General features: G+C 32.4%; 1 protein-coding gene across 4 annotated transcripts; it reads left to right on the top strand.

Moving 5' to 3' along the window:
- The first annotated feature begins 19,281 nt into the window (after window positions 1-19,281).
- LOC143075848 (fibroblast growth factor receptor 2-like) lies at window positions 19,282-66,846 on the top strand. 4 transcript variants are annotated; one of them, XM_076251428.1, is made up of 12 exons: window positions 19,282-19,421; window positions 23,751-23,876; window positions 24,893-24,970; window positions 37,990-39,301; window positions 41,665-41,701; window positions 43,538-43,603; window positions 52,463-52,598; window positions 54,772-54,968; window positions 55,441-55,604; window positions 59,086-59,198; window positions 64,840-64,950; window positions 66,223-66,846. In XM_076251428.1, exons 6-12 carry the CDS (start codon window positions 43,553-43,555, stop codon window positions 66,366-66,368), a joined length of 918 nt encoding a protein of 305 aa, XP_076107543.1. In that variant the 5' UTR covers window positions 19,282-19,421; window positions 23,751-23,876; window positions 24,893-24,970; window positions 37,990-39,301; window positions 41,665-41,701; window positions 43,538-43,552; the 3' UTR covers window positions 66,369-66,846. The 4 variants fall into 4 exon arrangements, with proteins under 4 accessions (XP_076107543.1, XP_076107541.1, XP_076107542.1 ...); XM_076251426.1 differs by having other exon boundaries at window positions 41,665-41,757; XM_076251427.1 differs by lacking the exon at window positions 19,282-19,421 and adding an exon at window positions 19,481-20,473 and having other exon boundaries at window positions 41,665-41,757.
- Window positions 66,847-72,089: the final 5,243 nt, after the last annotated feature.

Raw genomic sequence — 72,089 nt, 5'->3', positions numbered from 1 at the left:
TGTATATTTATGATTAGGGACTAAAGTCTCGCAAAGTCCATTCCATTATTCAAAATATCCATTTCATAATTCAAGATTGGCCATTTCCTAATTTGCACGCGTATTTTTGACATTAGGTCCTCCGTAACTCCTCTAATGGTCATTACGGCACATATCATTAATACTCATTTTATTCCTCTATCAATAAGCTTTAATTTGTTGTATTAATTATTCCTTGATAAGGGGCTAACGGCTTGCAACATTCCATTCCGTTATTCAAAATAAGCTATTTCTTAATGTTCAAGCGTATTCCGATGTTTAGTTCCTTCGTTACTCCTCTAATATGCGTTGCTGAAAACATCGACTATATACCTTTTGTTCATCTCTTAATAAGCTTTCGAATGAAGTATAATGTATATCTATAAGTAGGGACTAAACGGTCGCACCAGTCCATTCCATTATTCAAAATATCCATTTCCTTATTCAAGATTAGCTATTTCTTAATTTTCACGCGTATTTTGGACATTAGGTCCTCTGTAACCCCTCTAATGGTCATAACGACACATATCATTAATGCCTGATATTCATATGATGAAAACATAATCTTTTTATCAGTTTGATTTAGGTGCGGAGCTGGCATGTCAGTGAACTGCTAGTAGTCTGCTGTTATTTATGTATTATTGTCATTTTATTTATTTTCTTTTGTTTCATCTTCTGACATCGGACTCGGACTTCTCTTGAACTGAATTTTAATGTGCGCATTTTTATGCGTTTACTTTTCTACATTGGCTAGAGGTATAGGGGGAGGGTTGAGATCTCATAAACATGTTTAACCCCGCTGCAATTTTGCGCCTGTCTCAAGTCAGGAGCCTCTTGCCTTTGTTAGTCTTGTATGATTTTTTATTTTAGTTTCTTGTGTATAATTCGGAGTTTAGTATGACGCCCATTATCACTGTACCAGTATACATATGTTTTAAGGGGCCAGCTGAAGGACGCCTACGGGTACGGGAGTTTCTCGCTCCAATGAAGACCCATTGGTGGATTTCGGCTGTTGTCTGCTCTATGGTCGGGTTGTTGTCGCTTTGACACATTCCCCATTTCCTTTCTTAATTTTATCAATTGATTCCTCTATCAATAAGCTTTAATTTCGTGTATTAATTTTGCCTTGATTAAGGGCTAATGACTTGCAGCAGTCCTTTCAATTATTCAAAATAAACTATTTTTTTTATGTTCAAGCGTATTTCGATGTTTAGGTCCTTCGTTACTCTTCTAATATGCGTTGCGGAACTTATCAACTATATATATTTTGTTTCTCTCTTAATAAGCTTTCGATTGTGATTGAAGGTATTTCTATAATAAAGGGCTAAAGTCTCGCAACAGTCCATTCCATTATTCAAAATATCCATTTCATTATTCAAAATTGGCTATTTCTACATTTTCACGCGTATTTTGGCATTTAGGTACTCCGTAACCACTCTAATGGTCAGTACGGCACATATCGTTATATATATACAAGTCTATATATATATTCTTTTATATGTTATCTCATCCGAAATTTTGAATTTTATGCATTTTTAATGCATTTTTTATTTTTATGTATACTATTTTTTTAACTTTTCTGTAACCTTTGTACTTGCATGGTTTTATGAGAATAAACTATCTATCTATCTATCTTTAAACTAAATTAATTCCTCTATCAATAAGCTTTAATTCCGTGTATTAATTTTGCCAAGATTAGGGGCTAACGGCTTTCAGCAGTCCATACCGTTATTCAAAATAAGCTATTTCTTAATGTTCAAGCGTATTCCGATGTTTAGTTCCTTCGTTACTCCTCTAATATGCGTTGCTGAAAATATCGACTATATACCTTTTGTTCATCTCTTAATAAGCTTTCGAATGAAGTATAATGTATATCTATAAAAAGGGACTAAATGGTCGCACCAGTCCATTCCATTATTCAAAATATCCATTTCATTATTCAAGATTGGCTATTTTTTAATTTTCACGAGTATTTTGGACATTAGGTCCTCCGTAACCCCTCTAATGGTCATTACGACACATATCATTAATGCCTGATATTTATATGATGAAAACATAATCTTTTAATCAGTTTGATTGAGGTCCGGAGCTGGCATGTCAGTTAACTGCTAGTAGTCTGCTGTTATTTATGTATCATAATTGTCATTTTATCTATTTTCTTTTGTTTCATGTTCTGACATTGGACTCGGACTTCTCTTGAACTGAATTTTGATGTGCGTATTGTTATGCGTTAACTTTTTTACATTGGCTAGAGGTATAGGGGGAGGGTTGAGATCTCACAAACATGTTTAATTCCGCATCAATTTTGCGCCTGTCTCAAGTCAGGAGCCTCTGGCCTTTATTAGTCTTGTATATGCTTTTTAATTTTAGTTTCTTGTGTATAATTCGGAGTTTAGTTTGACGTCCATTATCACTGTACTAGTATACATATTTTTAAGGGGCCAGCTGAAGGACGCCTACGGGTACGGGAGTTTCTCGCTACATTGAAGATTCATTGGTGGACTTCGGCTGTTGTCTGCTCTATGGTCGGGTTGTTGTCGCTTTGACACATTCCCCATTTCCTTTCTAAATTTTATGAATTTATTCCTCTATCAATAAGCTTTAACGTCGTGTATTAATTTTGCCTTGATTAGGGACTAAAGGCTTGCAGCAGTCCATTCCTTTATTCAAAATAACTATTTCTTAATGTTCAAGCGTATTTCGATGTTAAGTTCCTATGTCATCCCTTAATATGCGTTGCGGATCAAATTGACTTGATAACTTTAGTTCCTCTCTTAATAAGCTTTCGAATGAGGTATAAGGTATATTAATAATTAGAGACTAAAGGGTCACAGCAGTCCATTTTATTATTCAAAATATCCATTTCATTATTCAAAATTGGCTATTTCTTAATTTTCACGGATTTGAAGGGTTTTTCAGGCCCGTGCCCCCACTCTTATCGAGATATATATATATATATATATAGTGAAGCGCCGTAAACACACACAGAGTTGAGTTTTTCAAATGCAAATAATGAAGTTTAAAGATCTTATATATGTGGTATTTTACTTTATTTCTTTAAAGACTGCCAGGTATATTACTGTAAATTCTTAAATTATTGCGAGGTTTTTAATTATTGCGAAAATTGCGACAGAGTTGTAAACGCAATAATAATATTCGTAAAAGTTAAAAATCGCATTTAAGTCTAAAATGACAAAATCGCAATAATAAATGCACGCAATGATTTCTGAATCTACAGTAAGTAGTTATATAAAATCCATAGTCCAAGTTTAAACCATTTTCACTCATCACACCATTTGTTAATAAACAAATAGTTAAAACCCAAAAGTTTTGTGTTGTTAGATTGCTGTCTCGTCGATGTATACTCACACCACCTATTATTCAGATCTCTAAGAGATATAAATATGCTAAAAGGTCATGTGTGTGAGAAGTCACCTTAAAACAAATGTCTAAATAAGAAATGCATGCATCTATTTGTTTTAATTATATTATAATTGTGCAGATCAGAAGATCTTTCTATATAATGATATTTCCCAGTTCAAAGTCTTTTATTAAAACCATATATTTAACACCAAAACGAAATTGTTCTCCAAATTAATACTCAGATACATGTACAAACACTTTGGTTTGTTTTGAGACTAAGAAGGAGCGGGAAATGTAACTGTAAGCTATACATTATAAATCAGCATGTGTTAACCCAACTAACATGTTTATTTAGATAGTGTCCAAAATTGTTAAATGATGATAGGGCGAATGAAGCGGGAAATATAACTGTAAGCTATTATACATAACATGCTGATTACGCATTTCTCACGGATATTTGATACAGGGAAGGTCGTTGTTTTATCATCTCTACCACAAGTACACATTCCATCCTCTAGTTTCCGCTGCAATTTATAATTAATCTGACAGTGCTCGACATCATTCTAAAGTATTTTGCTTCACCGATAAAGGATTAGATATAAAAAAGAATCAAAAAATTATTAATATGATACTTTAAATTGCAACAGTCTTTTTTTAACTATTTTTAAACATCGACCATCTTTTCATTTATAAAAGGAACCATGTATATTGAAAAAAGGGAATATGTTAGTTTGTTCCAGGGCGTTTTATCCTTCGATTTGGAAAACAAATGTTTGTTCCGAGCAAACATAACTATACCCCCTTGAAAAAATGAATGTTGGGGCTAAACAAATATTTGGTTTTCATTTAGAAAAAAAAAATAATTATGAAATTCATTTCATGATTCAAAATAAGCTATTTTATAATTTTTACCCGTATTTCGATTTTTAGGTACTTCATTACTCCTCTAATATGCGTTGCGGAACATATTTATTGATCATCTTTTAATAGGCTTTCGAATGAGGTAAAAGGTATATTTGTATTTGGGGGCTGAAGTGTTGCAGCAATCTAATCCATTATTCAAAATATCCATTCCATTGTTCAAAATTGGCTATTTCTTAATTTTCACGCGTATTTTGGCATTTTGGTCCTATGTAACCGTCTTGAACGTAATTGTGGGTTTTCTATCAATAGCTTTCACATGGTGTATTTAAAGTTTTTCTTATTTAGGGACTGAGTTACTGCCTCTAAATAAAGTTTTATTACTGACGAGTCACAGCAATTCATTCTTTTCTTAAAAAGAACTATGTCTTAATTTTTATATAAAAAAGAAGATGTGGTATGATTTCTAATGAGACAACGGTCCATAAGAGTTTTAAATGACACATAATATGCATTATGTATTTTTCGACATGTTAGATCCTCCGTTTCTCCTCTAATATGCGTTGCGGAACATACTAACTACATACATTTTGTTCTTCTATTGATAGGCTTTCGAATGAGGTATCATGTAAATATATAAGTATGGGTTGAAGGGTCGCAGCAATCCCTTGCATCATTCAAAATTGGCTATTTCTTAATCTTCACGGTTATTTTGGCATTTATGTCCTCCGTAATCTCGATCTCTCTGATGGACATTGCGGCACATATTATTTATAACCTAAACCATTTTGTTTCTCGATCAATGAACTTTCAAATGGTTATAACGTTTTCCTTAATTAGGGGCCGACAGTCTCAGCAGTCCATTTCATTATTTAAAATAAGCTACATTTGTACTTCTTAATGTTCACATGTATTTCGATTTTTAGGTACTTCGTTACTCATCCGCGTTGCGGAACATATTAGCAATATACATATTATATACCTTTTGTTCCTCTATGATTAAGCTTTCGAATGAGCTTGAAGTTATTTCTGTAATTATAGGGCTGAAGGGTCACAGTAGTTCATGTCATTATTTCAAAATATTCATTCAATTATTCAAAATTGGCAATTTCTTTCTTTTCACGCATTTAAGTCCTCCGTTACCTCTTTTATGGTCATTGAGGGACGTATTATTGATACATTTTGTTTCTCTATCAATGAGCTTTCACGTGGTGTATAAAGTTGTCCTTCATAAGGGGCTGACAGGTCGCATCAGTCCATTCCATTATTCAAAGTAAGCTTTTCCATAATGTCCACCCCCATTTCGATTTTTAAGTCCTTCGTTACTCCTCAGATTTGCATTGCAGAACATTTTGACTATATATCTTTTGTTCCTCTATTAATAGGCTTTCGAATGAGATAGAAGGTTCATATGTAATTAGGGGCTGAAGGTTCACAGCAGGCCATTGCATTATTCAAAATATCCATTCCAATTTTCAAAATTGTCTATTTCTTAATTTTCACGCGTATTTTGGTATTTAGGTCCTCCGTAACCCTTCTAATTGTCATTGGGGCACATATTATCAATAAAAATTTTGTTCCTCTATTCATAACCTTGCAAATGGTGTATAAAGTTTTCCTTAATTATAGGGCTTATGGGTTGCAGAAGTTCATTTCATGATTCAAAATAAGCTATTTTATAATGTTCACCCGTATTTCGATTTTTTGGTACTTCATTTCTCCTCCAATATGCGTTGTGGAACATATTAACTATATACCTTTTGTTCCTCTTTTAATAGGCTTTCGAATGAGGTAAAATGTTTATTTGTAATTAGGATCTGAATTATCGAAGCAATCAATTCCATTATCTAAAATTGGCTATTTTTATTTTATTTTCACGCGTATTTTGGCATTTTGGTCTCCTGTAACCCTATTAAACGTCATTGTGGTTTCTCTATCAATAAGCTTTCACTTTGTCTATAAAGTTTTCGCTAATAAGGGCCTGAGTTACTGCCTCTAAATAACGATATTGTTACTGACGAGTCGCAGCAGTCCATTATATTATTAAAAAAGCTATATTTCATAATGTTTATGCATATTTTGACATTAAGATCCTTCGTTACTCCTATAATATGCGTTGCGGAACATATTAACTACATACATTTTGTTCTGCTATTAATAGGCTTTCTAATGAGGTATTATGTATATCTGTAATTAGGGGTTGAAGGGTCACAGCAATCCATTCCATCATTCAAAATTGGCTATTTTTAAATCTTCACTGTTATCTTGGCATTTATGTCCCCAACCTCTTTAATGGTCGTTGCTGCACATATTATTTATAACCTAAACCATTTTTGTTTCTCTATCAATGAACTTTCAAATGATTACAACGTTTTCCTTAATTATGGGCTGATGGGGCGCATTCATCCATTTCATTATTTAAAATAAGCTACAATTGTATTTCTTAATGCTCACATGTATTTCGATTTTTTGTCTTTCGTTACTCCCCGCATTACATTTTAGCTATATACTTTTAGTTCCTCTATAAATAAGCTTTCGAATGAGGTTAAAGGTATTTCTGAAATTAGGGGATGAAGGGTCACAACAGATCATGTCATTATTCAAAATATCCATGCTATCATTCAAAATTCTTTCTTTTCACGCGTATTTTTGTCATTTAGATCCTCCGTAATCCTTCTAATGGTCATTGCGACAGCAATGAACTCTCAAATGGTACATAAAGTTTTCCTGAATTAAGGGATGAAATGTCGCAGCAGTTCATTTCATCATTTAAAATAAGCTATATCTTAATGTTCACGCGTATTTCGATATGTAGGTATTGTTACTCCTCTAATATGCGTTGTGGAACACATTAACTATGTACCTTTTGTTCCTCAATAAATAAACTTTCGAATAAGGTATAAAGTATATCTGTAATTAGTGACTGAAGGGTCGTTGTAGTCCATTCCATTACTTAAAATATCCATTCCATTACTTGAAATATCCATTCCATTACTTAAAATATCCATTCCATTATAATCAAAATTGGGCATTTCTTCCTTGTCTTGCGTGTTTTTGGTATTTAGGTAACCAATGTAGTAATCATTGTGGCTCAATCGACATGTTTTATAATCAGGGGATAAATAACAGCAAATACATAAATAAAAATAACCTTAATCATATGGGCACAGGACGTTTGCGCTTTTTCACCTGTAAAACGATACGACATTTGCGCTTCAAATACTATGGACATTTGCGCTTTAAATTTTGATTCACCAGTATTAAATTGACCGGACATTTGCGCTTTTGCACCTATTGTCGTCTATCTGTAATTTTAAAGAGAAGTAATTATTGCGTAAATAAATTTAACTTATATTTGGCATTAGTACGACACATGGTCCAGAATCATTCCCTGTACATTATAATGAACAGTTCTACTCGACTCATCCTGATATTTTTATCTTTTTAAAGAGCATCATTGAACAACAGTATGTGAATCACATTAGATTCGTTATATTGATGAACAGGCATCCCTGTCAAGAATTGGGAAAGAGAATATTGAATATATATTTGAAATGTGTGCGAAATGCCAGTCTGAACAGATAAACAGAGCTAAATTTGTCCAATCCTTGGTCTTCATATATCAAGCGAAAACTGACCTGTGATGACTGTACGTGTTTTTAGGTCTTTAGAATGTTTACCTTTAGCTCAGTGTATATAGACTTTTAAACACATATCAATGTGCTATGAAATGAATGTGCTATGAAATGTGCTATTAAATGATTTTTTTAAACCTTTAACCATAAAGAAAAAATATTATTCTGCCAGTATTAAAGAGGAAGATATGATAGTCATAAAAATCAAATATTGCAAAAGGGCAAATGTCCTATGTTAACAGCGCAAATGTCCTTTTTTAAAAAGCGCAAATGTTCTATGATTTGAAGCGCAAGTGTCCAAAAAAATAAGCGCAAATGTCCTATGAAAAAGCGCAAACGTCCCGCGCCGAATCATATATATGTCTTGGTTTTCAGGAAACAGAAATACAAACTATATATCATTATTCAATATACATCACTTAACATTGAATTTTGACTACTGAAAAATTAATAATGGACATACATCAGTGCAATGCTTTCTGTTCTTAAATTGTCTGATCTAGCCAAGAATTCCTTGCTAAAAATTCTGTGGACCTCCTACGGCACCTATTAGTAGTTAACGATTTGTTTTTACTAAACAAATTAATTTAATGTATGATCTGCATGTACGTATCGCTTAGAAAACGGCCATATACCATACGGCGCGGGACGTTTGCGCTTTTTCATAGGACATTTGCGCTTTTAATTTTGGACACTTGCGCTTCAAATCATAGGAAATTTGCGCTTTTTAAAAATGTACATTTGTGCCTTTTACATAGGACATTTGCGCTTTTGCAATATTTGTTTTTATGACTTCCTTCCTCTTTTATACTGGCTTGGGACCGACAAGTCATATTTTTTAAAATGTTTAAAAGTTTATATACAGCTAAAAGTTAACATTTTAAAACACATAAAACACGAACAGTCATCACAGTTCATGTTTCGCTTAATATCTGAAGCCTAAAGAGTCAAAATAAGTAGCTCTTGTTATCTATTCTGACTGGTATTTTGTCCACATTTCAAATACAAAAATCAAGTTTTTCTTTCTCAGTTCTTGACTGGAATGCCTGATCATCAATATAATGAATCTAAATGTAATTCACTGAGTGTTGTTCAATGATACTCTTCAACAAGATAAACATAGCAGGATGAGTTAAGTAAATCGTGATTCAATTGTCACATAATTTTTGCAGATAGTCTGCAAATTTGGAACATCCAAGTTCACTTATACAAAGGTAAAAAGCGCAAATGTCCAATCAATTTAATACAGGTGAATCAAAACATAAAGCGCAAATGTCCATAGTATTTGAAGCGCAAATGTCCTATCGTTTTACAGGTAAAAAAGCGCAAACGTCCTGTGCCCATACCATAAGGTCAATATTAATCATCGATGTAATTTGCTCTATTGGATGTTTGAAATTTCAACGGAGGCAATTTCTTGGCATGACAAGCCAGCCTCTTAGCGATAAAAGAATATTTTTGAAAGAACTTAGCATTTTGCTACCTTTTTATTCTTCAGTTCGTTTTTAAAACCTCTTTGTTTCTCCAATTTGAAAAATTCAAATAAAACGAAAACTGAATTTTCTTTCATTAGTGAATTCGAAAAATACTGCTTCATTACTTATTTCAGAGTTTGAACACTTGGTGCTTAGTTTCACTTCATTCGTAGTTGACAAGGATGGACAGATTCCATGTCGAAGGTCAGTGTCTCTCTCCAGGCGTCCCAGTTTTTCTCTACATGCCATGAAATAGCGAATAATGATAAAAGTGGCGTTAAAGTCCAACAATGAACACACCAATCATTATGTATCCTTCACGTTTCACAAACAGATCATAGTTTTGTTAAACATAAATATTATTATTTGAAATTGAATTTGACAATAGAAATTTCCCAGAATCGTTTAATAGTGAATCCGGATTACACTGTAATATGTGCCGCTGGATATGAAAAAGCTCAAACTCTAAAAATTTTGAACAACTAGTGGAATAGATAATTTTAAAGCAAAACTATCTTAATATTGTGTCAGCTACCTTAAGGGAAAACAATAAGTTATGAGAAGATATATAACATTTACAAGGATAAGGTTACATTCCTTACTTAAAGTCGACACCTAATAATGTAGAATATCTATTTCCAATAGAAAAGAGTAATTCTGAGAATAAAGAGAGCAGTCGCTATTCAAAAGGAGCATGTTTGGAGGGTTGAGATCTCTAAAAACATGTTTAACCCCGTCGCAATTTGCCCCTGTCCCAAGTCAGGGACCTCTGGCCTCTGTTAGTCTTTTATGATTTTTAGTATTAGTTTCTTGTGTATAATTAGGATTTTAGTATGACGTCCATTATCACTGAACTAGTATACATCTTGTTAAGGGACCGGCTAAATGACACCTCCGTGTGTGGAAGTTTCTCGCTACATTGAAGACCCATTGGTGGCCTTCGACTGTTGTCCGCTCTATGGTCGGGTTGTTGTCGCTTTGACACATTCTCCATTTCCATTCTCAATTTTATGTCTTTGACAAGCAATGCTTTAAACCACTGACAGTCTCTTTAACGATCCCATGCACAAAAATGACAAAACTAAATAACAAAGTATATTGTCCCAGCTAGCCTGAATAGTGTAGGTCTCAGCTCGAGAGTTCCCACTAAAGGCATTTCGTTTTTTTTAGATAAAAAGATTTGAGATACCCAGTCTACAAAATTAAACAAAAGTTCAAAATCTGACTCTCGTCTGTACTAATTGTTTCATTGGCAATTTTACTACATTTTCTCATTATTATGTTGCTTCATAAATGTCTTTAAAGATGAAACTTCTGTTGGTGGTTACGGTTCGGAGATGGGCTGTTCTGTCCTTGTCAGATTTCTCATACATGTTTTTCTATATTAATACTCTAGTTAGAAGAAAATAGCTTGCAGTTATCCGCTATCTCAAGAAGTTTAGACATTTGCTTTAAATAACATGCGATGAAATAAACACTTGAAATGAGTGAAATTCTAAAGATGGCGTAGACATATTGATTTATTAATTGATTAGGATAAGATATCTGGGTTTTCAGTTGATTGCATCCGTTTCGTTCTCTCACAAGTACAAATGAAGATCTCGATCATTGATTATACTGTTCTGTTAATTTCTGTGTCATTTTGTCTCTTGTGGAGAGTTGTCTCATCGGTAATCGTACCACATCTTCGTTTTACAAGTACAGAAAATTTTGGAAAGCTCATTTTTAATTATTTAATTTTTTTTAATCGAATATTCCAATCGTTACACCATTTTCCAAGGTCATGAATGCTTGGCGCCTTTAACATGATTTAACCCTGTCACATTATGTATATATATATAAATATATATGCCTGTTCCGACTTAGGAGCCTGTAAACCAGAGGTTGTCATTTGTTGCTGTATATCATATTTGTTTTCCGTTCATTGTTTTAGTACATATTTCATTTTTTTCATTTGTCATTTTGAAGCCTTTTATAGTTGACTATACAATATGGGTTTTACTCATTCTTGAAGCCCGTGCGCACGTGGCGACCTAATGTATATCTGTAGAGAGTTGTCTCATTGGCAATCATACCATGTATTCATTTTTATATTGATACCAGTTTATAGGCATTCAATTGCACCAGAAAAAACTTAATATGGGGAACCTTTAACCTATTTTCAATACAATTAAGAAAGGGAGCTTCCCGTTTTGATAAGATCTGTATTAGATATTTTTTTAATTATTTGTTATTGACTTTGAACTAACTGTTAGTAACTGCGAGTAACGTTATGTGTCTGTTGTTGTTGTGGGGTTGAATAAATCCCTGGCACGTCCAGGATGTGTTCTGTTAGTTGTTTTGTGCTTTCGATCAATCTGATGAGTTAAGCCCTTTTCAATGATTTTTTTTATAGTTTGTTCTTATGTTCTATGTACTAGTTCACCATGCACTGTCCCAGGTTATCAGGGAGTTCTTGGGGCAGCAAACTAGTTTAAATCCGCGTCATTCTAAATGTGCATGTAGCAAGTTAGTAGCCTGTATAAATCTGTATGCTTGCATTTATTGCTATATATCATAATATTTTTCCGCTGTTGTTGTACATAAGTCAGGCCGTTAGTTGTTTTATATTTGTCATTTGAGGCCTTTCATAGCTTGCTATATGTGGTTTGGGTTTTGCTCATTTTTGAAGACCGTACGTTAACTAATAGTTGTATAATTCTTGTGCATTTGTTCTCTGACCATGTGGAGATTTGTCTCATTGGCAATCATACCAAATCTTCCTATATTTATATATATAAATATACTAGTTAAGCATTTTTTGTAAGGGAAACCCCGAAAGATTACACGATTAAATAACTGGTGAAAAACTTCATTGATTGTAGAGTAAAATTATCTCAGTGAATTAAGAATGTCGATGTTAATCCAATTGCGTACCATATATCATTAATATAAGGGACCTATAATCATGATAATCATAAATTAAATCGTGCCAGTACCATAGAAGAAAAGTTCCAGTCGGTGAACAGTCCATTACTGTAAACCAACTTATTTTCGCCAGCGATTTATTTTCGCGACTTTCGCGAGTAGAAAAATAACGCGAATATAAATCGTCGCGAATATGTCAATCTTTGATCTTTCCTTAATAAACTTCATCAAGTAAATCAGATAATCGCGAAATTTAATAGCCGCGAAGTGGTCAAGAAAGGGTAAAACGCGAAATAAAGTATCCGCGAAAATAAGTTGGTTTACAGTATGCGGACTGTGGCGACTGGGCAGGCGCGGATCCAGAGGGGGGTTCCGGGGGTTGGAACCCCCCTTTTTTTTGGACGATCAATGCATTTGAATGGGGACATTTAATTGGAACCCCCCCCCCTTTTGTCCTGGGTTAGGACCCCCCCCCCTTTGTCCTGGGTTAGGAACCCCCCTTTTTAAAATGGTTGGATCCGCCCCTGCTGGGCCATGTACTATGCGGCAAAGAAATGAGATGTTCTAATATTATTACACCTGCATACCAAATATTAAGACTGAGCAGCTTTATATGGGTCCATCTTTGATTGACAGACATTCCATCACAAACTTCAACATAGAAAGTATATATAATATATAAGCAAAAGTTTCAAAGTCGACCATGCATTCATATAATATTCATAATATAGCTCATGCCAGTGGAGTGCATGCATATAGTGTTTATGCCTGTTTTATTTTACTTTTATTTTTTGTGTGACTATATGATTTGTGCAATCTTATTATTAACTTGTGCTATGTTTTAAGTGTACTATATGCTTTTAACTTATATATGTCATTTATGGTATCTTACTATGCATTATATGTTTAAAATTGTGTTGTTTTTCATGACTTTTGTATGTGTGTATTGTATTGTGTATGTGTGTATTGTATTTTGTTATTAAGTCGATTTGAAAAGCTCACTAGAGCTTGTGTTATGTAGTTTATTGAATATCGACTCTAAATAAAACTTTGAATCTTGAATCTTGAATCACGGATATGAGTTTTGCTAATGCTAATACAACTGAGTGTTTTTGTTAATTAGTATCGTCCTGAATATCATGAAATATTGTCCATTGGACGTGAAGCAAACAACTTATATCCATACATTGTTTTTGATGTTTGGTCTATTATATCATAACGCAGGAAAACGAAACCATCCAAATTCATGTTTTCGGTATAAATCTTAACGTCATTCTTGTGTTGGTTACAGTTTGACATTATTACATTGAAAAAAACAAAACAACAAAAATTAATTAAGTTAATTAATTAATTAAGTCTCATTGTAGGTTATTAGAAAAAAATGAGTATGGTTAGATTATTAAATGCATGTAAACCTAATATTATATGTAAAACTGAAGTTTCTTTTCAATTTCCTTCATTCTTTTTAATGCATTAAATGTATGTGTATAGATAATCTGTCAAAGTTGTCCCATTTCTAGAACATGTACTATATTTTTCTATCTTTGAGTGGTTATTAGAAAATCCCAAAACCTTAGAACTTGTTGTTTTAGCATGTTATTGTCTGCATGCCATAACAGATTAATAGCTTTATTTTGCCTTTTTATAACTGAGAAAAAAATCTCCACGGCTTAGATCATGCAGGACTGTATCCTACTGATGTAAAGTTTAAAAAAAATACAAATCATAATACTAAATTACATCTTTTCGCGCCTATTGATAAAACTGTTGCATATAAATGTTTCACTCAATTGATGTATTTACTTTGGCGTTGCTAATGATATAAGTGCGAGAACTATTAGACGGTGCATCATTGAACTGAATTGACCTGCGTAGGCGTAGGTGCAATAAAGTTGTCATTTCACTTATCAAGCTTTTAACCACATAACGGTAACCAACTCATCATGCATGCTGATTTTGAGCACGCGTCTAATCGTTTCAGTCCCTTTATGCCCGCGTCACACTGTCCCGATTTTTATATACGATGGACACCCGAATGCGAAAATTGTAAGTTCGTACGAAGTTGGTCCCGATCTCGTTAAAATACCAAAAAGTGACCGAAGCAAGTACGATGAATAACGAAGTCTATACGATGGTGCCGAACTTATATACGATAGCAATAGATGGACATACGAAGGTTAACCGAAGACGGGTATTTAAGCTTCGTATCTCAGCCGAAGCCTACACGATGGATCACGAAGGCTACACGATGGATTACGAAGGCTACACGATGGATTACGATGATGGCGCGATGGCCATACGATGTCTAAAAGATACGAACAGAATTTCGACAACATATCGTTTCTGTACAAGTCTGCCATGCATGGCGGGAAATCGATCTTTTTGTCTAATTCTTATAAAACTTAGTTTATTATCCCCTCGCCTACTACATGTAAGTTGCGTGTAGATACAATTGTTATGGACACTCTAGAACCAAAATACACAAAACTTGGTATGGTGTTACTCGTTAAGAATATCTTAAGCGCTATTGACTTTAAAGTTCAAAGGTCAAGGTCACAGTGGCAGTTGTATTACAAGGCAATATCGCCCTTGTGGACACTCTAAAATTAATATGCTTCAAAAGATTTTAACCACATTTGGTATATTGTTCCTCCTTGTAATGATCTGACATTTTTTACGTTCAAGACCAAAGGTCAAGGTCATGCAGATGGACTTGTTTTTTCTCCTTGAAATAGCATAATACACAGGAAATTGGTTGCTCATTTTTAACCTGCTGGTTCTAAAGACAATATTAAAGGTATTTCCAGTTACTGAATGTTTTGGTTGATTTCTAAAAAATTAGTTTATGTATCAAATATGCATATTCAATTTACAATTTTCTGCATGTGTCATATACAAATATAGTGTCCATATTTGTCCCCAATATGTTATATACGAGGGGATGCCACGCTCGGAATTGCCTTGTTTGAACTGTAAAATGTGTGCACTAGTCTGAATAATCACCCATAATTATGCCCATGTTTACTGCTCTATCTTAAAGGTAAGGTAATGGGTTCGTTGATCCCTTTTAAGAAGAAAAAAAGAGCTCTTTCCAGGAGAATATCATAATAATATAGACAAAAGGAAGGATGTGGGGAAAGCAACAAATGCGGCAAACTATGACATATAGAAAACAAAATGGTTATGGAGTAAACATTTGTGTGACAACAACTCAGACGATACATAAAAAATCAGAAAAAATTGGTTTCCCTATATACGTGTACCTGCAGTGTTGGTGTACGAGGCGCGTTTATGATTTTCATTATGTCACTTGATATGAAAAATTGACAAAAAATAATATTTTACTTGTAAAAGTAAATCCTGAGCCTGTAATAGCTGCTCTTCTTGTTCCATTTGAATTAATAGAAACAACGCTGTCGCCTTTCTTGTTCTCATAGAATCATATGATATGAGCTCCATATTTTGTGAACGTCTTTCTTAACTGTCGTATTAGACTGACCAGTGCATATCGCGCATGGCACTTTAAATGTATTTTAGCGCGAAAATTAACTTTTACATTTAGCTGGATTTATTGCCGTCGTAGTTCCATCTTGTCGCCTTCGTACTCTTATTCGATGGCAACACGACGGGATTACGAGGTCTTCACGAAGTCGTGTTGCCATCGTAAGACCTTCGGGTATCTTCGTGATTCATTCGTGTAGACATCGCAATGTCAAAACTGCCCGATGGAAACGATGGAAACACGAATGCAATACGATGTGCAAAGATACATTCCCGGTGACATTACGATGGTGAGGATGGTGATACGAACTCAATACGAACCCTCAACATCGGACGCACCTTCGGGGATTTTTTAACATGTTAAAAAATTTAGAACCCTTCCCGAAGTTGTCCCCGAAGGCTAGAAAAAGTGGCCGATGGTTAAAGATGGTTAAAGATGGCACTACGAATAGCCCGATCTGGATACGATCAGTCCCGATTTTGAAAATTTCCATTATCGTGTTGCCATCGGCGTAAAAATCGGGACAGTGTGACGCGGGCATTAACAAATACCGCTGTTATGAAAGACCTTTAATAGATACTTTCAGCTTCCTTTTTTTAATCATTAATTAAAATATTAATTCTTCCGACTTGGGTATCTTGTTATTTAAATAGATGCCTTTGGTTTTTGTTTTAGATTGCATTTCTGTAATAAATAGGATTTTACCGAAAAGCACTAAACTTAAATATTTTGATATACGTAATTCCAGAAACATCTCTTATTATCATATATATGGGATGTGATATGACTGTTGTTTCTCTACTATCTGATACTATCTAATATTTGAGACCATTCAGGTAAATGGTATTTTTTTCAATCAGATTATTAATCGGTTTTGTCTAAAACTACTACATATAAATTCAACATATAAAAATACAAATCATAATACTAAATTGCATCTTTTCGCACCGTTTGATAAAACTGTTGCATATAAATGTTTCACTCAATTGATGTATTTACTTTTGCGTTGCTAATGATATAAGTGCGAGAACTATTAGACGGTGCATCATTGAACTGAATTGACCTTCGTAGGCGTAGGTGCAATAAAGTTGTCATTTCACTTATCAAGCTTTTAACCACATAACGGTAACCAACTCATCATGCATGCTGATTTTGAGCACGCGTCTAATCGTTTCAGTCCCTTTAACAAATACCGCTGTTATGAAAGACCTTAAATAGATACTTTCAGCTTCCTTTTTTTAATCATTAATTAAAATATTAATTCTTCCGACTTGGGTATCTTGTTATTTAAAAAGATGCCTTTGGTTTTTGTTTTAGATTGCATTTCTGTAATAAATAGGATTTTACCGAAAAGCACTAAACAACCTCTATAAAATTATCTAAATAATCGAGGTCCCGAATTTAAAGAAATTTAATTCCCGACATCCCGAAATTAGAAAAAATAAATCTTGGATCCCGAAAGGGTCAATCCCGAAATCAGGCCCGAGCTTAAAAACACCCGATCCCGACGTCCCGAAAAAGTCCTGCCCCTCCCTCTGCCATGTAGTTATCAAAATTTTCGTGTTTATGCTGCATACATCAGATTTTTTTTTTCTTTCTCGATACTCAATCAAACAACTCAGACTAAATGATCTTATTAAACATATTGCGGATAGCCATTTAATAAAAAAAGTATAGAAACTAACTAACTAATTGTATTCAGTATAAAACCCAGCACAAAAGGATCATCGCTGAAAAACATGAGCACATATCATACAAAAAATTATCAGTTTCCCTTTATGAGGGGGGATAGGAGGGGTCTTAATCCCGAAATCCCGGACTTGAAAAAAATCCCGAGGTCCCGAATTTAAATAAAGCAAATCCCGACATCCCGAAATCCGAAAAAAAGGATTCCCGGATCCCGAAAGGGTCAATCCCGAAATCCCGAGTTTAAAAACACCCGATCCCGGAGTCCCGATAAAGGTCCTATTCCCCCTCCTTTATGATCCTGTATGTATCCATACCAAAATTGTAAAAAAACAAAACACAGTTCTTTGATTTGCAAAGAACGACAATAAATTCTAGGTTATCATTATTTGAACTGAAGAAGGTTATAAAAAAAACCAAAAAAAAAACAACACTGTAAGTCAGAAAAATAGTCGTGAAACATTTTCTGATTAGCTGAAGGGTGGTTTGCATTCGACAATCCTCGGTAGAATCCGATACTCTAGCTCCTTCCTAGATGAGGGTACGGAATCGGCCGAGTTGAGACGAAGACAAGTTTTTAAGTTTTAGATCTAAGTAAATAAAAACATGACAATTGGCTTTACATATACAGTGCGTGCCTAGATCGTAAACGTCACACAAAGTGCTAATATTTAGATACGATGAAATCTTAAAAACCTTTTTATTAGATGTTATGATGTAAAACGACAAATTCTATGCGTGGATTAAGTATGTAGACACTATGAACGTTTTATTCGATTTTAGTTAATGAAAACAGAGTCTCTGATGAAAAGAAGACAAAGTGTTTTAGCTTTTAGATCCTTAGTCTATATTGTGAAAAGCGAACTATTTTTAGATTTAAATGCTGCAAGCTTGTTATTCTTTTTACCCGTGTGAATGTTAGTGAAGTAATTTATTTTACAACATTTATCTTTTACTATTTTACTACGTAAACATATATAACCCATAGGCGGATCCAGGGGGGCCTGGGGGCCCGCCCGCCTTTTGTGTGGGAAAAATTGGTTGCTTATATAAGGAATCACTGACGCATGACTGGAGCCCCCCTTAGGTCAGTCAACGGGCCCCCTTTTGAAAAGTTCTGGATCCGCCACTGTAATCCCCCTGTATATATGTCCGGTAACTAGCCTAACAATTTTTAACGCAACTAAGAATGCATACTTCAAGCTATGTGACCTACCGAATTAGACTATTTACTGGATTTGTTATCTCATACGCAACACGACGGGTGCCAAATGTGGAGCAGGATCTGCTTACCCTTCCGGAGCACCTGAGATCACCCCTAGTTTTTGGTGGGGTTCGTGTTGTTTTTTCTTTAGTTTTCTATGTTGTGTCATGTATACTTTTGTTTGTCTGTTAGTATTTTTCATTTTTAGCCATGGCGTTGTCAGTTTGTTTTAGATTTATGAGTTTGACTGTCCCTTTGGTATCTTTCGTCCCTCTTCTATACGTCCTCAATCCTCAATCTTATGGCCTGTACGCACGAATTGTCCCAATGTGCAGTTTTCCTCTCTGGTGCGTTTTCCTCGACGTATTTTCTCAAGTTCTCTGTGCTTTAAATTTGGTATGCGCTGGTTAAGATTGGGATTGAGGAACAGCAGTATTAAATCTGCCCGTTCTGTGCAACTAGAAAGTGATCCTGTATATATTAGTGGAGGATATCATTATTCAATATATAGTGTACATATTATATTCCTACATTCATGGTGGTGGGTTTTGTTCTACACGCCGTAACGGTGTGGTTGTCCTACAAAGGATGTGAAAATTTGGAAGAAGAAGAAGTTTACCTTATCTCCCTTTAGAACTATTTATAGATGGCGCTGTATACAACATGGATGCTGTAACATTATCAATTTATGTCTTATGTTTACATCTTCATGGCACACATTTAGTAAAGTTGTTTGATTGCCAGGGGGATGTTACATCACATTTCAAAAGGTTAGGACTGAAATGTGGACAGAGACGAGATTTTACAGCCGAAATTCTAAAATTATAATGGGTACAACTTCAAGTCAAATCGGCACCTGGTCAAATCGGCACCTTGTTAAATCGGAACTAGTCAAATCAGCACCTATTTAAAGTCAATTCGGCATCCTATAATATTTGATAAAATAAATATAAATAATTCTAAAAATGTATAAATTCATGATCTATTATGGGGGTTGGATTTTAGCTAGTCCAAATAATTATGACGTCTGGCAAGGCTATTTTAATTTTTTTCTGGGACGCCTTCCTACGACGTCATAACGCCGAAGCCATTTTTTACATCTGGAGTTTGAGAGCAAATTTTGGGGGGAACTTTGACACCTAATTTTAGGAAGTCGTCCCAGAAAAAAAATAAAATAGCCTTGCCAGACGTCATAATTATTTGGACTAGATTTTAGCATGCATTAAAACGCATCAAGCAGCTAGAATGCAAAAGTTTATTATCTAAAGTTTTCCCAACATTCTATGACTGACGTTTTGATAATTTTTCTTTTCAGGTAATTAATAACATAGTTACTTCAAAAACTTCATAAGAAACAACGAAGCCCTGCAATAATTAATGAAAAAATATTAACTACTTCCTGTAGGTCGTGACGTTTTCGCCTGGTTTTTGCATGCTGGGATTTAAAATACAATCATTAAAAGTCTTGGCTTTTAATCATATTTTAACGTAATTGTAAGCTCACCAATGACTTATGCTTTATCTAATAACCATCTGATAATAAGAAGATAAAACACACAGACGTGCAATTGTACACATTAATGAGATAAATTTTCTATGTAAAACGTATATATTTGAATTATTTTTGTAGACAACACAAAAAGTTATAAATTTATTTTTAATTAATGCATTTTCGGACTAATTAAGTGAATAAATTAACGTACAATAATCTGTTAAGACAATATGTTGGTGTACTCTTATTGATTGACCTTTTACTACCTCTGCTATGACTGTGTGTGTATTCACGGTTCTGTGGCAATACTCGTAGATGGCTTGTTGAAAGGTAAATTGTTATTTGCACTTCAGTATTTAACCACGCCTCTAGGGCACACCTTGCCAGGTGTGACTGTCTTTTCGGATCAGTGGATTATAAAACAAGGGAGCATTTAATACACACATTTAAAGTACATACTCAAGTTGGTGACGAATAAAAATAGATCGCCGTGGAAACCTAATTCATGTGTCAGAATGAAATGATATACACCGCTTGTCCTTGATTTATGTCTCATAAAAAAGGGGAACTTAGAAATTAGAAATAGCTTAACCAAAGCATTTTGATTGTCTTAATTAGGCAAAAAAATGTACGAGTTAGACTTTTGAAAGCCATGTATTAATTAATATCTGAAACTATCTGAAGATAACTCTACCGAAGCGGAATATAATATGTACGAATACTTTTGTTTTCACATCTTTTCACATTTATGATTAATTATTGTTATCTATTGTTCATTTAATTACTTAATTAGTACCTATATGTCTACTGCTTGGCATTAAATCTCTGTGTGGAAGGAAGGGATTATTACATATAGATTATATTATTTGGATGAGGATTTGAGCTAGCCTATAAAAACACATTAATTAGTTAACATACATTCAAGACCAAAGGATATTAACTTTGATGATTCAATTAACTTTTACTTAAAAACAACAGACAACGAATTTAATGTCATCTTTCCCTATTTTTGAATGTAATTATAAGTCTGTTCAACTGGCAAGAATACCCCTAAAGCGGACAAGCAGTTTATTCTTTAAGTTGCTGTCATTGAATATCAAGAAAGAAAATAAATCCCGAAATTGATTTGAAACTGTACGTAATACTTAATAGTTTTCCTAGAAAATATTCACATCCCTTGGGGATTATCAGTGTACCTCCAGTTGCATATATATATTACATGAATGTCGGAACAATTGTCATGATGACGAATTTCTTCCTTTATTCGAGAACAATCTATTTGATATATAAATCTGTGATTTTACTATGTTCATAACTTTGATGAACCAAAGCAAGTTATATATCGACCTGTATTTAAATCAAATTGGTTCTCTTCTTCTTCTTCTTCTTTTGGTATACAAAAGTCTATCGAATTCGTTGATTACATGCCGTTGGCATACGTTGACTAGTCTATTTACAAAACTTTTACCCAAATTTACACAAAATGTATGTTCCTTTCTTATGTTCAATGTATACATGTATATATTTTAAATTACGCTATAGTTCCGTAACTTTCTATCCAGGCGTATAAACGAATCGACAACAAGTGCGTACATTTTTTAAATCAATATCTGGTATGTTCCAATCTGTCCTTTACTATTGACAACGAGTATATATTACATTTTTCCAAATAAACCCTTGGAAAAAATATGTAAATAGATTTCTACTTTCTTCAAATCTTTGTGGTTTATAGACATATCATGATTTTTTTATCGGAGAAGATGACAAAATAGCGGAATGCAGACAATTGATACTCAAAATTTAAAATCAATGGTGATCTCTTATCTAGCGGAATAAAACTTTAATATCTATAAATTTGAGCATTTTTATACAGAATGGACATAATATCAATTTTTGATTTTTTTGCGAAGTTTCCCTTTAAACCAACAATCCTGCAAAATGTTCAACTGGTTAAAAAATGTATAAAAAATATCCATTACCTCTTATACATAATTAAAAATACACATTTAGTTTATATGAGAGAAAAAAATATTTACATCAACCCCCAAAAAATGTGAATAAAATTAAGTGAATATCTCTAGACAACCTCTTCCTTAATTAACTCTTCTTGCGTAAATACTGAAAAATTTCTGGACAACCCATTCCTTATTATACCCCCGCTTTAAAAAAGGGGGGGTATACTGTTTTACCTCTGTCTGTCCTTCCGTCAGTCCCATGAATATTTTCGTCGCATTTATTGAAATCTACGTTTTGTATTACGAAAATCTTAGATTGAAACCATTTTTCTCTTAAAAAAACAACTTTCCAAAATATACTTTCTGTCTCTTCCGGTACTACTTTTCGATTGAGAGCGAACAATTTGATTTTGAGCTTAATACATTTTATGCTTCTTCATAAAGTGATCATAATTGGCTTTAGTTTACGTTTAATCCATTTAATCCATTAAAAGCGTCATTCATTCCCAATCTCTTGTTTATTGTTGGACTCATTTTTGTTAAAAAAAAATTTGGCTGCCATTGCACACTACGGTTCGGAACCAGACCAGATATGACAAAAATCCGCATTTTCACGATAGAGAACTACGCATAAAAAGACTATTTTTCTGAAAACTTTGTCAAAAATATATATATCATTTTGATGTAAAGATTAGAAACAACTGGAACTAAATCATTGGCCCAATTGGGTACCTTGAAACAATGAATTTCATAGACATGATGAAGAAAAAAGTTTTTAAATTGAGATTTTTTTGCTATTTATAACACTTTCTTTACTCTTTTGATATAAAAAAAAAAAGGTTTCTTTTTTGTACTAGATATTTATATGTTTATCATTGTATATATATACAAGTTGCACTATGATAAATCATTCATTCATTTTACTTTCATCATGTTCATGACTTATAGTAACTGAAACCACATATATATATTTTTATTTGGCACAAGAGGCAAAAAATAATTCTGTAACTATAAATGAATAAATAAAACAAACTGAAGCAACTGTATTCATGGTATTAGTGATTAGTCTAATTGTATTCTCAGTAATGAATTGAACAATATAAACATATACATGTATAACATAAAGGAAATCAATGGAAATAGAGCATCGCTGAGACGCGACAAATGACACAGTTAATTTTTTTTTTACGCCAAATGGGATGCTATCTTCTGGGGATAACACTGCACTTGTAAGAAAGGGACTTCAGGATCAGCCTTTCTGAGATCCATAAATAATTGTACTACAAATGTAGCTTTTTCTTCATAATATAATAGTGAAAAAAAAACTATTATTAATGTTGTTTTAATCATAAATATGAATCCAGCTGTTCACAATCTTTTTACCGATTTACTCCTATCACAATTTTATAGTATTGAACACAATCATGACAATATACATGTATACACATAGACATACATGTTCATGTATGTAGTATATATGCACATGGGTAAAACATTTTTTGATGAACTGAACATGATAGATATATTTTTTTTTAATTTCTACTTCAGGTGGAAAATATTAGCTGCAGTTTATCATTGTTTATTATGAATTTCAAATGTTTGCGTAACATGGACAGCTTATGACATATGATTTTTTTCTTCAATTTGCACAGGATTATGTATAGTCTGCTACAACATATACAAGAGATGCAGTCAAAAGAATGCTACATGTATGACTGAGGAAGAGAATTAACCAGCTCAGCTACATTGTACAAGTACCACCGGAGCCATTAATAGATGTATGTACATGTACAAACAAAACTTTTAAAAAAAATGTTCTTAGTTCATGTAGCTATAAACATGTACATGTAATGTATACTTTATACATGTACATGTAGTTCATTATGATTGTCTAGTCCAGTACATGTAAGTCATGAAAAAAATCTAATATATCAAAAATGTAAAGTTCTTACATTTTTATGGTCTACTACCTACGATAGTAGAGGGGCATAATGTTTTCTGGTCTGTGCGTCTGTCCTTCCGACCGTCCGTCCTTCCGTCTGTCTGTCTGTTCGTTCAGGTTAAAGTTTTTGGTCAAGGTAGTTTTTGATGAAGTTGAAGTCCAATCAACTTCAAACTTAGTACACATGTTCCCTATGATATGATCTTTCTAATTTAATTGCCAAATTAGAGTTTTGACCCCAATTTCATGGTCTACTGAACATAGAAAATGATAATGCGAGTGGGGCATCCGTGTACTATGGACACATTCTTGTTAATACTTTGCATGCTTTGATTAAATATTCATGTTTTAATTTGTCAATGATCTGGAAATGATCAAAAATTAAAAAAAAAAGTAACCTTGATTGGCATAAATGAAAACTTGACCGAAAAGGACTTAAAATGAAATTGAAAAAAAAATAATATGTAATGATCTGCCCGAAAAGCATGAAAAGGACTTCAAATGATTTTTAAATTTTTTTTTTATGTAATGATCTGTAAATAGAACTGTGTTAACTCTAAAAGTAGGAGCTATATTGTGTCACTCCATTTGTCCTTGGCCAGTTGGTCCTAAAAAATTCAGTGACTCAATTTCAGTCACCTGTTTCTCTGAAACTACTTCTTATACTGACTATTTTATGTATGAGCTTCACAGTGATAACTTGTAATATCTGAGCACTTTTCAGATCTATCAAACACCTACACAATGTACATGTACTGCCTGTAAGCAGAAAATTGGAACTACAAGGGGGATAATTGGTATTTGTAATATGACATTGCATGCCTTCTTGTTAAAATTTCATAATTTTTGCAGGAAAATCAATTTGATCCAGAGAGTCATTACAATACTAGGAAAAGAAAATATGTTTATGCATCTCAAACCAGTGATAAGGTAATTATGGACAATGATGGATAATAACTTCAACTGCTTTGTGAGCTCTTGTTGGATGAGTAGCAGCTGGCATTTTTACATCTGCTGTTCTTCAAATTACATCTTTCAATCTTCTCCTTTCAAACTGAATAGCCAATAAGAAGTACATATATATTGAAGTACAAGTAATTCATGATAAAAAAAATCTTTAAAACTTTATCCTCTGAATTTCTGAGCCAATCAGGACAACACTTGTGAAATGGTCCATAGATGATCCTCTTTGAAAACTAATGTACATGAGGTGACCATTTGGATTCCTGTAATGTATTTGAATTTTGAAAATTTGGCCTTACTTTTAAATTGGTCCACATTGAGCATGTTGAGGTCCAAAGGATCCCAAATTAATCTGTGTGATTACACCACAAACTAATTATTCTGGTACTACGATATGCTTATACTAACTGCATTAAGATTTTTTATTTTTGAACCAATTTAAATTAATCCATATTAAAGTCCAAAAAGTCCAATATTATAAAAAAAAGAAGATGTGGTATGATTGCCAATGAGACAACTCTCCACAAGCAATGACGACAAAGAAATTAATAATAATTGCCTTTAGATTAGTTCACATTTAGATCCAAAGGGTCCAAAATTAAACTTTGTTTGATTTTAATAAGAAGAAAAAATGAAATTTGTATCCATATTTTAGTGTTTGTGTCCAGTTTTCAAATTTTCTTAAATTTCAGAGACCAATTAAATTTCGTTCGATTTCAATAAAAATTAATCATATTGGCTATATTTAGATTTTGATTTTGAGCCTTTGTATCAAATTGGTCCAAATTTATGTTCAAATTAAGCTTTGTTTGATTTTATCAAAAATTTAATTCTTGGGGTTGATATGCTGAATCTAACCATGTGTATTTAGATTTAGAATATTGGGTAATACAGAAGGTAATGTAATGTCATACATGTCATATATTAAGTTCTTTGATCAAATTCTTTAAGTCAGGAACTTTTGATGTGTCAAATATTTAATCACAATCCAATTTTAATATAATTTTATATAATTTAAATTTTTATAAAATTATTGTTGATTAGAAATTTAGGATAGATACAGTAAGTCTCACAGCCATCCAATATCATGAATATGATGACAATTAGCATGTTCATGTAGCCTAAGATAATACCTTAATATTGGTTTATTTGAGAAATTTAAAACATAGAGTTTTATATACCTTCAATACTTGCAAACATCATGAACATTATAGGATTAAACACATTTTTCTAGAGGTTATTGCTGTAATGGCTGTGTAAACCGGGGCGATTAACTCACAAACTAAATATTCAGATTTGTATATATATGTCAAGTTTGTGAGCAGGGTTTCCCCTGGGTCAATCATTAATTTTGCCACCTCTTTCGCCAGAACAATATATTTTTCGCCACTTTATTATTTTATTCGCCAAGTATCATAAATATACTGTTTGTTTGAAATTTCCCTTCTTTCTATCTTCCCCCCCTCCCCCAACCAAAATGAGTTTGCCCTATTGTTGTCTATGATTATTCTCAAACTCATCTTTTAGTTTACATTGTAAATTGTAATGAAGAAACACTAAACACTACTTTTTATACGATGGCAAAAATTGAAAATTTTTTGGTCGTTTATTGGTATCACGTTGGGGTCAGCGTCGTTGTCGTCGTCCGAATACTTTTGGTTTTCGCACTAAAACTTTAGTTTAAGTAAATAGAAATCTTTGAAATTCAAACACAAGGTTTATGACCATAAAAGGAAGGTGGGATTGATTTTGAAAGTTTTGGTCCCATCAGTTTAGGAATTAGGGGCCAAAAAGGGCCCAAATAAGCATTTTCTAGGTTTTCGCACTATAACTTTAGTTTAAGTGAATAGAAATCAATGATATTTTGACACAAAGTTTATGACCACAAAAGGAAGGTTGGGATTGATTTTGGGTGTTTTGGTTCCAACTGTAAGGAATTAGGGTAAAAAAAAGGGGCCCAAATAAGCATAATTCTTGGTTTTTGCACAATAACTTAAGTATAAGTAAATAGAAATCATTGAAATTTAAACACACGGTTTATCAACACAAAAGGAAGGTTGGGATTGATTTTGGGAGTTGAGATCCCAACAGTTTAGGAATTAGGGGCCAAAAAGGGGCCCAAATAAGCATTTTTCTTGGTTTTCGTACCATAACTTTAGTATAAGTTAATAGAAATTTATGAAATTTAAACACAAGGTTTATGACCATGAAAGGAAGGTTGGGATTGAGTTTTGGTCCCAACAGTTCAGGAATAAGGGGTCCAAAGGGTCCAAAATTAAACTTTGTTTGATTTCATCAAAAATTGAATAATTGGGGTTCTTTGATATGCCGAATCTACAAAAAATGTTACTGTGTATGTAGATTCTTAATTTTTGGTCCCGTGTTCAAATTGGTCTACGTTAAGGTCCAAAGGGTCAAAAATTAAACTTAGTTTGATTTTAACAAAAATTGAATCCTTGGGGGTTCTAGGTGTAATACCACCAAATCATGGTACGTCACATCCGGTTGTATACGAAAGTAGGTCTAAAAAAATATTCCCTTGAATTTGACAGTTGTAGGTAATTAATCCTACATTTTATTACAGTAAAAACATTTCTGTGTCATAAACATATGTCTTGCGTATTTCAAAACACCATTATTTTTTATTTTGGATTTCTATAGAAAATTTTGTAATCTTGAGGTTACATGGTGACTAAACCTTGTACACAGATAAAATAAGGGGAGACATTTGATTGATTAACTTCCAATGATGGTTATTTTCTTATATGTAATTAAATGTTATGTGAATTTTTTTCTATAGTACTGGACAGGATAAAACTTTACTCATGCCAAGTATTTCTTTATTTGAAACAAAGATAAATTCTGCACATTTTTTTGAAAAGTGCAAATTTAACAAAGACTAATAGGGGAAAATCAATGGTGGTATTACACCTTGATATGCTGAATCTAAAAATGTACTTAGATTTTTGATTATTGGCCCTGTTTTCAAGTTGGTCCAAATCAGGGTCCAAAATTAAACTTTGTTTGATTTTAACAAAAATTGAATTCTTGGGCTTCTTTGATATGCTGAATCTAAACATGTACTTAGATTTTTAAGCAGTTAAGCTGCTTTATGCGAGCACCCTAGATTTATGTTCTACCCAATAAATGCTGAAATATGTGCCACTTTTATTATCTGGCTGGCTATCATGTTATTTATAACTAATTGTACACTTTTGTCATACTTTTTATTCTGGAATATAAAAAATATTATCATAAAAACGTTAAATGGTCGTCGATTTTCCCAAAAGTTTTGAAGATGCACATAGGAAGTAGTGCTCGATAGAAATCCTTCTATAGTTTATTTTCCCCTGTGCTGTTGGCTAAGATGCCAAAGAACAATTGTATGAAATATTTGGTCGCCGAAAATCTATAAAGATGAGTCGTTTACATTTCCCAAATGGCAAAAGTCGTAGGAATATTGTTTGTCATCGATACGTATTACATACGTCAGTACTGTAGTCTAGTAATAAGTTGGCGGCAATTTCAAATTACATAGAAGACGAAATTTACGTACCTTTTTAATTGAGAGGATTCTGATGATTAGGGCTTTCGGTGGCTTCAAGTGCCGGCTACTTCACTGACAAAAATATAATTCAAAAAGATAAAAAATATCTTTTTTCAAATGTTTACAGGCAGCCGAGAGACGTATTGTCGCAAAGTCGCGGTCACGATAAACAAGGGTGAAAAGTCAGTGTTTTCCGTGGGCTAAATATAGTTCACATGAATTCAGGTCACTGATTGGTTGTCTATTTAAAGTCAGAATGCATCGTTTCTTTTCAAAGATAACAAGAGAGAGGTTCCGGTAGTCATTAAACGATAACAATAGAGACGTTCCGATGGCCATTAACTCGTTGGCTTTTTTTTTGGCTTTTAAAACGTGAAGACAATCAGATAGGATGACAATCTTATGTTATGGAATAATATCAGTCAAATTAAAGAAAGTGTAGTAGATTGTTCAGAATCTGGAAAACAGTATCTTTTGAAGTTCATTTTTCAAAGTCCACGTGGTGTTCAAAAACGAAAGTAGAATATTGTCGACTCGACCTCAAATAAATAACATTTCCAAATGATTTATGTATCAGACTTATTGAACAGTTTACAAAAAAAAATAAAAAATCAGAGGATATATCAATTTTCTGTCAATGCTTGAGAAATAATTGTATGATTTAAATACGCGTAACAGTCTCTAGAGAGAAGAGGGGGGTCATTTGTTTACAAATTCACGTAGTTATGCAAAATAAATCGATCAAGATTTATAACAAACCGGATTATTATATAAATAAAACTCCTTTAAAAGTAAATGAATTTTAAGCATAAGGTAATAAAAATAAAAAACTATAACATAAAAAAAATGAAATTTCTTTGAGATTTTTATTTCTTTCTTAAATTTCATACATAAAAAATGGTCAGTTGAAAGATGAAATTAGGTGCCAGGAGATTGCGAGAATGCAGGATTTCATGCTCTATTTATGCCAGAGCTTCTGGTGGCCTTGAGGGGCCCCAGACCCCCTGCCGTAAGGCACCAAGCTTATAGCTTGGTGGGCCGCGTCTGGCTTCGCTGAACGCATGTTACAGCCGCCTATAATTTTAATTGAGCCTTCTACTTCAATTTCATGGGAAAGCCCTGCATTAGTGGGTCCTCACTATGGACAGGTGCATACAGAATGTGGTGGCTTAAACATCTTAACTGGCACAAAACTCTCCCCTAACATAGGACAGCTGTATGTGTATAATCTCAAACATTGAATCTTTATAAATATAAATTGGAAATAACTTTTGAAAGTAGTACGATTGCATAACATAAACATTACTGTACAAGCATTATTTGATACTTTAGAAATAGCTGAGAACAATGCCTGAGATAAATAATTGACACTATTCATCTGACCTTTACCAAGTTTGCCTTTGGGTTTTTTGATTAACTGCCTATAGCACCCTTTGGTGCTTTGATTTATTATGGGCCCAGTTTTCTAGTTGGTCCAAATCAGGATCCAAAATTATTATATTAAGTATTGTGCAATAGCAAGAAATTTTCAATTGCACGTACAGTATTCAGCAATAGCAAGAAATCTTCAATTGCACAGTATTGTGCAATAGCAAGTATTTTCAATTGCACAGTATTGCGCAATAGCAAGAAATATCTAATTGCACAATATTGCGCAATAGCAAGAAATTTTCAATTGGAGTTATCTTTCTTTGTCCAGAATAGTAGTTGAATCAACTTAAATCATTGTTTTATACAATATACAATGTATATTCACTTTTACTACCAACTGATAAATTAAAACAATCTTTACCATTCAGTGATAACAAGCACTTTTTTTACATTTTAATATTTTATGATGTATTTAAATGAGTAGTTATTGTTGCAAACTCCATTAGAAATTTGGATTGAGATCAGTTTTGGAATAAGGGAAAGGGAGATGTGAAAAAAAAATTGGGGTGGAAGGGGGGGGGTCAATTTTTCTCATTTCAGATTTCATGAATAAAAAGAAAATTTCTTCAAACATATTTTTGAGAGGATTTATATTCAACAGCATAGTGAATTGCTCAAAGGCAAAAAACAAATTTTAAGTTTATTAGACCACATTCATTCTGTGTCAGAAACCTATGCTGTGTCAACTATTTAATCACAATCCAAATTTAGAGCTGAATCCAGCTTGAATGTTGTGTCCATACTTGCCCCAACCGTTCAGGGTTCAACCTCTGCGGTCATATAAAGCTGCGCCATGCAGAGCATCTGGTTTAAAATAAGCTCTTTGCTTTTTTAGCTTATAGGGAAGGGGGGATCCATTATATTTGGAACAACTTACCTTAAAGAGGGGTCCACTTACTTTCACTTTTAAAGAAGAGATACAAGTTCAGGAAGAAAATAAATTCCTGGACATGTCTGACCTTATAATTGCAGATAGATGTAAAGCTCTTTAGGAAAGGTTTCTTATTTTTTTTAAAACAAAACAAATTTTGTAATGGATCCCTCATTACATTTGTAGTAAAAAAAAAATACATTGAAGGTCTAACATACATTTGAGTTGTTGATCTCAACCTGTTGAATATATTCCTTCATCCGGACAGTTTTCTATTCCAAACCAATGATATGAAATAGTTGACGTAAAAATATGAAAAAGTTGAGACGTAAAAACTATCCTTGAAACACATGCATCGCCAAAACGACTTTAATGAAAAAAGACCATTTCAAATCAATTATCTATATCAGAGCCAAAAGTTGGCTTTAAACACATGCGATGCAAAGTGGTAAAATCCTTTATGTGACATGTGACATATATGTCATTTAATCATATCATTTTGTCAAACAATACAATTAACACCTTCATCGATTAGTTCTTTGTTGCTTATAGCTATTTTAAAAGGTGGTACCCAACACTTTCACTAAAATTAATTTGGCTCGTTTAATTTTCATAAAATTTTGTCAAGTATGTACTTTGACCCTTTAACAAAAATATAAAAATTTCAAAAATTTTGAACCAACTGTTTTGTCAGAAGAATTACACTGGTTATATAGCAGTTTGACAAACACCAATTTTGATCATTGAGAAGCTAAATATTCCTTTTACAACACAACGTAATTAAAACATTTAGATGACTTTACAGAGTTATCTCCCTGTTGTGTTAGGTACCATCTTAAATGCAATCACCTGATTATTGATTTTTTGTCAAAATTTTAACAAGCTTAAGGTCAATTCAGAGTATTGTCTGATCAGGTAAAGTCTGAGAAACTCAAAACAAACCAAATAAACAAGATTAAATTCTTTTGCAAATGATGGAATTTATTCACCACAATTATTATTTTTTCAAAATACGAAAATGGCAACTGCCAGCGTAAACCCTGTTTGTGAGTAAGAGACCCAGTTTACACATCAATAACCTCTAGAAAAAATATGTTTAATCCTTATAATTCTTCAGGCAATCATAAGCGATTATTAATTAACATCATTTAATTGATGATTACCACCAAAAGCACAATGGAATATTGTAACTAAGGAGTATGCCACCATCTTTACTTTCTAAAAACCATAAATGTCCGATAAATGCAACAGGATTTAAAAAGAAATAGCACTTACCTCAAAAACTTCATTTTAACTAGATATAAACTGAATTTGAAGTGTACAAGTAACGAAATAATCTTCCCTTTGAAAGTTTTCTATCGTATGACATTGTGTTTTGCCTAAATTGCCATGACGTAAATTCACCAAATCATTCATGAAATTTCCCGGAATTGTGTATGAATCTTAATTTTATACAGTTATACATTTTTAAATAAAATTGAGAATGGAAATGGGATATGTGTCAAAGAGACCACAACAAGTAAAAACAACAGCAGAAGGTCACCAACAGGTCTTCAATGTAGCGAGAAATTCCCGCACCCGGAGGCGTCGTTCAGAGTGCCCCTAAACAAATATATACTAGTGCAGTGATAATGAACGCCATACTAATTTCCAAATTGTACACAAGAAACTAAAATTAAAATAATACAAGACTAACAAAGGCCAGAGGCTCCTGACTTGGGACAGGCGCAAAAATGCAGGCGTTTTTGCGCCGCCTGTCCCAAGTCAGGAGCCTCTGGCTTTTGTTAGTCTTGTATTATTTTAATTTTCTCAACCCACCCCCTATACCTCTAGCCAATATAGAAAAGTAAACGCATAACATCACACACATTAAAATTCAGTTCAAGAGAAGTCTGAGTCTGATGTCAGAAGAAAAACCAAAGAAAATTAAAACAATTGAAAGTCTTTCCACAACAAAGAAATTTTGATAAGAAGATAGTTTCTTCATACTGATGCAATTAATAATGGTTTAATTATATTTTTGAGAGATATAAGGGAGATAATATGCTACTTCTGGTGAAATGAATGTCACTTCCGGTCTCATATGAGAGCTTTTTTCACACTGATTCCAAAAATATATAGTTTCTATATACTATTGTATGTAGAATGGGAGATAATTAGCCACTCCGGTTTGTTGGAAGTCATTTTTAGTCGTCAGTAATCAGTTTATGTATCTATATGACGAAATATATGGATTCTGAGTACTTTTATATGTAAAAATTGCAAAAAAAGCTACTTCCGGTTTTCCCAAGGTCACTTCCGGTAGTCATTTTTCAAGGTCATTTGTCATTTAACCTTTTGTACAAGGTCAAATGCCTTTATAATGAACTTAGTTGAAGTTATAATGAAATAACGTCATATCAAGACATTTCAGGGGCACCAACTCCTATAAGATGCCATTCAATTGTATAAGTCTAAATGTAGCATATCTTCATTACAATAAAGCAGACATTTTGCACTTGTTCTTTTATATGTACCTTTCAAAGTGACAGAGAAAATGCAAAAACAAGCAAAAGTCACAAATGAGAACTTGACCTTGACCTTTGACCTTGACCTCAATTTCTAAGTTAGTACCTAGGGGACTCATATATATAAAAACATTCCGTACGGTTAATGGTTTATAAGTTAAAAATACATTCCGACAAATTTATTTTGTAAAGGTAGATAACTCCTATAAAATTTCATCAAATTGCTTTGATCCAAATTAGCCAAATATTCCTAAGGATGTAACGAACAATTAAGAAAAAGAATTTTGTAGATATCTTTTTTTGTTACGAAGGAGATGCACACAAATGATAAACAGTGAATAGGGAGATAACTCTTACAAAGAAAATTGTTCGTCTTAGCAGGGTGAGATTTAAAGCCGTATAAACTATACGATACAATATACAAAATATCTAAGCGACATATTGTGAAACAAAAATTTTAGAATGTGGCGGAAAAAAAATAAATAATAATAATCAGAACAAATACAATTAAAAACCAATTGTTCAGAGAACAATTGAAAGTCTTTCCACACCAAAGAAATTTTGATAAGAAGATAGTTTCTTCATACTGATGAGATAAATAATGGTTTAATTATGTTTTTGAGTGATAAAAGGGAGATAATATGCTACTTCCGGTGAAATAAATGTCACTTCCGGTCTCATATGATAGCTTATTTCACACTGATTCCAAAAATATATAGTTTTTATATACTATTGTATGTAGAAGGGGAAATAATTGGCCACTTCCGGTTTGTTGGAAGTCATGTTTAGTCTCCAGTAATCAGTTTATGTATCTATATGACAAAATATATTGATTCTGGGTACTTTGAGATGAAAAATTGCAAAAAAGGCTACTTCCGGTTTTCTCAAGGTCACTTCCGGTAGTCATTTTTCAAGGTCATTTGTCACCTAATCTTTTGTACAAGGTCAAATGCCTTTATAATGAACTTAGTTGAAGTCATAATCAAATAACCTCATATCAAGACATTTGAGGGGCAACAACTCCTATAAGATGCCATTAAATTGTATAAGACTAAATGTAGCATATCTTCATTACAATAAAGCTTACATTTTGCACTTGTTCTTTAGTATGTATCTTTCAAAGTGTCGGAGAAAATGCAAAAAAGTATGTATCTTTCAAAGTGTCGGAGAAAATGCAAAAACAAGCAAAAGTCACAATTGAGAACTTGACCTTGACCTTTGACCTTGACCTCATTTTCTAAGTTAGGACCTAGGGGACTCAAATAAAAACATTCCAGGGTTATACGGTTAACTGTTTATGAGTTAAATGAACATACCGACAAATTTATTTTGTTAAGGGAGATAACTCCATAAAAATTTCATTGAATCGCTCCGATCCAAATAAGCCAAAAATTACTGAGGATGTAACGAACTATTTGTAAAAAGAATTTTGTCGATATCTTTTTTTGTTACGAAGGAGATGCACACAGATGAAAAACAGTGAATAGGGAGATAACTTTTACAAAGAAAATGGTTCGGCTTAGCAGGGTGACAGTGTTCTCCCCAGGCCGTTTTAGTGTCGTGGTACCACGACGCTATATTTTTTCACCGTGATGCTATAATAATTCCCGCGACGCTATAATTATTTTGAAGATGCTATTTTACTTGTCCTCAATTTTGAACTTTCATCTATTATCGATTATAATCATAAAAATTAAATCACCTTTAATTGTAATCCCTTTAAGTCGGACACTAAAGGCAATTAAGAGATTGAATAGCCAGGTGTTAATTGTCCTCAGGGTGATAACTGTTTGGATGCGAATATCCCAAGCTGACACTTGCCACGTGTCTGCAATCACCAATTTCGACATGGAAAAATTCAATTACAAAAGCAATTCGAAATCTATGTTTTGTATTATGAAATTTCAAAGATTAAAACGATTTTTTTATTTTTTAAAAGGTCGTTTATTTGTGCAACTCGAGTCTCCAAAAAATACTTTCTTTCTCTTCCGGTAATACGAGAGCGAGAATTTTGGTTTTGAGCTAAAATAAGTTTGATACTTCTTTAAAAAGTGATCCTAATTGGCTTAAGATTATGTTTAATTCATTTAATGCATTAAAAGCGTCTTATTCATTCACAATCTCTTGTCAAACAATGTTTATTCTCGGATTTTTTTTCGTAAATTTTTCTACGGCCGCCATTGCACATTTTTGTGTAAACTACGGATCGGAACCGGACCAGATATGACAAAAATCCGCATTTTCACGATAATGACAACAGACGGACGGTAGACAGAAAAAATATACCTAGAGAAAACTACGCATTAATAGACTATTTGTTAGATAACTTTGTTAAAAATACGTATCATTTTGATGTAAAGATAAGAAATAACAGGGACTAATTCATTCAGTGCCATGAAACAAGTTTTTAAATTGATATTTTTTTTGCTACTTTTACTACTAGTACTTTATCTTTACTTAATATAATATAAAAAAATAGTTAATTTTTTGTACTAGATATTTAGTTTTGTATATATACAGGTTGCACTTTAATGAACCATTCATTCATTTGACTTATTGTTGGGTAACTGAAAGCACATATCTATTTTTATTTGGCACACTAGGAAAAAAATTAATTCTGTAACTATAAATGAATAAAGAAAAGTTTTTGGTCAAGGTAGTTTTTGATGAAGTTGAAGTCCAATCAACTTGAAACTTAGTACACATATTAACTATGATATGATCTTTCCAATTTTAATGCCAAATTAAAGTATTGACCCCAATTTCACTGTCCAGTGAACATGTAAAATGATAGTGCGAGTGGGGCATCCGTGTACTATATATGGACACATTCTTGTTTTTTTCTGTTATATGTGCATTAAATAGAAAAAAGTCTACTGTTATGTTTATTTGTTTTTCAATCTCAATTTGATGAAAATCCTGGGATCCTTTTATGCATGTGTATTGCGCATGAATAGATCACTGAAGTTTATGAAAGTCAGGTTTCAGAAACATGAAATCAGGAGCCTGTAATTCAGTGGTTTTACGTTTGTTTATGTGTTACATATTTGTTGTTCGTTCATTTTTAACCGGATTTTTGTGACAAAAATGTCGGTTATTGATTTGGGGATGTACAGCGGGCAACCGGTCGGGCGGGCGGCCGGGCAGCAACTAAATATTGTCCGTGCATTTACTCATGAACCGTTCAACCAAAGCTTTTCAAATTTTAATATGTTGTTACAGACAACAAAATGAAGGTCAAGTCCAATAATGATGATTTTGACTTTAACGTTCAGGAGTTATGGTTCTTGAAAGATTGAAAAATGGCTTTTCCAGTCGTGTCTGTGCATTTACGCATGAACTTATCAACCAAAGCTTCCCAAATTTTAATATGTTGTTACTGATGACAAAATGGAGGTCAAGTTTAATTATGACGATTTTGACTTTTACCGTTCAGGAGTTATGGTTCTTGAAAGATTGAAAAATGGCTTTTCCAGTCGTGTCCGTGCATTTACCCATGAACTGTTCAACCAAAGCTTTTCAAATTTTAATATGTTGTTACTGATGACAAAATGGAGGTCAAGTTCAATAATGACGATTTTGACTTTTGCCGTTCAGGAGTTATGGTTCTTGAAAGACTGAAAAATGGCATTTCCAGTTGTGTCCGTGCATTTACACATGAACTGTTCAACCAAAGCTTCTCAAATTTTAATATGTTGTTACTGATGACAAAATGGAGGTCAAGTTCAATAATGACGATTTTGAATTTTACCGTTCAGGAGTTATGGTTCTTGAAAGATTGAAAAATGGCTTTTCCAGTTGTGTCCGTGCATTTACTCATGAACCATTCAACCTAAGCTTTTCAAATTTTAATATGTTGATACTGATGACAAAATGGAGGTCAAATTTGATATTGACGATTTTCATTTTCACCGTTCATCAGTTATGGTTCTTGTGATATTGGCAGGATACAAATAAATGTTAATAAATTTGGTTTGCTGTTGTTGTGACAGCCTCTTGTTTTACATAAATAGACCGTTAGTTTTCTCGTTTGAATTGTTTTACATTGTCTTATCAGGGCCTATTATAGCTGACTATGGGGTATGGGCTTTGATCATTGTTGAAGGCCGTACAGTGACCTATAGTTGTTAATGTCTCTGTCATTTTGGTCTTTTGTGGATAGTTGTCTCATTGGCAATCATACCACATCTTCTTTTTTATATTTATTGGAGTGTAAACCAAGGGGGAATAATGAAATTGACCAATCCTGTTCAAGTATTTATTGATATATGCAAATCATATTATTATAAGAATTATTAATGTATCATTTTCTCGTTTGAATTGTTTTACATTGTCTTATCGGGGCCTATTATAGCTGACTATGCAGTATAGGCTTTGATCATTGTTGAAGGCCGTACAGTGACCTATAGTTGTTAATGTCTGTGTCATTTTGGTCTTTTGTGGATAGTTGTCTCATTGGCATTCATACCACATCTTCTTTTTTATATTTATTGAAGTGTAAACCAAGGGGGAATAATGAAATTGACCAATCCCGTTCAAGTATTTATTGATATATGCAAATCATATTATTATAAGAATTATTAATGTATCATGTTCATAGATATCTGTTAATTGTATTCTTTTATTTCAGGGATCTATTACAGATTCACAGATATCAAATTGGAGTCAGACGTCAGAATTTTTGTGGCACAGGGAAGTACATGTACTGATCATCAACTTGGTAATGTTAATAACTGTTTGACACTGATCTCAAATAATACTGTGAGTTCCTTAAAATTGCAACTAAAACAACTTGGAATAGTACATCAGACTGCACCAAAAGATACTATACACGAAAAAAACTGAGGAAGTTGTATCACACATATTTGAATTGCACCTGGCCAGTCTGATGAATTTAAAAGAAAGCAAAACTATCTTCTGGAATTACAACTTCATTACCTGAAGGATTTATATTAACATTATTTAAGATGAACATACAGACTGAAAACAATGTATTAAAGTAGCAACTGCTGGCTGTTCTGTCCAAAAAATACACAAAGTCAGATATAAACAGATACATACCTAACATTTCAAGCTACATGTATTATCAGTCTAAATATTAGATATTGAAACCACAGGATTAGTTGACATGGTCAAAGAAAAATACCCCAGAAAAAGGATGAACACTGTCAAATTAAAACATTCTATGGCATTCTTAACTGACTCCTGTTTTGTTCAATCAGTTAGTTAAATGTATGAAACACCAGATATGAAATTGGACTCTGTGGCAAAAGTCTAAGTATTCCAGATGTAGTCAGAACAGTATGTCTTTCACAGATGGTTAATATATATATGATATATATCTTTCTTATTGTGAAAATACTGACTTTACTCCATTAAGAAAATCATCCTTGTATAGAATCTTACAAACATATGCAGCTTCAAAAAGAACAAGTTTACAAGGTCTAGACAATATTGCAACAGATGAAAATGACACATTTACACGACTTGAAGAGATGATTGAAGAGCTTCATAATAAGGGATCCACATGTATGTCAAATGAACAGCCCAAGTTTTGTAATAATAAGCTTTCTGCAGCAAAGCAGTGCCTTAAAATTGATTTTAAACTACGTCATGTACATTGTGCATCTCAGAGTAGACGTGCAGACCATTGCATTACTTGACTTCTCAGTTACCCAAAAAGGCTAGAATTATACTCAGCATGTGATCATGAGCAGTGTCAGCTGATTCGAGATGTTGAAAATGTTACAGTGTGCTCAGTTCTGTGAAGATTCAGGAGAGAAAATTAACTGTATCAAACCATGGATCAGATGCATGTCTGGAAGAGACATATAGTCTGAACAATCAACTAAGACCAATCACAACTGGATATCCTAAAGGACCTCAAGCCTCAGCAGATTTTAATAATCATGGAGTTTGCAATGAAATTCCTGCCATAAAAGGTATATAACTATTCAAATGCATAAAATTTAGATTTTTATACGACCGCAAAATTTGAAAAATTTTTCGTCATATATTGCTATCACGTTGGCGTCGTCGTCGTCGTCGTCCGAATACTTTTAGTTTTCGCACTCTAACTTTAGTAAAAGTGAATGGAAATCTATGAAATTTTAACACAAGGTTTATGACCACAAAAGGAAGGTTGGTATTGATTTTGGGAGTTTTGGTCCCAACATTTTAGGAATTAGGGGCCAAAAAGGGCCCAAATAAGCATTTTCTTGGTTTTCCCACTATAACTTTAGTTTAAGTTAATAGAAATCTATGAAATTTTGACACAAGATTTATGACCACAAAAAAACGGTTGGGATTGATTTTGGGAGTTTTGGTTTCAACAGTTTAGGAATTAGGGGCCAAAAAAGGGCCCAAATAAGCATTATTCTTGGTTTTCGCACAATAACTTTAGTTTAAGTAAATAGAAATCAATGAAATTTAAACACAATGTTAATGACTACAAAAGGAAGGTTGGTATTGATTTTGGGAGTTTAGGTCCCAACAGTTTAGGAATTAGGGGCCAAAAAGGGACCCAAATAAGCATTTTTCTTGGTTTTCGCACCATAACGTTAGTATAAGTAAATAGAAATCTATGAAATTTAAACACAAGGTTTATGACCATAAAAGGAAGTTGGTATTGATTTTGGGAGTTTTGGTCCCAACAGAATAAGGGGCCCAAAAACATTTGTCTGATTCGTGTAACTTTTGTACTATAGAACACAAACTCAGTTTTCTTTCCAGGGAAACCAGTCCATTCATACTATTACATGTTCACACTACGTCAAATTGAACTTCTAGCAGTCAAATAAAACCAAGGTTAACTACCAAGTAGAACAACTGCAATCATTGGGAACTTGTACCACTGCAGACTCACCATAAAAAATATACATTGATATATGCATTGCTTTTGAAACCTTGATAACATATAAATTATTTGCCTTAATAAATAAATCATTAGATAAACATGAATGTACTATATATGAATGTTTAATGTTGAGGCAACATTGCCACAGTTTTCATAATAACAGTTGCCTTGGTTTTTGGTTAACTGCCTTCAGCGCTTACAGCGCTTTGATTATTAGTACCTGTATCCCTGTGATGAGAGATGTAACTGGGAACTTTATCAATGGAAATTTAAAACTGAATAGATTTTTCAGTCCTAACTTTCTTAAGAAATAAATTAAAAATCTGTATTGTCACAAAAAAAGGAAAATGGCCCTAGCCTGCAGTTCAGTCATACACTATTGAGATTTCAAAAATAATTGTAGTTGTTGTTAAATGACAGAATTCAACTAGTTGAATTTTAGATAATTAACTATCAACTTTAATTGAATGTTTAGATTTAGAAGATGCAGATCTCTTCCATTGGTCTAAATTGAATCCTAAACTAAAGAAACGAAATTACATTAAACAACAATTGATTCCAATAGTGTCAACCTTCCACATGTTCTAGCTGTTTTTTTTTTCATTCTTTATATGAAGACTATCAAAAGATAACCCTCCCCCCCCTCCCCCCAAAAAAAACATGAAATAGAAACAAGGGCCGTCTTTCCCCTCAGAGCTTTTCAGCTCTTTGATTCTCATTTGAAATTTCATAAATAAAAAAGAAAATTTCTTCAAACATTTTTTTGAGAGGTTTAATATTCAACAGCATAGTGAATTGCTCTAAGAGAAAACAAAAATTTTAAGTTCATTAGAACACATTCATTCTGTGTCAGAAACCTATGATGTGTCAACTATTTAATCACAATCCAAATTTAGAGCTGAATCCAGCTTGAATGTTGTGTCCATACTTGCCCCAACCGTTCAGGGTTCAACCTCTGCGGTCGTATGAAGAAGGAGCTCACTTCTTTCAATGCATACATACACATTCTCAGTCAAATTCAGTGTTTACAGTCAAATATGCCAGATTACATGTACATGTATATAATTTATTTGTTAAGCATGAAGGATTATGATACAAAATGTGAATTGTATGCAATTATTCATATTTGCTAGACAAATAAATAGCTTATACTGCAAAAGTATCTGTTTTCACCACATAAATGTCATTATGGTGTCATTTGTTTACATCACAACACCATTTGTATTTATATACTATACATGTAGATAGTGTAAAAAAAATAAAACTCTGGAACGATGAACAGAAAATGGAACATTAACAATGATTAAAAAAAAAATGGTATTTTTACCTAATAGTGATATGATAGTGGGATTTTGTATTGACAGTTTTTATGGACATTTACTTTTAGATATACCTTGGAGTATGGAACATATACCTTTGTTATACATGTATCTTTCTTTTTTGTCACAGTATCGAGAAAAACAGAGTGATTGGTTTGGTCAGCATGGTAAGAACTGACATGTGACAGTTTGCATCATGGGGGATCCTAATGGAAAATTGTGTGTAAGTAAAATAAAATCTCTTATGTCTGAGATTTTTATTTCATGTACATTAATTATAACCCATGGATCAAAGTTCTGTAGGGTATAATGTTTTTGACTTTGTCCATCAGTCCTGTTCTAGTCATCCCAACTCCTCTGAAACCACTCAACAGAATTTTATAAAACTCTGTAGATAACAAGAACAAAATATGTAGATGTGTTTATCGACAGAAAATTACGATACACTGTTTTTTCTTTCATTACAATACATTGCAACATTAAAAAAAAAAATGTCAGATTTTTATAAATAAGCAAGTTATAATATAACTTCTGAATGAATTAAAATAAATCTTACACAATCGTCTTTGGATGCGTTATATGTGGGCACACTGTGACCATGTGATTGTTTCAAATCATCAATCATTTGATTCAAATGTCATGAATGTGGGAGATTAATAAATGATGTAAAAAAATCTGTAAACACATAAACATGATAAAGACAAGAAGAAGAATTTAAAATTTGCAAATCCAAAAACAAACAAAATTTGCAGAGTTTTCTCCAGCTGGGATGCGTTGGTTTTTATTGAGTCCTAAGTTAAATTATGACCATATTTGTTGACCATTGTAACAACTAGATATGGCTTTTTATTCCCTCTATGTCATGTGTGCGTTTTTGAAATTTGCATGTGAATATTAACAGAACTTCTCATTATTACCATGTAAATATTTTTTTGTAAAAAATGCAAAATAACTTCAAAATGTATGTACACATTATACTTATGATACTTTTTTTTCTTGTAGCACAGAACCTTTACTCATTTGTTTAAATCCGAGAAATAAGATTGGTTTACTGTGGCATCAATTTTAGAAAACACCTTTTCCACTGTTAAGCTACAAGTTCCAAATATGAGAGATACTTTTGTCATCCTACTTACACCTGAAATATACTTTTATTAATTGTTGCAATGCCAATGGCGTCTTTGCAGGGTTACTCACACTAACAAAGAAATTCACTTATGTTAAATCAGGGTACTCACCATTTGACCATGACCTTAGGATGAAAGACAACAGCCAAAGCACCCTTCCTTTGCTTTTCATTTTTTTCCCCAATAATACATGTACATGTATGATTTTGTATACATTATTGTTCTTCTAAAACTTCATGCAATGATAATAGCATGAAATATATGCTTTCAAAATGTTGCTAAACATTTCTTTGTTCATATCTCGCAAAAGTGTAATTATCTTCTTTTCATACTGGAACCATTCACATGTGCTTCGATACAATGACCATATTTCTGGCGACTACATGATGTTTGGCTAATTAAAATGATTAAAATCTTTTTGTAAGTGCTGTTATACATAACAAAAAAAGTAGAATAACAGAAATACTGAAATCCAAGAAAAATCCTACAACAACCATGACAACTGACAAAATCTAATCACCAAATTCATCAAGCAACATAATCCAACGTTAACAGTTCTGAATATAAGTTACACAATACTTTACAATTGTTAAGCACTGGTTATGTTTCATGCTATTTAAAATCCTAATAATTATAAACAACCTTGGCTTATGTAGTTAGGATTAGTTTCTGCAAGCACTTAGTATAATAAACATACTGCCCTCAATTGATGCAATTCTGGGCTGGCAAACAACTGCATTCAGAAATATTAATTCAACACTTGCAACTTCGTCTTAATGTTAGATTTATTTTTCTTTATTGGATATTGTACCTCAACACTTAAGACAGTATATATATTTACTACATATTTATTTTTGTATTTTTTTTCTTTTCTAGATCAGATAACACAGGATGTTACCACTGTGGTATGGCTATCAATTCATGGCATTAGTGAGCCGAAAGGTTTGTAAATATTGTAGCTTTGCCTTTTATTTTTCAACCTTTTATTTTTAATTTTGTGTTAAATGAGGTCTTAATTTCCATTTAAGTTAAATATTTCTTTACAATTATGGAAACAATGCTGAATTTTCTCTTTCCATTCTCTAACTGAAGTTTGCATCAACCAAATAATATAAAAAATGTATACACAATGCTTATTCACACAAATTTTTAATGAAGCATGAATTTGGGTACATTCACTTTTAACGTTATGGGTTTATATGTCCGTTTGATACAACCGCAAAAATAATTAAAAAAAATTTAGTTGATATTTGTTATACGTTGTTGTCATCTGCCTTGTTGAGCGTCATCCAAGACCAATGATTTTAGGATAATAACTTTAGTATGTATAAGTAAATAGAAATCTATGACCACAAAAGGAAGATTGGGATTGGTTTTTAGAGTTTTGGTTCCAACAGTTTAGGAATGAGGGGTCAAAAGGGTCCAAAATTAAACTTTGTTTGATTTCATCAAAAATTGAATTATTGGGGTTCTTTGATATGCCGATTCTAATCGTTTATTTAGATTTGTGAAGTCTGGGCCCCTTTATCAAATTGGTCCACATTGAGTTCTAGAGGTTCCAAAATTGAACTTTCTTTGATTTCATCAAAAATTGAATTGTTGGGGTTCTTTTTAAAATATGCTGAATCAAATCATGTATTTAGATTTTGTATATTGGACCATAGCAGGTAAATGTCCAATTTAATTTTTTTAAGTTCTAACACAACATTCATTGTGTGTCAACTAGCTATGTAGGCCAAAAATTAATTATTGTTTGTTTCCCTTTCCATGACTAACCCTGTAAAATCACTGCAACACGAAAAATTTTATTGGCCATTCTTGTCCAAATTTTTTTTTTCTATGTTGGTTTTTAGTGATATCTTTCCGATGCGTTGGTTTTTTTTTTTTATACCTTTCTGATGCTGCAGTCATCAAACGTTTTAAATCAAAGCTTTTTTGCTTTGAAGCTTGATTTGGAATCAAGAAAAACAAACATAATGCCTTGCCACATGATTTGTGTTGTGTGCAAGGGTGATCTTAAATCTGAAGCATCTTTCAACCCACTGAGTGCACCTTGATTGGATTTGTCTTTAACCTCTGTTCCTGTTTAAAGGATAAAATCTTTTGAGTAAAAATAGTCTGAGACGTCTGAACAGGTTGAGCACAAGTCAGGAAATATATTTCCTGCTTTCAGAGAACGTCCCTGATTTCTGGTGTAAAAAAAAAGTTTAAATGTGATTTCATTTTTATGCCCCACCTACGATTGCCCCACCTACGATAGTAGAGAGGCATTATGTTTTCTGGTCTGTGCCTCCGTTCGTTCGTTCGTTAGTTCGTCCATCTGTGTGTCCGTTCGCTTCAGGTTTAAGTTTTTGGTCAAGGTAGTTTTTGAAGAATTTGAAGTCCATTCAGCTTAGTACACATGTTCCCCATGATATGATCTTTATAATTTTAATGCCAAATTATAGTTTTGACCCAAGTTTCATGGTCCACTGAACATAGAAAATGATAGAGCAAAGTTCAGGTTAAAGTTTTTGATCAAGGTAGTTTTTTAACTTTAACTTTCTTAAACTATCCTGGGTTTGTACCAAACTTGGACAGAAGCTTGTTTATGATCATAAGATAGTATCCAGAACTTAATTTTGTAAAAAATTAAATTCATTTTTTCGGTATTTTTCGGGCGTCAATCAAATGTTGTCCGTGCATTAACTCATGAACCGTTCAACTAAAGCTTTTAAAATTTTAATATGTTGTTACTGACAACTAAATGAAGGTCAAGTTCAATAATGGCGATTTTGACTTTTACCGTTCAGGAGTTATGGTTATTGAAAGATTGAAAAATGGTTTTTCCAGTCGTGTCCGTGCATTTACGCATGAACTGTTCTACCAAAGCTTTCCAAATTTTAATATGTTGTTACTGATGACAAAATGGAGGTCAAGTTCAATAATGACGATTTTGACTTTTACTGTTCAGGAGTTATGGTTCTTGAAAGACTGAAAAATGGAGTTTCCAGTCGTGTCCGTGTATTTACACATGAACTGTTCTACCAAAGCTTCCCAAATTTTAATATGTTGTTACTGATGACAAAATGGAGGTCAAGTTCAAAATGACGATTTTGACTTTTACCGTTCAGGAGTTATGGTTCTTGAAAGATTGAAAAATGGTGTTTCCAGTCATGTCCGTGCATTTTCTCATGAACCATTCAACCAAAGCTTTTGAAATTTTTATATGTTGTTACTGATGACAAAATAAAGGTCAAGTTCAACATGTTCAATAATGACGATTTTGACTTTTACCGTTCAGGAGTTATGGTTCTTGAAAGATTGTAAAATGGCGTTTCCATTCACTTTATTGCATTTACTCATGAACCATTCAATCTAAGCTTTTCTAATTTTAATATGTTGATACTGATGACAAAATGGAGGTCAAATTTGATATTGACGAATTTCCCTTTCACCATTCATCAGTAATGGTTCTTGTGATATTGCTAGGACACAAATAAATGTTAATAAATCCGGTTTGCTGTCGTTGTGACAGCCTCTTGTTTTCCTTTTTTTTGTTCAGCCTGCGATTTACAGCAAAAGTAGGTGAGACACTGGGTTCCGCGGAACCCTTACGAATTTTTTCATTACAAATTTTATTCATCACACTATTAGTTATTGCTTTATGATATGGTACAAAAATCAACTAAAAAAATCAATTTTGTTTGCCCCCAGGTGACTTTTAATATGTTTATAGCATTGAAAAAGCTCCAAATTATCTCCCTTTGATGCAAAAATACATTTTTTTGGCATTAAAGTTGAAATATCTTTTTTAAATCATCGATGACCTATATTTTTTATTATTGTTTTCAAAAAGCTGTACATGAACTAAATACTTGTAAAATTTAAGCGATTTCTGTAATTTAGTTCTTTTTTTATTTCGATATTACTTCTTTTTCTCCTATTAGTTCAACAGTAAATAAGGACATTAACAAAAAATTATGCTTCTTTCAGAGGCAGATTGTTAGCGTAAATGAACGGTGACCCAATTTTTTTATTTCATTTTTAGCTCACATGTGAGCTTTTCTCATCACTTGGCGTCCGTCGTCGTCGTCTGTCGTCGTTAACAATTTTTCAAACATCTTCTCCTCTGAAACTACTGAATGGATTTGGATGAAACATGATAGTTCCTTAGATTATCCTGCACAAAATGTGTGCTTCGATTTTTGATCCGTCAAAAAACATGGCCGCCCTTACTTTAAATAGAACATAGGGGTCAAATGCAGTTTTTGGCTTATATCTCAAAAACGAAAGCATTTAGAGCAAATCTGACACGGGGTAAAAATGTTCATTAGGTCAAGATCTATCAGCCCTGAAATTTTCAGACGAATCAAACTAACCATTGTTGGGTTGCTGCCACTTAATTGGTAATTTTAAGGAAATTTTGCAGTTTTTGGTCATTATCTTGAATATCATTATAGATAAAGATAAACTGTAAACAGCAAAAATGATCAGCAAAGTAAGATCTACAAATAAGTTAAATATGACCAAAATTGTCAATTGACCCCTTAAGGGGTTATTGTCCTTTAATGACAATTTTTTCACAATTTGTTCATCATATTTGCTAACTTTAAAAAATCTTCTCCTCTAAAACTACTCAACCAAATTCAACCAAACTTCAACTGAATGATCAGTAGGGTGTATAAAATAAAGTTTGTGTTTTATTTTCTATTTTGTCTAAAAACATGGCCGTCATGGCTAAAAATAGAACACAGGGTAAAATGCAGTTTTTGGCTTATATCTAAAAAACTCCAGCATTTAGAGCAAATAAGACTAGAAGTTAAAATATTTATTAGGTCAAGGTCTACCTGTCCTGAAATTTTCAATTTGCAATTTGCAAAAAAAATAATTTGTTGTGCTACTTCCAAAAAATAGAAAATATTCTGACCAGAAAAAAACCCATGTCCCCCTACAAGTTAAATGGTCCATGCCTAACTGTTATTAATGAAATCATTTAACTGTTTTGCTGTTATTGGAGCCCCTTGCCCCTTCTCAGCAGTGGAATAAATTCAAATCATGAATGAAGAAATTCGAAAGAATAACAATTTAATAATGTAACAATAACAATTTTATTGTTAAAATTCTTTTATTGTAACTATAATGTAATAAAAATAACGTCCTGCCGCTCTTCTTGTATGCATATTATATTAGAAGGAAACGTGTAAACATGGTAGAACTTGTATTTCTAATATTGAAGAATTGTTAGCTGTACATGTTTGCCTGGCATGGTTCAATATGTTCAATAAGGCATTATTTACCAGGTGAGCGATTCAGGCTCTTGAGAGCCTCTTGTTCTATTAAGTATATAATAAAGTTCATTTATCATGTTTATAGAAAAATATAAAGAAATCATATATTAGAAAGAAAAAAAAGATTTATACTGGAGAGCCCCCTTAATATAAACATATTTTATTTGTAATCATCAAAGGGAATGAGACACAAGCTAAGACTTATGATGTCTTCTTTGGTATCTTTTCTTGTCTACATGAAATTTTATTTTGCTGTTATCACAGTCCAGGCAATTACTGAAAACTGTAATATTACTTTTTAGCTCACCTGGCCCAAAGGGCCAAGTGAGCTTTTCTCATCACTTGGCGTCCGGCGTCCGTCGTCGTCCGTCGTCGTCGTCGTCGTCCGTCGTCGTCGTCCTGCGTTAACTTTTACAAAAATCTTCTCCTCTGAAACTACTGGGCCAAATTTAACCAAACTTGGCCACAATCATCATTGGGGTATCTAGTTTAAAAAATGTGTCCGGTGACCCGGCCAACCAACCAAGATGGCCGCCATGGCTAAAAATAGAACATAGGGGTAAAATGCAGTTTTTGGCTTATAACTCAAAAACCAAAGCATTTAGAGCAAATCTGACATGGGGTAATATTGTTCAACAGGTCAAGATCTATCTGCCCTGAAATTTTCAGTTGAATCGGACATTTCGTTGTTGGGTTGCTGCCCCTGAAATGGTAATTTTAAGGAAATTTTGCTGTTTTTGGTTATTATCTTGAATATTATTATAGATAGAGATAAACTGTAAACCGCAATAATGTTCAGCAAAGTAAGATCTACAAATAAGTCTACATGATCAAAATGGTCAGTTGACCACTTTAGGAGTTATTGCCCTTTATAGTCAATTTTTAACCATTTTTCGTAAATCTTAGTAATCTTTTAGAAAAATCTTCTCCTCTGAAACTACTGGGTCAAATTTAACCAAACTTGGCCATAATCATCATTGGGGTATCTAGTTTAAAAAATGTGTCCGGTGCCCCGCCCAACCAACCAAGATGGCCGCCATGGCTAAAAATAGAACATAGGGGTAAAATGCAGTTTTTGGCTTATAACTCAAAAACCAAAGCATTTAGAGCAAATCTGACACACAGTAAAATTGTTCATCAGGTCAAGATCTATCTGCCCTGAAATTTTCAGTTGAATCGGACATTTCGTTGTTGGGTTGCTGCCCCTGAAATGGTAATTTTAAGGAAATTTTGCTGTTTTTGGTTATTATCTTGAATATTATTATAGATAGAGATAAACTGTAAACAGCAATAATGTTCAGCAAAGTAAGATCTATAAATAAGTCAAATGACCAAAATGGTCAGTTGACCTCTTTAGGAGTTATTGCCTTTTATAGTAAATTTTTAACCATTTTTCGTAAATCTCAGTAATCTTTTACAAAAATCTTCTCCTCTGAAACTACTGGGCCAAATTTAACCAAATTTAGCCATAATCATCATTGGGGTATCTAGTTAAAAAAAGGTGTCCGGTAACTCGGCCAACAAACCAAGATGGCCGCCATGGCTAAAAATAGAACATGGGGGTAAAATGCAGTTTTGGGCTTATAACTCAAAAACCAAAGCATTTAGAGCAAATCTGACAGGAAGTAAAATTGTTGATCTGGTCAAGATCTATCTGCCCTGGAATTTTCAGATGAATTGGATAATCGGTTGTTAGGTTGCTGTCCCTGAATTGGTAATTTTGAGGAAATTTTGCTGTTTTTTGTTATTATCTTGAATATTATTATAGATAGAGATAAACTGTAAACAGCAATAATGTACAGCAAAGTAAGAACTAAAAATAAGTCAGTATGACCAAAATAGTCAATTGACCCCCTAAGGAGTTATTGCCCTTTATAGCCAATTTTTAACAATTTTCTTAAAATTTGAAGATTTTCAATAACATTTTCCACAGAAAGTACTGTTATAGATAGAGATAATTGTAAGCAGCAAGAATGTTTAGTAAAGTAAGATCTACAAACACATCACCATCACCAAAACACAATTTTGTCATGAATCCATCTGTGTCCATTGTTTAATATTCACATAGACCAAGGTGAGCGACACAGGCTCTTTAGAGCCTCTAGTTTATATAATATTACAAGTAAAAGTAATATTACAAAAAATAGTAATATAATTCTTATATTACTAAAACCTGTAATATTGTTATATTACTGAAATGTGTAATATAGTCTCCATATTACATAAAACAGTAATATTACTAGAAAATGCCTATATTACATAGAACTGTAACATAAGGCTAAAAATCACTAGGTTTTCATACTTTAATTACTATAATAATTTAGACGTATGATGATAATAAATTAATTATTAAACAATTCCAAATAATAATAATAATCCAATTAAAGTACATAGTATCAATTCAAAATAAAAAATCCAAAGTAAAACTATTTTCTCCTTACAATGTAAAATATAAAATAAATGCCAAATTTACTAAATCATAAAATGAACTTAATCTCAAAATCAAAATATAAAAGTCTTAAAAGTATTTTCTAAAATTAAATTATGATTCAGAGATAAATTTTGTCTCAACACTGCACAGTCAACTAGTAGACTGGTAAAACAATCTTTTAGGTCTAGTATAATGACATGAGCATGACGAGTAGTGTGAGGTTACGCTTCCAGAACACTGACTGCTATCTTAAAATATTCTCAAAAATAAAAGGGGAGTCAAAAAATACATTTTTGTCCAAACACTACAAAGTCAACTGGAAGACTGATCGTCAGTCCTACAGGTCCAGTATAATAGACTTTATCAGTGCAAGTTTGGGTTTCCGAAGGGTGACTGCTCATCCAAAATTTTGCAACGATATTTATACTAAAAAACAAAATAACTCAATTTATCCCGACATGTTAATATTACTCTCATTAGCAAAAATAGACTTTAATTAACAACGCCTAATCATATAATGTTTTGATAAAATCTGTGGATGCTAATTGTCGAGCCTGCAACTTTTGTTGCAGAAAGCTCGACATAGGGATAGTGATCCGGCGGCGGTGGCGGTGTTAGCTAACTTCTTAAAAGCTTTATATTTTAGAAGGTGGAAGACCTGGATGCTTCATACTTTGTATATAGATGCCTCATGTTACGAAGTTTCTGTCAGTCACATGTCCAATGTCCTTGACCTCATTTTCATGGTTCAGTGACCACTTGAAAAAAAAGTTCAGATTTTTTGTAATGTTGAATTCTCTCTTATTATAAGTAATAGGATAACTATATTTGATATGTGCGTACCTTGAAAGGTCCTCATGTCTGTCAGACAGTTTTCACTTGACCTCGACCTCATTTCATGGATCAGTGAACAAGGTTAAGTTTTGGTGGTCAAGTCCATATCTCAGATACTACAAGCAATATGGCTAGTATATTCGGTGTATGGAAGGACTGTAAGGTGTACATGTCCAACTGGCAGGTGTCATCTGAACTTGACCTCATTTTCATGGTTCAGTGGTAAGTTATATTAATCTGAAGATCTGTTTACTTTTTTGTGATGATTCTTTATCTTATTTTAGAGTGATCATGTTTATTAAAAATACATGTTGTGCCGTATCTCAGAAACTATTTATGATTATTCCATAAATCTTCACACACTTTTTAGTTATATTAAAACCACAAAAGGAAGATTCAGATTTTTTTTTGGTGGTGATGGTCCAAACTGTTTAGGAATTACGGGCCAAGACCAGTATTTTTCTATCTTTATCTATATAGTCAATCTAGACTTCAAAAAAAGAGTGACGAAAGATACCAGAGGAACAGTCAAACTTATAAATCAACTAAAATAAATTGACAACATGCACCTGGCTAAAAATAAAAAAGACAAACAATAGAACACATGACACAACATAGGAAAATAAAGAATAAGCAACACGAATCCCATCAAAAATTGGGGGTCATCTCAGGTGCTCCAGAATGGTAAGCAGATTCTGCTCCACATGTGGCACCCGTCATGTTGCTTATGTAATAACAAGTCCGGTAAATAGTCTAATTTGGTAGGTCACATTCATGAAAGGGAAGGGGATTGTAGTAACAACATAAGGAACATATCCGATATCATTTGTGAAACAGTTATTTCATAACTTCAACTTATTAATACCTCAAGTAGAAGGTTGCATTGGGATTTTCACACCAAAATGTATGTCGCTTGAAAAATGTCTCACTGAGTCATGAAATGTTTACAGATATGGTGTGTCTGAATGATCTTGATGTGAATGTTTCTTTAAATTTAATTTCTTATTGTCTGTTGATAAGTTTATCTTGCTGTTAAAAAGTGTTATACAATAGTATATATACATGTGTATATTTAAAAAACTGACTGCATGACAAATCTCAAGTGACTTAAGAAAATAATGTGATTCTAATTGTCTAGTTTATTGAAATATTTTCTTCTTTTTTCACTTTTTTTATAATTTATTGTCTTAGTTCACTTTTTTGAAAATTTTGCTTTTCAATGTTTTATATACTCATCCTCTAATGCTGTTTTATTTGATATTTTAGCAATCCATGGTGAATTTAAGTCACCCAGAAATACTGACAATAAAGAATGTAACAAAAGATAATGCTGGATGGTATGGTTGCTTGATTTCTATTCCACTTGGTAGATATTACCAGACTGCCTGGCTAACAGTTTTAGGTAAAGGCTTAGATAAGAATGAGAAATGTTTGTTTTTCACCAAGAAATAATACGTCTTAGAGCAAAATATTCACATAAAAATGATTTAATCGTTTGGAGAATTTAATTATCAATTTTCGATTACATCATTATCAATAAATTTTTTATAGACTGTCATAAAAATAGGAGGTTTGGCATCATGAAAATTGGAAATGTACAGTTTTTTCTTAAAAAATTAATTCTTTTAATGCCGCCACAACTGAAACGTCATATTATTTTACCCCTGTCAGTGTCTCTCTGTATGTCATTCCCATTATGGGTTTACAGTTATTCCACTTAACTCCTCCTACAGTTTGAATTCTAGGAAGTTTTCACTCTGATGTCTGTTTGTAGTCTTTGTACATGTATTGAAGGTGTGCATGTGGTCAGGGTTTTGATTTTGTTTAATATTTGCTCTTAATCATTTTTTGTAGTAGTTACTTGCATAAGGGGAGCTCGCATACAGATAATTGTCCTACAGTTTTATGCTAGGAAGTGTTCACTTAGTTGGTGGTTTTTCCATTTTTTGTGCATGGGGTCAGGATTTTGATTCTTATTTATATTTGCTCTTTTGGGTGATAATATAATTTACCTTTGTCATATTTAAGGTAAAGTGTTAGACAGGTATTTTTAAATAAGACTTTGCATCTGCAGGGGCATCATTTGTGTCTGTCAAAGAAATCCAACATTGACTTTGCTATAAAACAGTTTCAGAGTGAAGTGTGGCCAGGGATTTCACTTAGTCTAGTTTGTATTGTGTAATAATTAAATTTTGTATGTCATACATGTGATTCTTCCGATGGGAGTCGAAATCTCTTGTTTTTCAGACCCTCTTCCATCCCTCCCATTAAAATTTGAAATCTACAACTTTTGAAAATGTCAACATCGAAAAAGTTTCAGTAAACATTTTTGTTTACAGAATTAAAACTGACAGGGTAAAACTCTTGAGAAACTCGAAATTGATATCGGAAAAGTCTGTAAAAACAGAAGGTCACCATTTCTTTTTCTTGTTTTTGTGTCGTAAGGTAAATAGCTTCGAGTAATCAATGAAGGTGTTTATTATTAGACTATATATACAGCAATAACAAATTATTGGCAATTACCTGGTCATCAACTAGCTAGTTTAAGACACACGTCTGGATGATTAAAAGTGAAATACTGACAATGGATTAAGATGTAAAAAAAAAGACTTTAATTTGATGCTGTTGAAAACATTGAACAGTTATAGTACTGAACCTCAAAGACAAATGTCTTAATGAAATCAAATACGATATTTATGGCTTGTTTTCTATCTAAACCAATGGAATACCTAAGTATAAGTATGTTTGTCTTTGAAAATTCTAAATTTTTATAATTTGATGAAATGCAAACTATGTTATCCCATAGACATATAATGTATTATACATGTATGTCTCTGTTATTACCAAATACCCTAGCAACAAATTAAAAACAACCAATTATCTAGCCATATTTTCTCTGCCTGGAGATCTGATTTTAAATTGTACAAGTCAAGTGCCATTGGGTCAAGATCATGCTTACTACACTTCTTGCCAAGCTGACTATGGTGACCCTAATGACTTTATTAAACATATTGAGACAGCTACCTACCAGAAAGCCACTGCTCAATAGTGTTACCAAAGTTGACATTATGTAGCTTAAGCAGAGATACTTTTTACCAACTATATATGATGGCTGATCACTTTATCTTAACTTTATATATGTAATAAATAAATATTTGAAACCCCCTTATCTTATATTTCTATCAAGTAAAAATGGCTATGCAGGTGCTTAAAGTATAGAACACTTACAAAAAAGGAGAATAAGCAGTTTTAACACCAAAAATAATCATGGCGTTCATCGTTAAAAATGTTGAATTTGATACACACTTTAGAGTAACTTATGTAGTGGGTTATTCAGTGTGCACCACATTTTTTTTAATGATATTATTCCTTCATAGACAGAAAAAAATATTACAATCATTCCTAAAATAAAGACTTTTAACAATTAAAAGTTTGATGAGGAGGAAAAAAGGATTGAATTGGATATAAATATTGTAGATAAGCCAGCTATTGAGCTGACACATATTTACCATTTCCTTTCAAACATATTATTTCATCTTTTGAAAACTTTTTAATTACAAATACTTTAATTGCAGATGAACAAGCAGAAGCAGTAGACATTAGGTCAGGAGGAACAAACGATAAAGAGCAAATAGTAATCTACATTATCGGTGGTGTCGCATCAGTAGTTGTTCTCTTCCTGTTACTCCTGATATTTATATGTTATAGACGTTACAAGAGGGTTCAGTCCAGCAAATATAGAAATGTCAAGAGAGTAATTGTCATGACACAGGCTAGTTTCAATATTCAAACATATTTTATTACTGATAAGTTCAAATACAAGTGCACAAAAAAGAATATGTTTGACTTATTCGGTTATAATTAGGAAATGAAGTTTTATGAGGAAGTTGTCTTTATATGGTGTAAAAGTTACAAAGTAAGTCTTAAGAAAGGAAGATTATTGAGATTCATTAAATGTTCATCAGTAATGTTTAGATTATGAAAATAGAGATATTCAATCTAGACAGAATCTAATTTAGTTTTAAGGAAGTTTTTGTCAATTTTAGATTTGAATATTTATAACAGCTTTGCATCTGGACTTGCTTCATTTATTATTAGCGATAGTCTGTGTGCTCTTCAAACTTTTATGATGTTTATTTCTATTACAAAATCATGATAATTAAAAAAATGACATGGATTTGCACACAAATTTGAAACAGGTATACATTTTAATTTCATATCAGAATGTTTTGCATCAATTCCAGAATGAGAATTACCATCCATACAAATCTTATGATGGTACACAACCATTTGTTTTACCCTCAATCAGAATTGAACCTGGTCCAAGAAGACGCTTGTCATCTGATTTGACCATGATGTCAGAGTATGATCTCCCTCTGGACAAACACTGGGAATTTAGACGGCAACAGTAAGTTAAAGCATAACATTGACCATTCCATGAAAGTTATCATACTGTAAAGACATATATATTGACTCATGACAACATTTTAACTTATATCTGTCGACCCACAAATAGCATTGCTCACTGTTTCTGACATCCAGATTGTTTCTTTGGTTAAAAGCTGTATAATGACCTGATATTTGATTGGTTGTATCAATTTTCAGATGAATTCAATAGATATTGTAACCACTGTAGTATGAAATATAACAAGAAGTTTTTCCAAAAACTCTTTTTTTCCAAGGTTTAACATTTTCTCATATATATACTGGAATCATTAGGGCTCAACAATAACACTTGTCTGATTGTCTTGTACTGGAGGATAAAAAGGTCAGACAAGTAAAAGCTATATCAATATTAATTTAATTTAACAGGTTTATATGCTCTTATAATATACTAGATTATGGAGTGTGTGTCCGAGCGAGAATATTTAGTCAGACGTCAGTCGCTACCCTGATATACCCTATCTTTTTTGGGTAATTAATACAGATAGCGTTTGACATCTTTAGCTGAACAGATTTATCATTTTTTCATAACTTAATTCATTGTATGCTGGTTCATATTCTGGACACCAGTCTTTGCTCCTTTCTAATATAATTCACAAACAAAAAACAAATAGGAAGCTTAGAAATGGAAAAATATTAAATACTTAACTCGTTCAAAGGGTAATTACACGTCTCAATCTTCAAAATCGCCTATCTAAAAATACTACCATCGCTAACATTTTTAAAAATAAAAATCGTGGTTACCCTTCTATCGATAAGTGTCATGCCAAAAAATGAGTAACATGTCCCTGTCTTTCCACCAACAATACGGTAAGGTCCACACTTAATGGTCGCTCATTTTCTTTAAAATTTGAAACTGATATAACTTGAAAAACAAACAGTCTTATTTATTTACTCACATGAAACAAACCAGGATGCGGTATTCAGTACGTAGGTTAAACTGGTCGATATTTATCTAAACGCACTCAAGAAAATAACCCAATAAATTCAAAAGTATCATTTATCAACACCTTAAGAAGCACAGTCATCTTATCAAATATTTAGCAGTTCAACCTTTGGAAGAAGTAAATAAGCAGCCTGGTGAATCTCATTCAAAGTTTGTACAATCACGGAAAATAATTGAATTAAATTAGATTAAAAAATATCAAGAACTGATACTGTTAACATTTTGGATATTGTTTCTAAAACTGTTCGAAAAAAAAACATTCTCATGGTCGTAGAAAAAATCACAATCAAAGAAAATTTCGGACCAATCACACCAATATTTCGGACCTAATTTCTATTTCAAAAAACAACAGCAGACATTATCTGTTAACAAAGCTCTGTTCATTACCGATTAATAAGTTAAATAAAATTTTAGAGGATTGCAACACAATTTCATATAGCAGTCCTAAGTACGAAATTGTTCAAATTATAATGGCATATTGTTATTCTAAACTGTTTCCTAAAATTGATCGTCCTGAAGATCATAAAAAACATTTTATTAAAATAAAGTATGTCAATAAAGGTTTTGATTTTGTAAATATTGCTGGTATTTTTAACAACCATTCTGTTAAAGAACAAATTCCTGGATATTTTGATAATACTGAGCTCCCTCTTATTTGTTATATTTACAAGAAATCTACATGGAAATTTGTGTTAAATTATAGCCAATTGTGTAAAGATTTTAATATCAGTGAAAATACACCTACTTCATGTAATTGCAGTAATTCCAAATACATTTATGGACCAATTTCCCATGTTATAACAGGAGATCTTAACATATTTCAAGACGGAGAGTTAAAATAATTCCTCAGTAAAGGACCTAATTATCTTCCCCAGTCAATTATAAATTGGAATGAGTGTCGTAATATCATCCATGACTCACTCTGTACTTACTGTATGAAATGGATAAAACTGGAAAAAGCTGACAAAAAATTCGACTTTATAATAAAAACAAGATACAAATCCAATGAATTTACATTGACATGCCTATCAGACGGTGCCTCATATGCAAGTCTGATTTGACTTGGCATTGTTAAAAAGTAGATCCTAAGTTCTGTGACATTACTAGTTTCAGTTTCTCTTGACTAATAATTTTTGAAAAATATTTAAAAAGATATAAAACTAACTTCTGTTCTATTGTTTTAAATTTCTTTTGTTCCTTGAATCAACTTATAATGCAAAGTCCTCCTGGACAAGTTGAAAAAAATGTTATTGTAGAGGCCTGATCATGCAATACAATGTGAGAAACTTGATTTTCTGGTAATTTTTTAAAAGAGCAAATATAACATTCTCACATTAACTAGATAAAAAAAAACATGTGTCTCGGTACAAAATTGTTCAAAAACACTGAAAATTGTAAATCATTAGTAATAAATGGTTTAACCCATTAAAACATTTAATCCATCACTGCAAATGTTTGCACCTGTCCTAAGTCAGGAATCTGATGTACAGTAGTTGTAGTTTGTTTATATAATTTATATGTGTTTCTCGTTTCTTGTTTTTAGCTCACCTGGCCCGAAGGTCCAAGTGAGCTTTTCTCATCACTTGGCGTCCGTCATCCATCGTCGTTAACTTTTATAAAAATCTTCTCCTCTGAAACTACTGAGCCAAATTTAACCAAACATGGCCAAAACATTATTAGGGTATCTAGTTTAAAAATTGTGTCCAGTGACCCGGCCAACCAACCAAGATGGCCGCCAGGGCTAAATATAGAACATAGGGGTAAAATGCAGCTTTTGGTTTATAACTCAAAAACCAAAGCATTTAGAACAAATCTGACAAGAGTGAAATTGTTTATCAGGTCAAGATCTATCTGCCCTAAAAATTTTAGATGAATCGGACAACCTTTTGTTGGGTTGCTACCCCTGAATTTTGCTGTTTTTGGTTATTATCTTGAATATTATCATGATTATAATAGATAGAGATAAACTAAACAGCAATAATGTTCAGCAAAGTAAGTTTTACAAATAAGTCAACATAACCGAAATGGTCAGTTGACCCCTTTAGGAGTTATTGCCCTTTATAGTCAATATTTAACCATTTTTCATAAATCTTAGTTATCACCAAAACACAATTTTGTCATGTCCTTGAATATTCACATAGACAAAAGTGAGCGACACAGGCTCTTTAGAGCCTCTGGTTTTATATAGATTAGAACGTTGGTTTTCCCGTTTGAATGGTTTTACTCTAGTAATTTTGGGGCCCTTTATAGCTTGTTGTTCAGTGTGAGCCAAGGCTCTGTGTTAAGGCCGTACATTGACATATAATGGTTTACTTTTATAAATTGTCATTTGGATGGAGAGTTGTCTCATTGGCACTCATACCATATCTTCTTATATCTAAGAAAATGTGTACAACTATTAGAATTTTATTTAGTTATATATATATGGTTACATCAATCAGTATCTCAATATCTAAATGAATATGAGATGAAATAATTTATTTTATTTTTATTGTTATAGGTTATCACTTGGTGAACCTCTTGGGGAAGGAGCATTTGGTAAAGTTTTTAAAGCAGAAACTGTTGGTTTAAATAAAGCTCCAACAACTGCCATAGCAGTCAAGATGTTGAAGGGTAAAATTTACTTATATATTTTAGATCAAAAATCAAATAGTATTAATGAAAACTGGATTTATGCTTAGGTTTTCTTTTTTTATTAGACAAGCATAAAATTTTGGGAAATAAGAATTGAATTTTTTCCATCTTTTTTATCTTTATTGAAAAATTTGCATTGTTATGGCCCTGCAACGAATATGGCCCGCAACAAAGATGTCGGTGCCATATAGTTTTATCCATGTCCGTAATTCGGTCATTCCGTAATTCTGTCATTCCGTCATTCCATCATTCTGTCATTCCCTAATTCCACAACTAGGAATTGTTAAGTTTCAGTTTTGTTCCGCTTGGCTCATTTTTGCTATAATTATGGGCTTTGAACTTTGATAATTTTTTGAAAATCACAGTTAAAAGGATGAATTGTTTGAGTATAAAGGACAAGATTATAAATATCCAATTAATGTTCTGATTCAAACAATAAAATAATTACAAATCAATTAATGTCATTAGTGCTGTAATGAATTGTTAAAATCTCAATACTTTTATTTTTTGTTTGATGATTCTAGCTGTTAATCTGGATTATCCCACCTCAATCAACAGGCCTTGAAGTAATAAATATTTGAGTCAGTTTTTTGTACTTAAACAAATAAAAACCAATCAAAATGCTGGATTTTATGTTTTGAGCAAGATTTTTGTGCTCCGAGCACTGAGCAAAGTTTTATGACTTCAACCCCAGGTCTAATGAATGTCAAAACAAATCAGTGAAAAGGTATTTATAAAAATAAACTTCTCATAGAATAAATCATCACTTTACAATATTATGTCACATGACTGACCAACATGACTTGTGATCACCTGATATATTATATGGTTTATCTTTTCAAAATGAGTGTTGTTTATTCAATTTTCATACACTTTTCTTCAACTCTTCACATACAAAACAATAAGTTATGACAACAAGGAACACAACTCTAGGCTGATTTAACCAATAACAAAAGCTTTATTGTGTCTTCAATATTAAGACAATTGGCAAATTTCCGGATTGCAAAACATATTGACAAATTTACACGAAAAACGTAACAACAAAGATATAAAATGTATTTTATTTGAATAAAACATGACAAATCAAGAATATTAATATTATAACACATAAAAAACAATCAAGGTTTGAGCAAAAAAAATCCTTACTTTTCACTTCAATTGGAAATTTCTTGGTCCAATTTTGGACCTGAAAAAAAACTAAGAAAATATTTGTAGTCATGTATAACACACAGGGTATAAATGTAAATGTGTTCGTTATACATACCAAAAGACAGTACTCCTTATTACATAAACATGGATAGTTTGTAGGATCGATTAAAACCCATTTTAATGTCCCATTTATTATGCCCCATTTTGGTGCATTATGTTTTCTGTTCTGTGCGTCCATTCATTCGTTCTTTTGTCTGTCCATTTGTTCAGCTGTCCATCCATTGGTTCGTTCTTCCGTCCGTTTGTCCTTCCGTCTGTCTGTCCCGCTTCAGGTTAAAGGATTGGTTAAAGTTTTTGGTAGAGGTAGTTTTTGATGAAGTTGAAGTCCAATCAACTTGAAACTTAGGGCTCATGTTTTCTATTTTATAATCTTTGTAATTTTTATGCCAAACTAGAAATTTTCCCCCATTTTCAAGGTCCACTGAACATAGAAAATAATAGTGTGGATGGGCTATTCATGTACTGGGGACACATTCTTGTTAGCTATAACCATTTGAGCTTATGTTATCACTAATGACTTGGCCTCCATCATCATCTGTTGTTAACTATTTCAAAAAACCTTCTCTGAAACTACTGGGCCAAAGATTTCAAACTTTAACAAAAAAAAATTTCCTTAATGATCTGGTATCTTGCTTATAAATTGTATCCGAAGTTTTGATCCATCGACAAACATGGCTGCCATTGTTGGGTTCCTGCCACTAAATTGGTTATTTTAAGGATTTTTTTTAGTTTTTGTATGAAATTAATTAAAGATAAAGATAAACTGTAAACAGCAAAAAATGTTCAGCAAAGTAACATCTTCAAAAATGTTTTTTATGACAAAAATTGTCAATTGACCCGTTACGGAGTTATTGACCTTTAAGGAAAATTACACAAGTTGTTTTATTTTTTTTTTAACTATATAAATCTTCGCAAATGAATTTAGTATAAATTTGTATTTTATTTCCTTGTACTTCAAGAAACAAAGACACTATGGTTAAAATGGAACAAATGGGTAAAATGCATTTATTTGCTTTTAATGAAAATATGACAGATACAATGAACATTGTATTGGCATTTGTAAGCCTCTTATTATTAAATATAAATTGAAAAGCAAAAACAGTCATTGATGAAAGATTTAAGCAAAAAAACAAACTTGTGAGCAATGCAAGCTCTGCTTGTTCTATTGGGGATCCAAGGCAGTGGTGTAGCCAGGGTTGAAATGATGTGGATGTTTTGCCGAGTCGAGCGAGCCGAAAAATGTTTTGGACCTTTTTGTGCAGAAAATATTTTTTATTTAAGCACATGTACTCCCCCAGAATCCGACACTAGTTAGATTTTTGTTTAAATTCAAAATACCCACCAATTCATATATTTATATTTTTAACCAAATTTTATTGTTTTCTTGAAACTACCATCATTCAATTCATAAATATTTGATGTAAAGTTTCCCCCCCAATCTTCTATTTGACATATCAAAAACCGTTTAAACGGACTCCATTACAGCGGCACTTCTGTATAATTTAGGAACTTCTGAGTATAGGAACTGAAGTGACTTCTCTTTCCAGGAATTTGAATCTACAACCTTTGATTTTTTATTACTGAGCTAAACGCATGCAGGAGACATAAAAATACCGGGCGTCCGATCGTCCGGTATTGTTAGCACTCTCATGTGTACAATTCATGTCAGATTAAGTGAAACTCATATCATAAGCAATGTCTTTGACAATTTTGAAAATAATTCGTAATCAAATATTTTTAACTAGTAATGTCCCTTTGAAATATAAATTGTAATGGAAATCCCATTTCATTTGCTGTGAAGCTTTTATTTCTTTTTATACGACCGCAAATTTTGAAAAAATTTTCGTCGTATATTGCTATCACGTTGGCGTCGGCGTCGTCGTCGTCGTCGTCGTCGTCGTCGTCCGAATACTTTTAGTTTTCGCACTCTAACTTTAGTAAAAGTGAAAAGAAATCTATGAAATTTTAACACAAGGTTTATGACCACAAAAGGAAGGTTGGGATTGATTTTGGGAGTTTTGGTCCCAACATTTTAGGAATTAGGGGCCAAAAAGGGCCTAAATAAGCATTTTCTTGGTTTTCGCACTATAACTTTAGTTTAAGTTAATAGAAACCTATGAAATGTTGACACAAGGTTTATGACCACAAAAGAAAGGTTGGGATTGATTTTGGGAGTTTTGGTTCCAACAGTTTAGGAATTAGGGGCCAAAAAAGGGCCCAAATAAGCATTATTCTTGGTTTTCGCACAATAACTTTAGTATAAGTGAATAGATATCTATAAAATTTCAACACAAGGTGTATGACCACAAAAGGAAGGTTGGTATTGATTTTTGGAGTTTTGGTCCTAACAGTTTAGGAATAAGGGGCCCGAAGGGTTCAAAATTAAACTTTGTTTGATTTCATCAAAAATTAAATAATTGGGGTTCTTTGATATGCTGAATCTAACTGTGTATGTAGATTCTTAATTTTTGGTCCCGTTTTCAAATTGGTCTTCATTAAGGTCCAAAGGGTCCAAAATTAAACTAAGTTTGATTTTAACAAAAATTAAATTCTTGGGCTTCTTTGATATGCTGAATCTAAACATGTACTTAGATTTTTGATTATGGGCCCAGTTTTCAAGTTGGTCCAAACAGGATTCAAAATTATTATATTAAGTATTGTGCAATAGCAAGAAATTTTCAATTGAACAGTATTCAGCAATAGCAAGAAATCTTCAATTGTACAGTATTGTGCAATAGCAAGAAATTTTCAATTGCACAGTATGGTTCAATAGCAAGAAATCTTCAATTGACAGTATTGCGCAATAGCAAGAAATATCTTATTGCACAATATTGTGAAATAGCAATCAATTTTCAGTTATTTGGAGTTATCTTTCTTTGTCCAGAATAGATATTTGTGCAATAGCAAGATATTTTCAATATTCTTTGAAAATTTGAGTTATCTTTCTTTGTCCAGAATAGTAGTTTAATCAACTTAAATCATTGTTTTATACAATATACAATGTATTTTCACTTTTACTACCAACTGATAAATTAAAACAATCTTTACCATTCAGTGATAAAAAGCACTTTTTTTACATTTTAATATTTTATGATGTATTTAAATGAGCAGTTATTGTTGCAAACTCCATTAGAAATTTGAATTAAGATCAGTTTTGGAATAAGGAAAAGGGGGATGTGAAAACAAAATTGGGGGGGGGGGTCAATTTTTCTCATTTCATATTTCATAAATAAAAAGAAAATTTCTTCAAACATTTTTTTGAGAGGATTAATATTCAACAGCATAGCGATTTTTTTTTTTAAGTTCATTAGACCACATTCATTCTGTGTCACCAACCTATGCTGTGTCAACTATTTAATCACAATCCAAATTTAGAGCTGAATCCAGCTTGAATGTTGTGTCCATACTTTCCCCAACCATTCAGGGTTCAACCTCTGCGGTCGTATAAAGCTGCGCCCTGCGGAGCATCTGGTTAGATATTAAAAAAGAAAAAGAAATAAAAGTTTTTTTTAGTTATTCCCTTGTTCCTTGGCCTTTGATAGATAAAATATGACATGTAATGTGCATGGCGGGGAATATTGGATCTTTGTTCTTTACTGAATAAAAATAAAATTAGTATTTGAACCTAAATAGAAACAGGAATTCATAAGCCTAGGACTTATCACGATCTATTACAAATTGATTTGTTTTATCACGTCGTTTACAATATCGCAAGAAACGATATCAGGATATGGTGTTTTAGTTGTTAGTTACTATAGTCAAATGAGAAGCCATCCCTCCACTAGGTTCAATTTCAGATGAAACATGTCCACGGGTCTGCGTATCAGTCCTCTCCGCTTGCCTTAGCTGATGACATAGACTATTTATACGAAGAAAAGTTAACTTGAAACACTATTCTGCGATTCATGTATCAAACTAAATTATCCTAAATGAAAGACCAGGCATACTGCTTCGAAAATGATTGGATGTTATCCTCATATCCTCAGCCTTGTTACATTTTGATACTTCCGATTTAAACTGCTGTTTTTTTTATTTTTGTTTTGTCAAAATGATGTGGATGCTTGAGCATCTGAGCATACATGCAAGCTATGCCACTGCAAGGGGAGGGTTCCTGATCAATGTTTTTGAATGGGGACATATAGTCCTGGGTTGGGACAAATTACTTTTGATTCATTAACATTAGTTTGATACCAATTTTCGTGGGTACAGGTGAACATTGAATTCAAATGTTCATTGAATAACATATTTTGAATAGGCTTTGAATACAGAGATTGGAAAAATTACAAAATCAAATATCCACGATTATGCAAGTTTTAAGCAATCCATGAAAATGAATGAATCCACAGTATTCTTTGAATGTGACCAATGGTTTTATCGATTAATAATTGTCAATATTATTTAAATATTTTAGAGGATGCAACCGATAGAGAATTGACAGATTTAATGCAAGAAATGGAAGTGATGAAATTAATAGGATGCCATGAAAATATTATTAATTTCCTGGGATGTTGTACACAAAATGGTAAGTGGTGTACTTTAAGGGTTAAAAACGATCTTGGTCCAATGGGCAGCACTTGTTGTCTGTCGTCCATATTAAATGTCCGTTAACTTTTAAAAAATCTTCTCCTCGAAATTACACAGGACCCATGCCCTGAGAAAACCATCAACTGCCCCCTGTCTGATTTGCTCCAAATGGTTTAGTTTCAGAGATATATACAAAAATCTGCATTTTACCCCTATGTTCCATTTTTATTCATGTGGGCCATGAGGGTTGGAAGGTGGGGTCATCTGATACATTTTTTAAAGAAAAAACATATTAATTATTATGGTCAAGTATGGTTAAATGTTTCTCAGTAGTTTCATAGAAAGAAGATTACCCACACATGTCAGATTTGCTCTAGGTGTAATACCACCATTGATTTTTCCCTATTAAAATTGAAAAAGGAAATGGGGAATGTGTCAAAGCGACAACAACTCGCCCATAGTCTTTGTTAAATTTGCACTTTTAGAAAAAATGTGCAGAATTTATCTTTGTTACAAATAAAGATATACTTGGCATGAGTAAAGTTTTATCCTGTCCAGTACTATAGAAAAAATTTAACATAACATTTGATTGCATACAAGAAAATAACCATCATTGGAACTTAACCAATCAAAGGAGTAGGAGCAATAAGGCCCTTATTCGGCCCAAAAATTACTGTAAATTAAAAAGTTATCATACATATAGTAGATAAGATGCACACAGATATACAGATTATGTGACGTCATTTAAATATATTGGTAGATAAGGTGTACATCGTAGTTACAAAGCGAGTTAAAGTGGTTGTGAATCGAAATATATATATATATATTATTGTGGAAATTCCAATACGTCACAAAGCAATATGGCGATTGTTTACATCAATGTTGACAATGAGTTGACAATGAGATGATGTGTTGAAACACGAAAAGGAAAATATCTCTCGAATGTGAATAAAATGCATGCAAACGTAAGTGAATCTATATATCAGATATTTTATTTAGTATAAAAGAATGCAGTATTATTCGATTTTGTTTTATAAAGAATATCAATTGTGGTAAATATAAATAATGTGTGTTGCATGAATTTAATATTTGAAATTTCAATATTTTCACAACCATAAAAGAAATTGTGTTTATTTAAATATTATGGAATCTAACATCTGAACAAGAATTTGTGTATTAATATTCATGTCACGTGATAAGATAGGCACGATAGTAGATAAGGTGCACACAGATATACAGATTATGTGACGTCATTTAAATATATTGGCAGATAAGGTGTACATCCTAGTTACAAAGCGAGTTAAAGTGGCTGTGAATCGAAATATATATATATATTATTGTGGAAATTCCAATACGTCACAAAGCAATATGGCGATTGTTTACATCAATGTTGACAATGAGTTGACAATGAGATGATGTGTTGAAACACGAAAAGGAAAATATCTCTCGAATGTGAATAAACTGCATGCAAACGTAAGTGAATCTATATATCAGATATTTTATTTAGTATAAAAGAATGCAGTATTATTCGATTTTGTTTTGTAAAGAATATCAATTGTGGTAAATGTAAATAATGTGTGTTGCATGAGTTTAATATTTGAAACTTCAATATTTTCACAACCATAAAAGAAATTGTGTTTATTTAAATATTATGGAATTATACATTTGAACAAGAATTTGTGTATTAATATTCATGTCACATGATCAGATAGGTACATGGTAGATTAGGTCCACACAGATATACAGATTATGTGACGTTATTTATATATATTAGTAGATAAGGTGTACATCGTAGTTACAAAGCGAGTTAAAGTGGCTGTTATTCGAAAATATATATATTGTTGTGGAAATTCCAATACGTCACAAAGCAATATGGCGATTGTTTACATAATAATAATAAAATTCTTTATTTAATGAAGGTAAAACATTTAACAATTACATGTTAATCTTCAAAAACTATCAATACAAATAAAAAACGTACAAAAATACATACAATATAAAATACATAATACAGTTAAATAAGCACATATGCATTCAGTAGAAGAAGAAAAAGAAATACATTAGTTTCATGCATCTTTATTCTGTTCAGTTAGAAAATAGTTTGAACAGTTGGTCATAAATGTATCTAAATTGTCTATTTCTTTAATATTATTTGGTAAATTATTCCAGGTAATAAGACCAGAATATTTAAATGTTCTTTTCAAAAAATCAGAATTAGGTCTTGGTAAATGAAGAAGTGGCATGTTCACGTCCTTAATATATGCATATTTATTTGCCACTTGACTTTAAGAAGCCATCCTTTAACATATTTGGTCGGGTTCTTGTCTCTTTGACATATTCCCCATTTCCATTTTCAATTTTATCATCAACTAAAAAGTAAAACAAGACAAAGAAAATTTGCCTGTCTGTAATTGTAGGAACTTAATTTCACACAGTGGCAATTTTCACAAATAAATTTATATTCTCGCTCTATCATTTACCGAAATTGACGAAATACCTATTTGCTGTGACGATGTTTGATATTATACAAACTAAAGGCATGTAGAACAAAATCAGAAAACTTTTCCAAAGCCCGAAGTTTTTTTATTGTTTTTATTTTCTTCTTCAAAAGTTTGACAATGGAATTTGATACACAAATCCGAACATTTGAGTTTAATAAAGCATATTACACATAGAGTTTGTTCTAGAACGGGAGCCTGTCGTGAATTTAAAAGTGATGCAAAAGACGTCACACTTCTTCTGATGTCAATCGAAGTAAAACCGTTAAATATTTTAAACTAAACACTGGTGTTGTCACCATAACTAATTATGGTTTATTTCATACAACACAAACGATTTAAAATGGGCCGTGGCATTTTTGAGAAATAACTTTAAGGCCAAAATATTGGCCATGTGGCACAGATTTTCTGAATACCATTAAAGTCAATGAGGCTATCAGTTTTTACAAATACTAATAAATTGCAATTAACACCAATTAAAAGACTGATCAAATATAAAAAAAACACAAATACAGTAAAAACATTCGACACTTGAGAGTGATAAATGAACGAAGCAGACATACTGTGGTGTCATCACACGAGCAATCATATACAGGTACCATGCAGAATAGCGTGACGTTATCAATTGTTGTCAGGGTTGCCATGGTGCTGTTTGATAAAGTTTGAAGCCAGGCCGATTCTTAGCAGTCAAAGGTAAAACGTTTTTCAATGCCATGGCAGTCAAAGGGTCAATACTCTATGATAAAACCACAAAAACGTAAAACGCTTCAAATTCTACAAACTGGCATGTAGACTCCTGCTGTCCTTTTGTAGCTAAGTACAAAAAATGTACAAGGAGAAGACATCATATCTAAGTTTTATTTATCCGGTTGGGAACAAACCCTCTATATGGTGTTTATACCTGTATAGAGGGATAAAATTATTGCTGGTGCTGGAAAAATATAAAATATGTTATTTTTGTGAAGTCATGAAAGGCTATTTTATTTCTTGCCTTGATCCCTTTCTGCGACAGGAAAGTGTCACAGCAAGAATAAGCTTTTGGGTCGATCTGGCCCCACGTAGATCCGGCCCAAGTCGATCCGGCCCAACGTCGATCCATCCCATATGTAAAATCGATCCGGCCCCAATAAAAAATATATTTATCATGTATATAAGAAATAAAAATAAAGATATATATTAATTGTAATTCATAAATTTTTATGATTTTTATTATAATGTCAATAAATGTAAAAGGTGTACGGTAAAAAAATAAAAAAGACCTTTGAAAAATATCTATTTTAGATGAGTATAAAACAACTAGGTTGATTATGTTTTTATTGCAAGTTTTCTAGATTATTGGGTATATTCATATTATAACGTATATAAAAGAACTCAAACATCAACATTAATCAGCAGTAAGGCCCTGGGTTCGTTCTCCTTATTTTTATCAAGGACGCATAATACTAAAATATTAATATTATGGGTATTTAAGTTAAATAAACCTTTTCAGATATTTAAATGGTATAAATTCTCGAAATTCACGAAAACACATGAAAATAATTAAAAGTTAATGGCTTGTTTTGGAGCATTAATAGGTCATAATAATAATTCTCACTGATTGTTGTTATAATTACCTTTGATACATTAATAATTGGAATAATCCGAATGAAACAACTGGATTATTCGGGTTAATCTTATTCAAATTGGTTACGCTTCTGCGCATGTGCACCATTAGGAAATTTAATTGTGCTTCCGAAAGTTTCAAAATAATGATATCATTTATTCATACAATCCATCTCGTGTTAAATTCAAGTATGTACGAGGAGAGTATGACTTCAAATCAATTATGCTTGAACAAAATATATATGGATTTAGTCATGTTAGTGTTTCTGTCTGTGTTCAGATCTTTAACGCAATCAAATCATATTCCAGTTTTGGACATGTGTTTTTTAGAACGAAGGTTAAAATATTTTATGTCAAAGAGAAGATGTGGTATGATTGCCAATGAGACTACTCTCCACAAGAGATCAAATGACACAGAAGTTAACAACTATAGGGCACAGTATGGCCATCAACAATTAGCAAAGCCCATACCGTATAGTCAGCTATAAAAGGCCCCGAAATGACATTGTAAAACAATTCAAACGAGAGATCTAACAGTCCAATCTATCAAAAACAAATATGTAACACATAAACAAAGGACAACCACTGAATGACCGACTCCTGACTAGGGATAGAAACATACATACAGAATGTTGCGGGGTGAGACATAAGAGGTGTGTTCATATTTTTTTTTTATTTAAGCGTTCATCCTGAGATTGCGGTACCTTTTTGGTCACTATTTATGTGTTGCGTCTAAATATGAATTGTAACACTTTATAGTGACTGAACAGGTTGATTTAACTTCCTCAAGAAACAGAAAAAGAAGACGAATTCAATGGAACAGCTCTAGACTATTTAACATGCAAGCTGATTATAGATAGATTTATAAGGATAGTAACGTAAGTTATCAATAGATTGAATAATAATGGGGATAACCAACATTTTTATGCCACAGCCTTAGCTATGGATGTTATAGTTTGACTCGACCAAATGTTTGAAACTTATACACAATGCTTATTACGCAAAACACGGATCAAGTTTGAATTTTAGTGGCATAACTTTAACCTTTCTAGAGAAAATGTATAGTACTATCAAACACTTATCAAAGCTGGTATATAGACCAGTTACATCCCTGAATAAGTAAACATTAAATAACTAAAGAGCATTACAAATAGTATCAACAGGTCAAATAAACAAGAAAGTACGATTTGAGAGTACTCTTAGTTACTGAAAAGCCAAAAACAATTAATTAAAAAAAATCATGCATCAGAGACTAAAATCAACTAAAACAGATCCCAGAGATTTAGTATTTCAACGTCATGAACAGTCAAAGAAGACATGACTTGTGCAATGCCAAAAATAAATGTATGCTTGTTAACATATTGAAAAATTGCTGAATTTTTCGTCGTTTTCTTTCTCAAACTTAAGTTTCCCTCAACCTAACGTTATAAAACTTATACACAATTCTTATTGCAACAAAATACAGATGAAATTCAAATTTTGATGGTGTTACTATTACTTTTCTAGAGTTATGCCCCTTTACAAATGAAAAAATTACTGAATTTGTTAGTTGGTCTATCTTTTGAAACATGCTTGGTATAATTGGTTTTTATTGTGTAGAAAGATAGTACTATTATGTTAGATGGTCTATCTTTTGAAACATGCTTGGTATAATTGGTTTTAATTGTGTAAAAAGATAGTACTATGATGTTAGATGGTCTATCTAATGAAACATGCTTGGTATAATTGGTTTTTATTGTGTAGAAAGATAGTGCTATGATGTTAGATGGTCTATCTAATGAAACATGCTTGGTATAATTGGTTTTTATTGTGTAGAAAGATAGTACTATGATATTAGTTGGTCTATCTTTTGAAACATGCTTGGTATAATTGGTTTTTATTGTGTAGAAAGATAGTACTATTATGTTAGATGGTCTATCTAATGAAACATGCTTGGTATAATTTGTTTTTATTGTGTAGAAAGATAGTACTATGATATTAGTTGGTCTATCTTTTGAAACATGCTTGGTATAATTGGTTTTTATTGTGTAGAAAGATAGTACTATGATGTTAGATGGCCTATCTCATGTAACATGCTTGGTATAATTGGTTATTATTGTGTAGAAAGATAGTACTATGATGTTAGATGGTCTATCTAATGAAACATGCTTGGTATAATTGGTTTTTATTGTGTAGAAAGATAGTACTATTATGTTAGATGGTCTATCTAATTAAACATGCTTGGTATAATTGGTTTTTATTGTGTAGAAAGATAGTACTATGATGTTAGATGGTCTATTTAATGAAACATGCTTGGTATAATTGGTTTTTATTTTGTAGAAAGATAGTACTATGATGTTAGATGGTGTATCTAATGAAACATGCTTGGTATAATTGGTTTTTATTGTGTAGAAAGATAGTACTATGATGTTAGATGGTCTATCTAATAAAACATGATTGGTATAATTGGTTTTCATTGTGTAGAAAGAACGTACTATGATGTTAGATGGTCTATCTAATGAAACATGCTTGGTATAATTGGTTTTTAGTTTGTAGAAAGATAGTACTATGATGTTAGATGGTCTATCTAATGAAACATGCTTGGTATAATTGGTTTTTATTGCGACATAAGATAGTACTATGATGTTAGATGGTCTATCTAATGAAACATGCTTGGTATAATTGGTTTTTATTGTGTAAAAAGATAGTACTATGATGTTAGATGGTTTATCTAATGAAACATGCTTGGTATAATTGGTTTTTATTGAGTAGAAAGATAGTACTATGATGTTAGATGGTCTATCTAATGAAACATGCTTGGTATAATTGTTTTTTTTTTGTGTAGAAAGATAGCACTATGATGTTAGATGGTCTATTTAATGAAACATGCTTGGTATAATTGGTTTTTATTGTGTAAAAAGATAGTACTATGATGTTAGATGGTCTATCTAATGAAACATGCTTGGTATAATTGGTTTTTATTGTGTAGAAAGATAGTACTATGATGTTAGATGGCCTATCTCATGTAACATGCTTGATATAATTGGTTATTATTGTG

Source organism: Mytilus galloprovincialis, chromosome 5 (assembly GCF_965363235.1).
Source record: "Mytilus galloprovincialis chromosome 5, xbMytGall1.hap1.1, whole genome shotgun sequence".
NCBI lineage: Eukaryota > Metazoa > Mollusca > Bivalvia > Mytilida > Mytilidae > Mytilus > Mytilus galloprovincialis.
The sequence above is the reverse complement of the archived record's forward strand: the minus strand, read 5'-3'. Positions and strand labels throughout refer to the sequence as shown.

Excerpts from the sequence above, each read along its gene's own strand:
- LOC143075848 (XM_076251428.1), top strand. The coding sequence starts at position 43,553 with ATGTTACCACTGTGGTATGGCTATCAATTCATGGCATTAGTGAGCCGA. Across the intron at positions 43,604-52,462 it reads TGGCATTAGTGAGCCGAAAG|CAATCCATGGTGAATTTAAG; the intron begins GTTTGTAAATAT and ends TTGATATTTTAG. Across the intron at positions 54,969-55,440 it reads GAGTAATTGTCATGACACAG|AATGAGAATTACCATCCATA; the intron begins GCTAGTTTCAAT and ends CATCAATTCCAG.